Consider the following 55,569-nt stretch of genomic DNA (forward strand, 5'->3'; position numbering starts at 1 on the left):
TTATGGGTTCGTCAGCATCATACCTTCGCCGTTACAGCATCGGTGGGTGTAAATTGCAGCCTACTTGACTTAGGACCACACTTCCGACGGTCGGTGGGTCCGGTATGTTGGTAAAGAGCTACCAGGGGCAGATCTATTAGGACAGATGGATGACTGGAGCTTACAGAAGCAGAACTTAGGCCATCTCCCCTCCCTAGACAAGATACCAGTGGGCACCTGCGTCACTAGGTAATTGCCAGCAGCCACTGTGCAAGGTTTGTGTTGGGAGGAGGGGTCCGCTTTTCTCTCTTTGTCTCTGGTTGCGGCTGTATTTCCTCTACACCCAAATGGCTGCATGACTCTATCCAGGTCTCCCCGTGGGTGTCAGGGACCCAGGTGCTCCGGCCATCCTCTGTTGCTTTGCCAGGTGCATTAGCAGGGAGCTGGATTGGAAGTGCAGCAGAGGGGACTCGAACCCGGGGCTCACACGGTGTGCTGGTGTGCTCGCGTTGCAGGTGGTGGCTAAACCCGCTGTGTCACAATGCGGGCCCTAACGGCTATGTGTCTTACAGGCTTCCCTCCAAGCCAGGGTCTCTGAGGTGTGTTGACCACTGCCCCTTTCGCATCACGGTGCAGCACATGCATACCTTGAGAACGCAGATGAAGCAAACGCCTAACAAAATACTCACTCTTACTACAGATGATATACATTACCATTTTATTTATTTTTTACATGAATGTTGTTAGAGAGCCATTAATGACTTCACAACACACAGATAACCTCACAAACTAGCATTTCAAAAACCCTTCCCCAGACCAGGGCTGAGCAGTCTTACTGTAAAGAGCCTGTGGTGGGGCTTTCAGGCCTTGCAGTCCACTGGATTTCCTGTTGCAAGTGCAAAGCTCAAATCCTGCCGCGTGTTTCTCAAAACGGCCACAGACGAAATGCAAAGAAACACTTGTGGCTCTGTTTCAACACAAAATTATAGACATTGCAATTTGAATGTCATGCAATCTTCCCATTATGAAATTCTTCTTTTTGACTTCTTAGCTCGAAAGACGTACAAAAAATGGATAGTGGCATGGAGATTAAAAAATTTTTTTCTAAATTTACTTGAAATGCAGGAAGAGAGAAAGACAGAGATTTTCTGTGTACTGGTTCACTCCCCAAATGCTCACAGCAGCCAGGACTGGGCCAGGCTGGAGTCTGGAGCCAGGAAATCGATCTAGGGGTCTGGTCCCCCAACCTGCCCCGGGTCGTATAGGAGGCAGGGCCCCAAGTGCTTGAGCCTTCACTGCTGCCCCACCCAGGGTTCTCATTAGCAGGCAGCTGGAAGTGGAAGTGGAGCTGGGTCTGGAACCCGGGTACCGTGGCGTGGGATGTGAGTGTGCCCCGAGCCCCTGGTTCCGGGCCCCACCAAAGACTTCCAGCTTTCTGGAGCCAGGGATCATTCCTTGTCTTTCTTCCCCACTGCATCTCTAAGCCTGTGTGTGTTCAGTCACTTACTGTAGTTGGCAAGTGAATTAATTATTGAAGAGAAAAATTTGGGGGCTGGCGCTGTGGCATAGTGGGTAGAGCCACTGCCTGCAGTGCCGGCATCCCACATGGGTGCCAGTTGGAAACCTGGCTGCTCCACTTCTGATCCAGCTCTCTACTATGACCTGGAAAAGCAGTAGAAGATGGCCCAAGTCCTTGGGCCCCTGCAGCTGCGTGGGAAGACCCAGAGGAAGCTCCTGGCACCTGGCTTCAGATCGGCGCAGCCAAATGGAGAATGAATCATGGATGGAAGACTCTCTCACTCTCTCTCTCTCTCTCTGCCTCTGTGTAACTCTGTCTTTCAAAAAAATTAAAAAAGAGATAAAAATTTGTACATTAAATATTGTTATTACAAAAGACCTGCCTGTTCATGAAAGAAAAATGAACAGCGCAGCCAAACAAAAGGAATAAGCAAATCCTTGGTAATTCTACCAGTCAGAAATAACAAATTCTTCCATCCTCTTATGCAATAGATGGCAAGCACTTGGGGAAAGGTCATTTTCTGGCCAAGGGAGTGGTGAAAAGTTCTATTTCCCCTCAATCCACCAGAGACCCTTTAAGACGGCGGCGGGGGTGGGGTGTGAAGCCGGGAGGAAAGACGGGGAGGACTGCGGAAGTCATTTCACGGGCAGTTGACCCGTTCCTACCTCAACAGGCCAAGCTGGACCCCAAGGGACCGGGGCAGTGCCTGTTCTTGCTGGCTGTGCAGTTGAAAGGGCTGCGATGTGACACAGCCCCTGGGGGTCCTGGAGGCTGTAGGGGTCAGTGGGGGGACCGGGCGTCTGGCTTCATCTGGGTGTCTGAGGAGGCCAGTGCTGAGCCGGATTCGCTGAGCAGGAAAGTGGGAAGTTCCCCAGTGAGTGAGCCGGCATCTGGCTGGGGGGGGGGGGGGGGGCGGGGAGGGCGGGGGCAGGGAGGCAGGAAGTGTAGTGAGATCAGCCCGCCAGTGTTAGCAAGCACCTCATCAAGACAGCACTGCCATCTGGATCTCCAACTACTCATTTCTGGGAACCAAAGGAAGAAATGAACACATTTTTAAAAATGTCCTGAGGAAGTCAGCAGCCAGCCCCACAATGCCCAGTGTCCCACAGGACAACTGCTTGTTTCTCATGGAGTCACTGGCAAGAAAATAAAGAGGAAGCAAAGGGGAGGGAGATCGGCCATGGGAGAAAAGGAACTCGAGAGACACAGCCAAACGCACGTGTGGACCTTATTTATTTCTTGATTGGAACAAGCCAACTGTGGAGGGCAGCTTTGAAGTAGCAAGAGAGCTGAATGTGAACTGAGCAAGCAAGATACAAGGTGTTAATGTCATTGGGCACAATAACGGCATTTTATTCTTTAAAAAAAATTTTTTTTTGACAGGCAGAGTGGACAGTGTGAGAGAGAGACAGAAAGAAAGGTCTTCCTTCCCTTGGTTCATCCCCCAAAGGCCATTGCGGCTGGCGCTGCAGCCAGTGCAGCGCGCTGATCCGAAGAGACAGGAGCCAGGTACTTATCCTGGTCTCCCATGCGGGTGCAGGGCCCAAGCACTTGGGCCATCCTCCACTGCACTCCCTGGCCACATCAGAGAGCTGGACTGGAAGAAGAGCAACTGGGAAAGAATCCGGCACCCCGACCAGGACTAGAACCTGGTGTGCTGGCACCGCAAGGTGGAGGATTAGCCTATTGAGCTGCGGCGCCGGCCTTTTAAAAATTTTTTAAAACATTCATACCTCTTTTTCTTTCTTTTTTTTTTTTTAAGATTTTTATTTATTTATTTATTTATTTGACAGGTAGAATTACAGTGAGAGAGAGAGACAGAGAAAGGTCTTCTGTTGGTTCACTCCCCAAATGGCTACAATGGCTGGAGCTGTGCCAATCCGAAGCCAGGAGCCAGGTGCCTCCTCCTGGTCTCCCATGTGGGTACAGGGGCCCAAGCACCTGGGCCATCCTCCACTGCCTTCCCGGGCCACAGCAGAGAGCTGGACTGGAAGAGGAGCAACCGGGACTAGAACCAGTTCCCATATGGGATGCCGGTGCTGCAGGCGGAGGATTAATCTAGTGTGTTACTGCGCCGGCCCCCAATAACGGCTTATTTATTTATTTATTTATTTATACAGGCAGAGTGGACAGTGAGAGAGACAGAGAGAAAGGTCTTCCTTTTGCCGTTGGTTCACCCTCCAATGGCCGCCACGGCCAGCGTGCTGTGGCCGGCGTACCGCGCTGATCCGATGGCAGGAGCCAGGTGCTTCTCCTGGTCTCCCATGGGGTGCAGGGCCCAAGCACCTGGGCCATCCTCCACTGCACTCCCAGGCCACAGCAGAGAGCTGGCCTGGAAGAGGGGCAACCGGGACAGAATCCGGCGCCCCGACCGGGACTAGAACCCGGTGTGCCGGCGCCACAAGGTGGAGGATTAGCCTAGTGAGCCGCGGCGCCAGCAATAATGGCATTTTTAAAAACCCCTTGCTAGTTACAGATGCATATAAGTGAGATGACTGACATCTGGGGAGTGCTTTAAAATATTCTGGGAAAATGCTGGAGGGAATAATAAAATAGGCAAAATGTTGATAGTTCTTGAAGCTTGGTGGTGGGTATATAGAGATTTATTATGCTAAGTTTCTGGGCTTTGTGTATACGTGGATTTAAAAATATTTATAATAAAAGATAACGAGAAAGAGAGAGGTACCTTATAAGCCTGCCAAGGAGTCTGAATTTGCCTTTGAAAAATATCTATTTATGGGGCTGGCGCTGTAGCACAGCAGGTTAAAGCCCTGGCCTGAAGCGCCAGCATCCCATATGGGTGCCAGTTCTAGTCCTGGCTGCTCCTCTTCCAATCCAGCTCTCTGCTATGGCCTGGGAAAGCTGTAGAAGTCCTTGGGCCCCCGCACCTGCATGGGAGACCCAGAAGAAGCTCCTGGCTCCTGGCTTCGTATCAGCGCAGCTCCAGCTGTTGCAGCCATTTGGGGAGTGAACCAGCAGATGGAAGACCTCTCTGTCTCTACCCCTCTCTGTAACTCTTTTTTTCAAATAAATAAAAATATATATATATATATATATATATTTGAAAGGCAGACTTACAGAGAGAGGCGAGAGGAAGAGAGAATCTTCCAACCACTGATTCACTCCTCGAGGACTTGAGCCAACTTATGCTACTTTCCCAGGTGCGCTAGCAGGGAGCTGGATCAGAAGTGGACCAGCTGGGTTTCAAACCAGTGCCCATATGGGATGCCAACACTGAAAGCAGAGACTTAACTTCTACACCACAACACACGCCCTTGAAATTGATTTTTAACTTTTTATTTTGATACGATTTTTTTTTAATTTGAGAGGAAGAGTGAGAGAGGGAGAAAAAGAATGCACTCTCAAAATGCCTGAAACAGCTGTGATGGTTCCAGGAGCCAGGGACTCCGTCCAGGCTCCCACATGGGTGGCAGGAACCCAAGTACTTGAGCCATCTCTGCTGCCTCCAGAGTCTGCATTAGCAGGAAGCTGGAGTCTGGAGCTGGAACCAGGAATTGATGTGGGCATCTTATCCACTGGGCTAAACATCCACTCCTAATAATTATAAATAATAAATAAATAATAATAAATTTAAATTTATAGATGAGTTGCAAAGATGGCAGAGTGTGCCCATATACGATTCACCACCTGCCTCTAATGTTACACCTTATAAAAGGGTACTAAGGGTACTTCAAAAAGTTTGTGGAAAATGGCATTAAAATACAAAAATGAAAAACAGAAACTTTATTTCTGCTGGTTCACTCTCCAGTTAGCAGCAATGGTCGGAACTGCGATCTGAAGCCAGGAGCTTCTTCCGGGTCTCCCATGCGGTGCAAGGGCCCAAGGACTTGGGCCATCTTCTACAGCTTTCCCAGGCCATAGCAGGGAGCTGGATCAGAAGAGGAGCAGCCGGGACTGGAACTGGTGTCCATATGGGATGCAGGCACTGCAGGTGGTGGCTTAACTCACTATGCCACAGCACCAGCCACCGCCCCCCCCCCCCATGATGTTTTAAGATTAGGAAAACAAAAAGAAGTCAGAAGGAGCAAATTAGGACTGTAAGGGGGCTGCCCAATGATTTCTCACCAAAACACTTGTAAAGGGGGCCGACATTGTGGCACAGTGAGTTAAGCCATCACCTGCAATGCTGGCATCCCATATGAGCCAGCCATTTGGGGAGTGAAGCAGTGGATAGACGATCTCTCTCTCTCCCTCTAACTCTGTCTTTCAAATAGATAAATAAATCTTTTAAAAATTTGCATAATTTCCCTTATTTGATGAGAAGAATGAGCAAGAGCATTATCATAGTGGAGAAAGACGTCTTGGGGAAGCTTTCCCGAGGCCTTTTTCTGCTATGTTTTGGCTTTTCCTAAAAACTCTCTGAACACGTGAGTGTTATTGTTCTTTGGCCCTCCAGAAAGTCAGCAAGCAAAATGTCTTGAGCATCCCCCAAAAACACTGTTCTCATGACCTTTGCTCTTACTGGTCTGCTTTTGCTTTGACTACACCAGGTCTGCCTCTTGGTAGCCATCACTTTTGTTGTGCTTTTTCTTCGGGATAATAGTGGTAAAGCTATGTTTCATTTCCTGTTACCATTCTTCAAAAAATTTATGCTTCAGGATGTTGATCCCACAAGTTAAAGCTTCCCACTGAAAGCTCTTTTCTTGTCTGCAGCTGACTTGGGTGCCACAATTTTGGCACCCATGGAGTTTGTTTATTATTTTTCAAATCTTTTTTTTTTTTTTGCTTAACTTTAATTTTTCAGAGTTGTGCTAGCTGAACCCGTGGAGATGTTTATGGTGTTGTTTTTTTAAAGATTTATTATTGTTTATCTGAAAGACAGAGTTACAGAGAGGCAGAAGTAGAGCAAGAGAGAGGTTTTTCATCTGCTGGTTCACTCCCCAAATGGCTGCAATGGCTGGAGCTGCACCAATCTGAAGCCAGGAGCCAGGAGCTTCTTCTGAGTCTCCCACTTGGGTGCAAGGGCCCAAGGGGTTGGGCCATCTTCTATGCTTTCCCAAGCCAGAGCAGAGAGCTGGATTGGAAGTGAAGCATCTGGGACTCAAACCAATGCCCATATGGGATGCCGGCACTGAAGGTGGCAGCTTTACCCACTATGCCACAGCACCTGCCCCTGGTGTTATTGTTCATGTTGTTAATCACTGATCCTCTTCAAACAGGATGTGGATAAGATCCTTTTTTCTTTGCAATGGTCGGCTGCTGTAAGCTTCATCTTCAGCATCATTTTTTCCCTTCTCAAAATGAACTGTGCATTTGTAAACTGCTGATTTCCGTGGGGCATCATCCCCATAAAGTTTTTTTTTTTTTTTTTGACAGGCAGAGTGGACAGTGAGAGAGAGAGACAGAGAGAAAGGTCTTCCTTTGCCATTGGTTCACCCTCCAATGGCCGCCGCGGCCGGCGCACCGCGCTGATCCGATGGCAGGAGCCAGGTGCTTCTCCTGGTCTCCCATGGGGTGCAGGGCCCAAGGACTTGGGCCATCCTCCACTGCACTCCCTGGCCACAGCAGAGGGCTGGCCTGGAAGAGGGGCAACCAGGACAGAATCCGGCGCCCCGACCGGGACTAGAACCCGGTGTGCCGGTGCCGCAAGGCGGAGGATTAGCCTAGTGAGCTGCGGCGCCGGCCCCCCATAAAGTTTTCATAAAGCATCAATGACTTCACCATTCTGCCATTCGATCTGATGCTTGTTCTTGCTTCAGTGCTGGGACAGGGGCTGATTCCGGACTGATGTCCTATCTTTCAAACTAGATCTAGTTCAGACACATTATAACAAGTTGCCATGCGTTCATTTTGGAACAAAACGTTTTTGAAATTCATACATAGTTTTTCATAATATACATTCTATGAGAGGGCTTCAAAAAGTTCATGGAGAAGGGAATGAAGATATAGTGCAAGTTTTCTTTGAAAAGGGCAGAGTTGCATTGTACAATTGCTTCTTATAATCAGATGGCAGTGGGATATATATAGTCTCCACACGTCTTTTTTTTTTGTAAATTAAAAAAATGTTTTTCAGAAAGCATGATTAGGGTAATTCACTAATGGTGGCATCAAGCTTTTTCTTCTTAGCTTCAGAAAAATCACCCACCTTTTGATCTTTTTAAGAAACCTAGAAGGTTGGGGCCAGCGTTGTGGCATGGTGAGTGAGGTCTCTGCCTGTGATGCCAGCATCCCATATGGGTGCTGGTTCATGTCCCGGATGCTCTACTTTTTTTTTTTTTAATTATTTATTTGAAAGAGTTCAGAGAGGCAGAGGGAGAGAGAGCGAGAGAGAGAGGTCTTCCATCCACCGGTACACTCCCTCAAATGGCCTCAACAGCTGGAGCAGTGCTGATTTAAAGCCAGGAGCCAGGAGCTTCTTCCAGGTCTTCCACGCCAGTGCAGGGGCTCAAGGACTCGGGCCATCTTCTACTGCTTTCCTAGACATAGCAGAGAGCTGGATTGGAAGTGGAGCAGCTGGGACTTGAATTGGTTCCTATATGGGATGCTGGCACTGCACACAGTAGCTTTACCCTCTATGCCACAGTGCCGGCCCCATGGCTACTCCATTTCTAATCCACCTCCCTGCTAATGGCTTGGGAAAAGCAGCTGAAGATGGCTCAAATGCTTGGTTCCCTGCTACCCACGTGGGAGATCTGACCTGAGGGGAAGCTCCTAGCTCCTGGCTTTGGCTTGGCTCAGCCCTGGCCCTTGTGGCCAGCTGGGGGAGTGAACCAATGGATGGACAATCTCTTTTTGTCTCTCTCCCTTTCTCCCTGCAATTCATTCAAAGTAGATAAACACGCCTTTAAAAAATAAGTAATTGTGATTATATGAAATATAGTGACTGCGAGGAAGGTATCTAAACTGACTAGTTAGATTTGGCTTAAGTCCCTAATTACACAGAGCAAGTTTGTAGAAGGCAGGAGCTAGCGGGAAGACTTCTAACAAGAAGCAGAGAGGGGAGATGGGGGAATGAATGGGACCAGCTGCAGGTTGGCCTCTGGCCAGGTGCTAAGAGCTGGTTGGAGGCACAGTGGTTGCTCTCATGTTTGCAGTCTGAGTCCAATCCACTGAATACGTTGAGCAGGGCGGGCCAGGTGACACAGCAGCTGGAACTGGCTACCCCAGGGCCAGTTTCTGGACTTCTCAGATAGTGTTATTTATCTATTGAATTGCAAAGACACTCTAACTAGTCACAAGCTCAGAAACTAACCTTTGTTCATCAGAATGTGAAAAGGAGAAAGGAGATGGATTTATTACGATTACAGTATCTCCTTGGTCCCTTCCGATAGGGCACAGTGTCATGGTCTTGTCTTCCACAACTCTGGTGCTCGCGGAGAATCGTGTCAGGTGTTTTGTGGACTGTTCTGCAGGTGTGTCTGATGTTTTGTCAGATCAGCCCGAGGGGGACAGAAACCACTGAGGTGACCACACCGAGCAGGGCAGCATGCGATGTCCGATGTCGGGGAGACCTCTTCCTTGCTACCAAACTGGGTCCCTCTGCTAAGGTGGTGTCTGTCTGCGTTCTCTGCTGTTTTTCCCTTTCTATACCTGGTGATTCTGAAGTGGCTAAGGCCGGCTCACTCTTTAGGAGGGGAAGAAGGCTGGCTTCCAATGCAATGTGAAAGGAATGTGTTCTGGCTGCCGTGGGGGATGGGATGTGGGGAGTCCGCGGTGGAACTCGGCATAAGCTGCCAGAATGGAGTGATTTGAGAATAACTCCGGCTGGATACAGCAGAGGAGAGGCTGGAGGTGTGTGGTGGGGCCTCTAAGCGAGTCCAAACCAAGGGGGCTGGGCGCCCCCAGTGGGGAGGGGCTACACTGCTGCTCCTGCCAGCGAGTAGGTGCCACCTTCTGCTTCTCCATCTTTCCTTAGAGTGGGGAGCTGGATGATGATGTACCGAGTTAGATGGAGAGGGGTTCGGGGTTACCAAGGTGGTTTGAATCCCTGAGCTGCAGAAGGGACGTGGTGGGAGAGAGAGACAGAGGCTGGGGGAAGGAAACCAACCCTGAAGCTTTCCCTCCCTTGCTGGTTGAAAGGTCCTGGGGTCAGTGCTGTGGCTTAGCGGGTAAAGCCTCCACCTGCGGTGCCGCCATCCCATATGCGCGCCGGTTCAAGGCCTGGCTGCTCTACTTCCAATCCAGCTCTCTGCTGTGGCCTGGGATAGCAGTAGAAGATCGCCCAAGTCCTTGGGCCCCTGCATCCACATGGGAGAACTGAAAGAAGCTCCTGGCTCCTGGCTTCGGATGGGCGCAGCTCCGGCCGTTGCGGCTGTCTAGGGAATGAACCAGTGGATGGAAGCCCTCTCTCTCTGCCTCTCCTTCTCTCTGTGTGTAACTGTGACTTTCAAGTAAAAAATAAATCTTTAAAAAAAGAAAAGAAAGCTCCAACTGTGGGCGTGGAACAACGAGGTCCATGACTCAGGTTTCAAACAAGTCATTTTATTTACCTGTCTGTGTTCCACCAGTCAGCCCTCCCCCGGGCCCTGCGCGCTGTTGGGGGCGTGTTAGGGGCGGGGACGGGCGGCTCCCCCGTCGGCACTCATCTCCGCCGGCGGACCCCGCGCCCAGGTTTCTTTTCTCCCCGGCGTCTGCGGGCAGGGACGGGAGGAGCGGCGGGGGTCGGGGCCGGGGGCGCGGGGCCCGGCGCCGGGCGGGCCGCACCCGCAGGTGGAGGCTTATACACCAGGTGGAAGATGAAGGCGTTGCAGTACCTGCAGCGGCGCGTGGGCGTGGTCAGGGCGGGGCTGCGTTTCCGGGGCGGGACTAGAAGAGGGCCCGGCCAACGAGAGGGCAGCGGGGGCCCGGGGGCGGGGAGAAGGGCGGGGCCAGGAGCTGGGGTGGATTTTGTAGGCTGGGTCTAATGAGGGGCGTCGAGTAGGGAGGCCAGGAAGGCAGGTGGCAGAGCCGAGGACAAGAGGACTTCAGGATGCGGGCGGAGGGACAGCAAAAGAAATTAGGGGTCAGGAAGTAAATGAGGGTCGCGGGCCCTTACCAGGGCATGCAGTTGTCGGCGGCTCGCAGGCGAAAGGGGGAGCGGAAGGGGTTGGGCCGTGCGGCGCTGGTGCCCCCTCCGGTGGCCACCGCCATAGTCTGGTCGTCCATCACGCAGCCATACTCGCTGCTCTCGGTGAAGAAGGCCGGCACTCGGAGCGACTGGGCGGGGATGGGCCCTCAGAGACTCCGGCACAAGTTCCTCCCCGCCGCGACCCCCGACCCCCACCCTCTACCCTCCGTGGACGGGTTGGAAAGGAGAGGCCAGGGGCAGCCTGGGGCGGGGGAGAGTCAAAGGCGGGCAGAGGCCCCACGTCTGAGGAGCAGTTGGTGGGGGCAGATGAGACTGAGAAGAGCAGTAGGGCGGGGCAAGCCCCCTTCTGCCTCCGTTCCCCACCTGTAACCGGGGCAGGGAGCTCAGCCAAGTGTCCTTGAGACCGAAGCCGGAGTTAAATCCTGCGAGACACAGAGCAAGGGGACGCTGGCTCCCTTGGCCTGCCTCTCGCCCACTGTCCCCACACCCGTGCTGCTGAGCCCTGGGGCTCTTACCGATAACCAGGTCGGGCTTGGGTCCCTGGAGCAGGTGGTAGGGCCTGGCGCATACCTTGATCTGAAGATCCCTGCGGCCCCCTTTCTCCTTAGTCCCAGAGCCGAGCCTTGCTGATGCCCCAGCACCGGGACGGACCGACAGCTCGGGGCCATCCTGAGGGACCGGGCGTGGGGTAGGGAAGCCGCTGCAAGTCAGGGCACTGGAGGACGCACAGGGTCGAGCCAGAGGAGGGCAGGGAGGGGCAGGCTCCCCTCAGAGGGCCCACGGCAGGGGTCAGGGCTGAGGAGCAGACCCCTCCTCAGTCCTCACCCTCTGCAGGGTGAAGTGCTGCTGGTCACTCTCGGGGGGCAGGCCGTCACCCACAAACTGCAGCTCCAGGGCCACATGGGGGAGCAGAACCAGCAGCTCCTGAAAGACAGAGAAAGGCCACATCTGGGTCCAACCCTGTGTCTGTCCTCCGCCCCCTAAAGCCCAGCCTTCGGGCCTGGAGAGATTTACCCAGAACACCATGACGAGGTCAAACTCCTTCCCGGCCTCCACCACGTGGATCTTCAGTGACTGTTTGTTCTGGATGTTGAGCTCAGGGACTGTGTGAGAAGCCAGCTCTGTAAGGTGTGGTCTCTCTCGCTGGCCCCTCTTGCCCCTGCACCCCTGGCTCCCTCCCTGCTCCTCCTTACAGGACTGGGGCACCAGGTGGGTGATGACATAGTATACAGTCAGCGGATAGGTGAGGAGCACGGCCATGGGGGAGTCGAGGCTGAGGCCCCGCCATGTGTAGTAATCCTGCCACGAGCCTGGGGAGAGGGGGTTACTGGGCACCTGGCCAAGGCCTGGCCCCCAACACCTCCAGGCGAACAGCCCTGCTGTTCTCAGCCACTCAGGCTTCTGGCCTCCCCATCCCTGGCCCCCTCAGGGCCCTTCCAGCTCACCAAAGAGGCTCCTGGGTGGGTCTGGGGGCACAGGAGGCATCAGGGCAGGCCCATCCCCCTGGAGGAGCTGGTAGGGGTCTCCTGAGAGGGTGAAAGGAAGAAGAGGCATCTGGGGCCAGAGAGAGACCCCCACCTGACCCATTGCCCCGCTTCTCCCCTCAAGAGCAGTGTTCTCCAAGATGGGGTGGAGCTGCACCAGGGGCCGGGGCTCCTGATCTGGAGGGAGGAGCCCTCTCAGGGTGGGGAGAGTGACCTGAAGTGACCCCGCCCTGTGCACAGGTTATCTGGAACCCACTCCTTCCCCCCAGGCAGAGGAGCCCCCTACGCACCACTGAGCAGAAGGCTGTGGGATGGTACACTGCCCCGGGGCTGCCTGGGGGTGCCGGGGCCTGGGAGCAGCATGCTGATCTGGGTCCAGTAGCCACGGGTGAGGCCTCGCGAGGCCAGGAAGGCCTCTTTGTTAAAGGTCTCACTGGTCACCTCTGGAGGAGGAGAGGGGAGAGGTTGAGGGCCTGGGGCCTCTCTCCCCAGGGTCTCAGCCTGGTTCTGGCCAGGGAAGAAACCAGTGTTTCTTGAGTGTCTGTAGCATAGGCTCTGGGCCCCCAGCATCCCATAGCAATCGCTGGATCTTTACCATTGCTCCTATCCCCTCTTACAGGTGCGCAAGCTGAGCCTTTAAGTGCCAGTTGGTGGTGGCACTGGGCAGCAGGCAGGCGTCTGAGTATCTGTTCTCTCAAACTCTTGGGGACCCAGAGCCTTCAGAGACCCCAGCCCCAGCCCAGGGATGTAGCCCCCAGCCCCAGATAACCCACCCAAGCCTTATGCCTGTGCCAGACTCCAGCTCCAGGCATTTTCCCCTCAACTCCAGGACTTTCCTTCTGGTCACCTCAACCCCAGTCCCAAAGACTCCACCCACTCGGCCCTCCCTTACGGCACCTGCAGTGTAGGTAAAGGGCAGTGTCGCCAGTTCCCCTGCCCGCTCCATGAAAGCCGCAAGCCTTGGGCACCAGAACCGGTGGCTCACATCATCCGGACATCGACGCCAGTCAGCCCGCAGACAGGCCTCTCCACAGTACAGGACGGCACTGCACTGGGGGCTGGGGACACGGAAGGAGGTGGGCCCCTCCTGTTAACATCCGCAGGTCCTGTCTGCTGTCCGTCTGCCCATACATCATTTAGCTTATTCGTCTTATACCCATGAACTGCCCGGAACAGCTGGGTGGTGTTTTTTTGTTTTTGCTTCCTGGATCCCCCATTGTCCTGGCCTGTTTTCTCTCTATTGGGATCTTCCTCTGATCCTGTCTATGTGGGCTGCTCACCAGGGGGTCAGCTTCACTTCAAAGCTGTGCCTGTGACAAACATGGCAGGTCCGAGCCCGAAGGGAGGCAAAGGTGAAACCGGGTCGGGGACCCCACGTCCTCATTGGGGTCTTGGCTAACTTCACCCCCAGCCTTGGAACCAGGCTCTCCAGCTCTCTGAATGGGAGTGAAGAGGGCATCAGTCTGGGGACGGTAGGGGGGCACTGGACTGTAGTCCAGGTCCCTGGCCTCCCCACCCTCAGATACCAGGTTTCTGTACCGATGCAGCTGGGCGTCTCCCACAGTAAGCTGTCGGGGTTTGCGGGGATCCCCAGAGCCCATGGGGCAGGCCATGCTGTGGCAAAGGAGAGCATAGGCCCGAGGAGCCAGGTTCTCAGTCCCTGAGCCCCGGCCTGCACTCCCTTGGGCGCCGTCCATCAGTAGATCAATGCCCAGAATGGTGCCATGCTCGTCAGTCACCAGTAAGAGGCAAGACAGGTGCAGGGGGGCGGCGTCTAGGGAGACAGGAAGAATTTGGATGAGGGATGGAGATGGACAAGGTCAGGGGTACCGAATGCAAATGCCTCCTGGGGCTAGGCAAGCAACCTCAGTGCACAAAAGTGGAGACAGCGTGCCCCCTGCAAGGGGCCAGCTGCTGCACTGTGCGGGCCTCTGCTGCCTTGCAGTGATGCGGGCAGGGGTGCTGTCAGAACTTTAGATTGTTCTGAAGGAAGCGTATATCCAGGCTTCTGGATCGTTTTCCCCTTGAAAGGGGAAGGTTGACTCAAGTTAGTAATCACATCACCCTGTGTGCCAATTGAAACAGCTTTTCCGGCCAGATTGGCCGCCAGTCTGCACCCCTTAGCTGGGTGCTGGCTTCAGAAGGGGAGTCCTGCTGGGCAGCACTGGGTTCTCACCGCTCCTGCGTCCCTTCCTCTTCTCGCGTCCAGCCGTGTCCTCCACCCTGTCCTCTCGGCAGCTGTCCTCGCCACCTCCTACCTCCTTCTTGGTCTCCTCTGGCTCCCCTGCAGGGTTTGCTTCCTGGGGGGACGCCCTGCTGGTAGGGGCTGGCTCCCTGCCCTCCTCTGCCCCCACCTTCTCTGCACCCGCCCGCTTCTCCTGTCCACTCTCTTCGTCCTCCTCATCCTCTTCCCCCTCCTCTAGGCTGACGAAGCTGACATAGGGGCTGAGGTCTCGCAGGTGGAGGGGGGGCTCGTCTCCCAGGAGTCGGGCAGCCTCCAGGCCTGGACCCGGGCCCGGCTCTGCCCCCTGCCCCAGGCTGATGCCCACACTACTGTTGGGCAAGACATGCAGCACCCAAAGGGCAGAGTCCTGGGGCAGCCTTCGGATCTGGGCCTCCAGCTGTCGCCAGCGGCCCTCGAGGCTGGCCCCCACAGCCCCACGCTCTGCCACAAACTTGCGGAACCAGCCGAAGAGGAGGGCGGTGAAATCCAGGAACTCATCCCGGTATCCAGACACAAACTCCATGTTGGCAGGAGCACGGGGGCTTGAGTGGGTCTAGCAGAGGAAGGGACCAGTGAATGATGGGTGCGATTGGGGCTGGGTCACAAAATGGGGTGGGGTCCTTTGTGGGGGCCCCTATAGATGAGTGCTGGGAGCTGAGCACCAGGTTCTCAGAGCTGAGGATGTAGTTCAGGGATGAGAATGGAAGGCCAGACTTGGGCATGGACGATTAGGGTTGAAGAGGAGGAGTCAGGGAGAGGCAGAAACTTTGGGCTCCAAACTCAAACCCCTGAGAAGCGGGGTTTGAACTGAGGGTAGAGAGAAGGGAAGAGGGCAGACCCTGCGGGGACTGGTATGAGAAGTGGCTAATTTTGGATTCATATGTCACAGGGAAGAGGGAAGCCGGGCTGGGGCATCCCCTGGGCTTGGCCATGAGCCCCAGCAGACCTAGCCCCTCCCGGCCGCTCCACTCCTCCGGTACCTGCAGCCGCCACCACTTTCGAAGGTAAATACCTCGGGGGAAGGGGGGAGGGTCGTGACGTCATGGCTGCCCGAGCCGCCGCGCGCTCCTCGGGTGCTAGCCGGCAGACGCCCAGGCCGGGCGAGGACGCAGCCCTGTTCGTTCCATGGACCACCTCAGCACGGCGGTGCGCGGGCTCCCGCCGAGTGCGCAGCCCGGCTGAGACGCGACAGCGTCGGGGAGGCGGAGGGAGGCTCCCATGGGTCACTCATTTCCAAGGTCCACGGTCTCGCCACGGCCCGCCTTCTACCACCTCCTGAGCTTTCTTTCGGTTTCTCCCAACATTCCTGTTCCCTTCCCCGAAGGAAGCTCTGGCCCGGGGGTGCGGGGGCGTGGAGACTCTGCCTCCCGGGGAATTCTCCCGGGCGGACGCCGCAGCGGCCCCTCTGGACCGGGTGCAGAGTCCGTGTGGGAGTGCGTGGGTGCTGGGCTCCGGGACCCGCGCCCTCCGCCGCCTCCGGCTCGGAGATAGCGGACGGGCACGGGGAGGAAGCGAAAGTCGCAGAGAAGCCAGCGGACGCCACAGTCCGGAGCGGACAGGGCAGTCTCACGCGGCGCCTCGAGATGTCCAGGCGTCAGGTACGCCTGCTGCTGCTGCTGGCAGCGCTTGCCCTCTCGGGTGAGTCGGGACGGGGCTGGGGGGGCCAGGTAAGGCGGCGGGGAGCAGATGCTGGGTCCGCGGAGTTACCTGGGCAGTCCCCAGGGCAGCCGAGTTTGCGGACGGAGCTGGGGGACTCTCGGGTCCCGCTGCGATTATGGGACGTTCTGAGGGTGCGACGTGTGGGTTGGGTCTGGGTGTCGGGCACCGGAGGTCAGTGCTTGGAGAGGAACAGCAAGGGGGGACAGCCTTGGCCTGGGAAGTTGTCCTGACCGCCTCTGTCCCGCTCAGTCAGTGCCAACGAGGGCAGCGTCACAGGGAGCTGTCACTGCGACCAAAGAATTTCTTCCAGCTCCCCGCCGAATCCAAAGTTAATGGAACACTTCCGAAAACATCTCAGGGCCTACCACCGCTGTACAGCCTACATCAGGTACCCGGCCCGTCCCCACCCCAGGCTCGGGGAGGGCAGTGCAGGTGCGGCCAGGTGCGGCCAGGTGCGGCCCCGGCCGGCCGTCGGTGGTCGGCCTGAACGCGTCAGGCGGCCCCACAGCCCCCGCCCCGGGTTCGTTCGCGGCGGCTCTCTCCACTTCAGTCCCACCTGCCCGGGGACTTCCCGGGCGGCCTGCCTCGGCAGGAGCGAGCTTTCCTCGCGTGACCTCAGCCCTCTGGAATGAGGAAAGTGCTGCGGGAGGCACTGAGCGTCCCGGCTGAGCGCACCGACTTCTCCCTCCAGGTTCCGGCTGCACTCGCGGAGCGTGTGCGGAGGCAACCACGACCCGTGGGTGCACGAACTGCTGAGATGCTTCGACCGCGGAGGTGAGCACTTGCCCGGTCCTGCCCCGGGCGTCCCCGGCCCGGCTCGGCGGCCCCACCCCACCGTTCTCCTTGCTTCTGCCCTCCTGTCCTCCTGTCCTCTGGGGCATCACACGAACCTTGGGACGCTGGCCAGAGCACTCCACCAAACATCACTCACCACCACCTTCGGGCTTTTGCCAACTCATGACACCTCGGGGGCTATTAATGTTTTTAAAAATCAAAGCACTACTTTTGTTTTCCAATATTTTATTATTGGAAATTAATTTATATTCAAAATATAAAAGATCCATAAAAAAGATGGTTATAGAAAAGTTGAAAGAACTATGCAGTGAACATCCATATACTCATCAATTAGATTTTACAGCATGACTTATACTGCGCATATTTCCATAATAAATCAAATATATATGTTTACAATGTTGATTTTAAAGCATTTTACTGTTTTTTGCTTTTTTTTTTTTTAAAGAAAGACTGATTTATTTATTTGAGAGGCAGAGTTACAGACAGATAGAAAGGTCTTCCACCCGCTGGTTCACTCCCCAAATGGCCACAATGGCCAGGGCTGGGCCAGACCAAAGCCAGGAGCCAGAAGCTTCTTCTGAGTCTCCCACATGGGGGCAGGGGCCCAAGCACTTGGGCCATCTTCCACTGCTTTCCCAGGCCAAAGCAGAGAGCTGGATCAGAAGAGGAGCAGCCGGGACTTGAACTAGCACTCATGTGGGATGCTGGCTCTGCAGGCAGAGACTTAACCCACTATGCCACAGTGCTGGCCCTGTATTTGCTTCATTTCACATCCACCTATACATCATCCATACACCTTATTTTTAATTTTTACATTTTATTTTATTTATATGAAAATGGTAGAGAGAGAAAGAATGGGGGACAGATCTCCCATTTGCTGGCTTATTCCCCAAATGCCCACAACAGCCAGGGCTGGGTCTGGCTGAAGCCAGGAGCCAGGAATTCAACCCAGGTCTCCAAATACTTGATTCATCAGTACGCTGTGTCCCAGGGTGCACACTGGCAGGAAGCCAGAATCGGAAGCAGAGTCTGGACTCCAGCCCAGGCGCTTCAATACAGAAAGCAGGTGCCCCACGTGTCAGCCTCCCTGCTCCACCACTCATCTCCACCTATTTTTGGTGCGTTACAGAGTAAGTTGCAGGCATAATTGTATTTCATCCCAAAACATGTCAGCATGTGTATTATTAAATAGAGTTCAATATTTTATTACTCCTTTTTCTAAAAAAAAAAAAAAAAGATTTATTCTTTATTTGAAAGGCAGAGTTAGAGAAAGGGAGAAACAGAGATTCTGCTGTCTCAGTCCCCAAATGGCTGCAAGGAGCCTGGAACTCCAGGCTAGTCTCCCATGTGGGTAGCAGGGGCCCAAGCACTCAGGGCATCTACTGCTGCTTTCCCAGGCACACTAGCAGGAAGTTGGATTGGAAGCAGAACAGCTAGGGCTTGAACCAGCACTTCGATATGGGATGCTGGGGTCACAAGTGGCAGCTTCACCTGCTGTGTCACAACACCAGCCCCAATACACAACTATTGATATAGAAAATGTTCTTCCATACCCTCCCTAAAGTTGTCTTGTGTAGCATTAATGATACCCATATTGGCCTTCTACATAGACCTATAGGACTACATAGACCTATGAACCATCCTAACCTCCCAGCTCAATGAAATGAGTCCCAGAGAGTTAGAGCCCAGGTCCTGATCACACAGCTACTCTGTAGCAGAGCCAGGGTTTCAAGCCAAGTCTACTGGCTACAGAGTCCCAGCGGCTACATCCTGTGGTTTGCTCCCTCCTTGTCGCCAGCCTTCCCCTCTGCTACTGCCTCCCTCTCCTGGTCTTCAGCCGGCCCCTTGCTGTGCTCTGGGACTCACTCCCCTTCCCTCTGCTGGGGTTTGGGACATGAAACCCCAAAAGCGGGGCACCTTGGCAACTGGGGGATGCACAGAAGGAAGGTCACGCTAACCTGGCAGCCGGTGGTAAAGGAATTCTCTCACCTGCCTCACCTGAAAGCAGGTCATAAATCCTGTCGCAGAGAGGTTGTGCCCTGTACTTGAGGTCAAGAATGTGGGCGGACAGGCCTCGCTGGGTGCCCCCTCCCCTCAGCTTAGATGATCTATTTGTCCAATCTCCACCAGACTGAAATATAAAAATATTTCCCCGAGTCTCCTTTCTGAAGGCTCTTGGGTTATAGAATCTCTGGCTAAATGCACTCACTGTGCTTCTGTCTCGTTAATCTGGTTTTCTGGAATGGGGTGTCTGCCATGACCCTTGGGATGGGTGAGGACAAGACCGTACTTTCCCTCTCCCACTCTCTGTTTCTCCACCTCTCCCCTCTCCAGAATGTGGACACGCTCACTGGAAGAGTCTGGCCCACCGGAAGCCTCTACCTTCCCGCAGCACTCAGATTCCCAAGTATACAGAGGAGGCATCCGCACACCTGCCCTCCACTGCCCAGACCCACCTGCCACCCACCCTGCCACCCGGAGCGCACGCCAACAAAACCACCACTGCCCCTCTGAGCCAGAGTCTGGAGGTTGGGCCTGAGGCTGGGCAGAACCAGAAGCAGCTAGAAGAAATTGTAGGACCTGCAGCCGGGAGGTCAGCCATGGTGCCGGTGCTGACCCTTCTGGCCATCACCTTCCTCCTCACTGGAGCCCTCATGTATGTGCTGTGCAAGCGGAGAAGGGGGCGCTCCCCAAAGTACTCTTCAGGTAAACCGGACTTCTGAACCCTCCCCCTAGGGGACGATGAGACGCTGCTTGACAGGGACCCAGCCCCCAGCGGCTCTTGGGTGGTAGCAAAAGTGAGCCACTCAGGTGGAGGGAGCAAAGCCACCCATGGGCTCCAGACCCTATTGCCTTCATACCCCACCCTGCATTATTTTCCAGGTTCCCAAGGCCCATGCCCCGTTCCTTGAATTCCCCTCCCTGCTGCCCCCTACCCCCCACCCCCAGCCCTAGCCCCCCCTTAAAGGGCCTGGTCCCTGGGGGTCGTGGCCTTCTGCCCACATGCTCCATCATGTACATGCAGGCAGTTGGTCACCCACCTCTGCGGGTTTATTTTCTCTGAATAAATTCGGTCTGGCTGTGAATTCGTGCACTGTCTCCTCTCTATTCTGTGACTCTTTTCCTAACATTTTGGTGCCCCGTGTGAGGAGGCACCAATCTGCACCTCCTTTCCTAACACCACCTCCCCCAAACCCTCATTCAAGAGGTCATCTTACAATATCTTTACCCTTTCCAGATTTGCAGCTTTATCATACACGTGTGGCACAATAATCCAGCGTCTGAGCAGAGAGGAGGGGAGAGATTTGCTTTTGTAAGGACTGCACAAAGAGGCCCAGTGCTGCGGCAGTGAGTGACGAAGCCCTGTGACGAGACTGCTACGTAAGTGCTGATTTGAGTTTTGGTTCCTCTACTTCCAACCCAGCTTCCCTGCTAACGGCTTATGAAAGGCAGAAGACAGCCCGAGTGATTGGACACCTGCCAGCCTGTAAAATCAGAATCAAAATGGACTGGGTGTGGCTAAATTGCAGACCTCTGTTTCTGTACATATTAGCTTTGCTCGCCAAAGGCTAAGGGGGTATCTTGTGAAACTATGTGGGCCCAAATTCCCAGGAACTAGGTTGACCGAAATGTGTCCTTCCCTGTTACCTTACAACTGTATCTTGGATCTGTTGAAGTAATACCTTGACAGTAGGGACTCCACTTTGGAGAACCTGAGACTCCATTCTGGGAAGGTGCCCCCCCCCCCCCCCCCGTGAGACTCTGGTCTGAAACTATGATCTAAAACAGTTGAACAATACCGGTCCACTACATCACACTTGGCAGAGCATAGAAACCCCCTAACATGATCGCTCAAGCTTGGAAGTGGATAGGCTGCACCTGGGTTAATGATAAAAATGTAACTTGTCTATGTCCTACATGATTAAAACCAATGGATTAATGTCAAGATTATAATTGGAATTGTTAAGATTGTAACTGGTATTGTCAAGATTATAATTGATACTAGTTTCACATGGGTTTTAGGTCAGCTTGACCCCAGTATCCATGTATTCCCCTCCCGATTTTGCAGCTTTTGCCTTTATAAACCCTGTTGCTTTGGGCTTCAGGGTCGAGAATTCTTTAGGGCATGAGCCCACTCTCCACCACCGGCAATAAAGGACCATCGAATCTTACCAATGTGTGGTGCTCCCCTGTTTACTCTCGCTCAGGTACAACACTGTTATTGGGTTTGTGGTTGTTAACTGTTATCTTACAGCCATATTCTGGTTTTCCTTTTTATTGTTCACTGCATACCAGGGATCTGATTCGAAATTGTGGGCCCTAGTGGACAGAATACTATAAAAAGCTGTGTAAGCCGCTGCTGGGGGCCACACTGTGGTAAGGAGTATTGGTCCTGATTGGTGGCCAGTCCCGATCGGTTACCTTAGCTCTCATTTGCTTCTCATTTTCAATAAAATTCATGTGTGACTGTCACTGGTTTTTGTAATACTCTATTTTACCTGATGAGTGTATGCGTCAGCCATGTGGGAGACCTGAAAGAAGCCCTTGGCTTTGGCGTGGGGCCCAGTGCTGGCTGTTGGCGGCCACCTGGGAAATGAACCAGCAGATGGAAGATCTGTCTCTCCTATTCTCATAAAGATTAAAAAAAAAAAAAAATTAAACAGCCACTGCCTTCTTAGACCCTCTTTTTTAAAAACAACTATACGATCAATTCTGTCTTTACTCTGGGTAATGACAGCTTACACAGATTTTATGTTTTTTAGCCACTAAAATTATTTTTGCAGCTGTTCACTCTTTCTGCAGATACTGGCTTCAGGCTCCTGTCCCCCTCCCATGATTCCGGCTTCAGCTCCTCTTACCGAAAGTTCCCGCCGGTCAAAAGCCGCTCTTCCTGGTACATCAGCTGCTCTTTCCCAACCTCAGCCCCGTGCTGTCTCTCCCCACTATCCGGAGAGGAGGCCTGGACTTTCCCACCCTCCCTCTCCTGCGGCTGCTGCTTTCACTTCCCCAGTCCCTAGCATCCTCAGCTAGATCTCAGGGAGAGTCTGCTCTCTGTAAGAAGTCTTATTGCTTTTATTGTCCAAACCCTTAGTTCTTGTTTTGCCTCTGGGTCAGGCCTGCAGGAGGAAGTGGGCAGGGCGTCCAAGTCCCCATCTCCCACCAGAGCCTGTCGGTACTCGTGTGGAGTGCAGCGCAGGAGCCAGGCCACACAGCCGTGGGTGGGCGTGGGTTTTAGCTGTCCTGGTGATCTGTGGCCAGCAGAGCAGGGGGGTGCCAGTGCTGCACCCCATCCCTCAGGTCTCTCGGTCCCGGCCCGAGGTGCAGGTGCCGCTGTGCCTCCAAGCTCAATGCAGCTCCTCGGCCTAGTTCTCCAGCATCTGCTCGCAGGTTCGGGCCACGTCACTGAGCTTGAGGCGTGCATAGTCTACCCGCTTCAGAGCCATCTGACAGTCCTTCCTGGACGAGTAGCTGGAGCCCTCGTGGGGCTGTCCTGTGGCCACCTGCGGGGCAGTTACACATCAGTGGGGCACTGCCTCTGACCCATCGCCCCTCTAGGCAGCAGATCCCTGAACTTCTGTTCACCTGATCCGTTCAACGGAAGCGACAACAAGCACTTCTCTAAAATTCATGAAGGATCAGGTAGGATAACGCAAGGCATCTAGCACACCTTAAAAATCCGTGAACGCCGTCAGCCGCTGTTAGCGACTGCACGGTCTCTCAATCTGTCCCTTTTCTTGGGGTGCAAGCACCTGGAACCTCTTGCCCCAAGGACAGGGTCCGGAGGCTTCAGCGCGGCCTGTACGACCTCTCCCAGGCTGTCATCGCCCCAGTGGCTCTCCGGCCTCCACCCTGCGAGGTCGGCCGCGCTGCCGTTCATTCCTTCATCCCCCGCCCCACACCCACCTGGGTGAGGTAGCGGATCTGAGCCGACAGCTCCGCCTCCACGTGCTGCACCGAGGCGGTGAAGGCTGCCGCCTGCCGGTCGAGGAGCCGCTCGTTGGTTTTCTCTTTGGACAGCTCCAGGATCACTGTTCCTGCAGGGGTGGGGCCTGTCAGGGACGCCAGGAGAACCCCGCCCCGGCCCGCCCCTGGGCCACGCCCCCCCGGGAACCCCCGCCCGCCGCCGCCGCCGCCGCGCAGGCGCACAGCGTCCCTCCCGCGCCGCGCGCCGGCGCTTCGGTCAGTGTGTCAGCGTGCCGCTCAGGCTCGGCTCCGGCTCGCTCCCCAACCTGCGTTCTGAAGGATGGCACCAATTTCCCTTTCGATGTCTTCCAGGGCGCGCAGTCGCTCGTTCGCCAGGCTATAGGTAGCCATCGTCCCTCTGGGAAGCCCCTACGGATTTTTTTTCCTTAAGCGAAGCGAAACGCAACGCTTCAGCCCGGAAGTGACTGACGGCGTGCACCTGCGCAGAGAGTGCTCTCTAGTGGACACTACAATTCCCAGGATGCTCAGCGCCGCCTGGTCCGTCCCTGTGCAGTCGCTGAACTACAACTCCCAGGTATCCTGCGCCTCCGCCACGGGACCACCTGTGGTAAGAGGCGGTGTGGATTATTCCTCAGGCTGAAGACTTTCAGACCTCGCCACCTGCTTGACACTGGTCCATATTTAATTCATTCTGCAAGAACTTGTGAGGGTGTTTAGGGTGCTAGGTGGTGGTGGGGGAGTCCTGGGGTATTCCTCCCGGCTGTATAGCCATGCGCCCTTTGCCCATGCTGCCCGGGGAAAGCTTGACCGTGGTGTCTCCTCAGTGTACCCACCTGACCTGAATACAGGCTGCTGACACACTCCGGGATGCCGACTCCTCCCTGTCTTTCCCCCTTTCCCTTCTTGGTTAGCCACCTCGCGTGGGCCCGGGGATAGGGCGATGGTTGAGATAGCCGCTCACGTGGTCGCGGGGTGGGTGCACGGTTAGAGGTACGGCCGGTGTGCACCGCACGGGGCACGGACTCGGGGTTCTTGGAGAAAGGGCTGCTGAACGGAGCAGCCGACTGCAGGGTGATGAGAGGGTGGATGCAAAGCGGGAGGCATGCAGATGAATGGAGATAAGTTAAGCTTGACAGTTCTAGCATTTAACTTTGTCCTTCACTAAATCCTGATAAAATAACAATAGGGTGTCTGTTTTTAAGACAGTTTCTTTTCTTTTTTTAAAGAATTATTTTATTTATTTGAAAGAGTTATAGAGAGAGGTAGAGCCAGAGAGAGAGAGAGAGATCTTCTGTTCTGCTGGTTGACTCCCCAGATGACCGCAATGGCCAGAGCCAGAGCTGTGCTGATCCAAAGCCAGGAGCCAGGAGCTTCTTCCGGGTCTCCCACGCAGGTGCAGGGGCCCAAGGACTTAGGCCATCTTCTACTGCTTTCCCAGGCCATAGCAGAGAGCTGGATCGGAAGAGGAGCAGCTGGGACTAGAATCAGCGCCCATATGGGATGCCAGTGCTGCAGGCTGGGGCTTTAACCTCCTGCACCACAGTACCAGTCCCACAATAGGGTTTCTTTTTATTTATTTTCATTTTATTTGAAAGAGAATTTCCATCCATTGCTTCACTCCCCCAAATGCCCACAACAGTTAGGGCTGGGCCGGGATGAAGTCAGGAGCCTGGCACTCAATCTGAGTCTCTCATGTCAGTGGCAGGGACCCATATATTGGATGCATCATCGATTGCATTAGCAGGAAGCTGGAACTGGATGCAGAGCCAGAATTTGAGCCCAGGCAATCCCCTGTGGGATGCAGGCATCCTAAGTGTTTGTCTTAACTGCTGCACTAAATATCCACCCCATGGTATTTTAAAAAGAGGTCCAAGTGGGGCCGTGTTGTGGTACAGCGGGTGATGCTGCTGCCTCCAACACCGGCATCCCGTATGAGCACCAGTTCCAGTCCCGGCTGCTCCACTTCCTATCCAGCTCCCTGCTAACCACCTGGGAGAGCAGTAGAAGATGGCCCCAGTACTTGGGCCCCTGCACCCACATGGGAGACCCGGATGAAGCTCCTGCCTTCAGCCTGACCCTCCCATCCATTGTGGCCATTTGGGTAGTGAACCAGTGGATAGAATATCTCTTTTCCTATTTCTCTGTAACTGCCTTTCAAATAAATAAAAATGAGATATCTCTCTCTCTCTCTCTTTTTTTTTTTTTTTCCTAAAGAGAGTCAAAGGGAGAAGAGTTAATAGGTAAAGTTTAGGTAGAAGCTGGAAAACGGGCCAGCTGGTCAGTGATTTAGCAGTGAAGTGCTAGCTAAGCCAGCCTCGGAGAAAGTGTAGAAGCAAGCCAATTTCCCCTAGAATTACAGCATCACGGACAGCTGGGGAGAAAATGGCTGTAAAATTAGGAAGATGATTTAAGGCAGCTGGACTGCCAGCGCTCCCTGATGCATCTGCTCTCTCCTAGCGCTGTGGATGCCGGACAGTCCTCTGTTGAAGATGGAAACAGGGTTGTAGCTTGGAGGACACCTGGGCGAAGTTGAGGGCAAGCATTTCTGTAAGGACCGCAGAGGTTAAGTGGAAGTGCATCTACTGAGTGGTAGTTTATAGAACTCTGTCAGCCACTGGATGTCTCTTCTGTGGAGAATTTGAAAAGTCAAAGACCAAAGGATATTAACACCAGGGGCTCTCCAAGAAAGCAGTTAATCGGTCAGATCGCCTCAAAGTGAAACTCACATTTGGTAAGTCCCCACTGTGTGCATGGAACTTCTTAGCGCTTCACTCTTACATATGAACAGTTACCAAAGAATTTCTAGGTATTTGAAGAAACTTTCTATATTAGTCAGCTTTTTGTTGCTTTAACTAAAACATGTGAGAGAAGGCTCTTAGGAATAGGAAGATTTCTGTGGCTCACACGTGGGGAGGTTCACAGTCCAAGACTGGGTGGCTGCATTGGTCCGTGTCTGCTGAGGATGATGGATGGCAGGATGTGTGCCGAGGGAGGGTCACGTGGCAAACCAGGAAGCAGAGAGGGACGGGAAGCTTGCCTGTCTTCACCCTCCCTTCGTGGTATCCTTGTAAAGCCACCAGGATTTAGCTCTGGGGCTCTACGCCCACAACTAATGTGATCTCCTAACTCACCAAGGCCCCTCTCTCAAATACCATAATTGGGTTAAGTTCTCCACAGTCCATTAACATGAGACTCTGGGGTTCAAGCTCTTGACACAAGGGGACACTTCAGGGGACACCCAAACTATTATACAGACCATAACACTTTCTAACCTGAAATACAGAGACCAAAATAAAAGGGAAAAAACACCATTTGAAGCTCTTAGATAAGAGTTATTATAAAAAAAGAGTTGAAGCCAGGGCCTGGGTTGTGGCACAGCAGGTTAAGCTGCCGCCTGCAACGCCAACATCCCATATAAGTACTAGTTCCAGTACTGGCTGTTCCATTTCCAATCCAGCTTCTTGCTAATGAGCCTGGGAAAGCACTGGAAGATGGCCCAAATGTCTTGGCCCCTGCCACCCACATGGGAGACCTGGATGGAATTCTAGGCTCCTGATTTCAGCCTGGCCAAGCCCCAGCCATTGCAGCCATTTGGATAGTGAACCGGCAAATGGAAGATACTCTTTCTCCCTCTCTCCCTCTCCCCCCACCCCCATCTGCCTCTTACTCTTTCTTAGTAACTCTGCCTTTCAAATAAGGAAATAAAATTTTTTTTCTTTAACTGTTTTTAAAATTATTTTTTAAGGAATACAAATTTCTCAAGCACAACTTTAGGAATGTAGTTATTCTTCCCACCATATCCGCCCTCACTCACACTCCCACCCCTCCTCCTCCTCCCTCTCCCCTTCCCAGTCCCACTCTTCATTAAGATTCATTTTCCTTTTTTTTTTTTCCTTAAAGACTTATTTTTATTTACTTGAAAGAGTTACAGAGAGAGGTAGAGAGAGAAAGAGAGAGAGGTCTTCCATCCTCTGGTTCACTCCCCAATTGGCTGCAGCGGCCAGAACTGAGCCTTATCCGAAGTAAGGAGCCAGGAGCTTCTTCCAGGTCCCCCACGCGGGTGCAAGGACCCAAGGACTTGGGCCATCCTCTACTGCTTTCCCAGGCCATAGCAGAGAGCTGGATCGGAAGTGGAGCAGCCAAGACTTGAACTGGCACCCATATGGGATGCTGGCACTTCAGGCTGGGACTTTAACCTGCTGTGCCACTGTGCCACCCCCAAGATTCACTTTCAATTAATTTTGTACACAGCAAATCAACTCTGTACTAAGTAAAGATATCAACAGACACACACACATGCACCCCCCCCCCAAAAAAAAAAACTGTTTGAGACTAGTTTTACAGTTAACTTTCATAATACAACTCATTGAGGACAGAAGTCCTGCATGGAGAGTAAGTGCACAGTGACTCCTGTTGTTAATTGAACAATTAACACTCTTATGTATGATGTCAGTGATTACCTGAGGCTCTTGACATGAGCTGCAAGGCTATGGAAATCTTTTGAATCCATAAACTCCATCAGTATTTAGACAAGGCCATAAGCAAAGTGGAAGTTCTCTCCTCCCTTTAGAGAAAAGTACACCCTTCTTTGATGGCCACTTCTGTCTGCTGGGATCTCACAGAGATCCTTTGTATAGAACATTTTTTTCCACAGTGTCTTGCCTCCCAATCCTGAAATGCTCTCACGGGCTTTTCAGTCAGACCAGGAAGCCTTAAGGGCTGATTCTGAGGTCAAAGTGCTGCTTAAAGCAATTGTCATTCTATGAGTCTGCTGTGTGGATTACTTCCCATGTTGGAACATTCTCTTTTTAAATAAAATTTTTTGTTTTTGTTTTTGTTTTTTGACAGGCAGAGTGGACAGAGAGAGAGACAGAGAGAAAGGTCTTCCTTTTCCGTTGGTTCACCCTCCAATGGCCTGTGTGGCCTGTGCGCTGCGGCCAGTGCACCATGCTGATCCGAAGCCAGGAGCCAGGTGCTTCTCCTGGTCTCCCATGCAGGTGCAGGGCCCAAGCACTTGGGCCATCCTCCACTGCACTCCCGGGCCACAGCAGAGAGCTGGACTGGAAGAAGAGCAACCGGGCAGAATCCAGCGCCCCAACTGGGACTAGAACCCGGTGTGCCGGCGCCGCAGGTGGAGGATTAGCCTAGTGAGCCACGGCACCGGCCTTTAAATAATTTTTAAAGGTTGAAAAGAAAGCACACTTGAAAAATCAATCTTGAGAGAAGGAATGAAAAATCTATCCACAAGAGTTTGGAAGAGGGGCTGGTGTTGTGGTATAGTGGGTAAAGATGCTGCCTGCGGTGCTGGCATCCCGTATGGGTGCTGATTTGAATCCCTGCTGCTCCACTTTTGATCCAGCTCTCTGCTGTGGCCTGGGAAAGCAGTGGAAGATGGACCAAGTCCTTGGGCCCCTGCACCCATGTGAGAGATGTAGATGAAGCTCCTGGCTCCTGGCTTTGGCCTGGCCCAGGCCTTTCCATTGTGGCATCTGAGGAGTAAACCAGCAGATAGGAGATCTCTGTCTCTCTAACACTGACTTCCAAATAAATAAGCAAATCTTAAACACCCTCCCTACCAAAAAAAAAAAAAAAAAAAAAAAAAAAAACACTTTGGAAGAGGAATTGTGGAACTGTGGAACTCTTCTAGCAAGTAAAGCAAAAGAAAATGAATGGCATATAGGAAAGAAAAGAAAATCAGAACCAGTCCTAGTCCAGGAGGCTTAATTCTAAGGGAGATCACAGAGAAAATTAAGGTGAAGAAAGGCTTTGTGCTGCAGGTAGCATTATGCAGTGGGTTAAGCTGCCACCTGACACCAGCATCGCATATAATTGAGTTTTGGCTACTCTGCTTCCAGTCCAGCTCCCTGCTAATGTGTCTGGGAAAGTAGCGAAAGGTGGTGCAATTTGTGGGCCCCTCCTACCCACGTGGGACCTGGTGGAGTTCCAGGCTCCTCACTTTGGCCTGGCCCAGCCCCAGCTGTTGTGGCCATTTGGGGACTGATGGAAGGTCTTTTTGCTTTTCTCTCTCTCTCTCTCTCTCAAGATTTACTTACTTATTTGAAAGGCAGTTACAGAGAAGCAGAGAGAGAAGTATTCTATCTGCTGGTTTACTCTCCATATGGCCGCAATGGCCAGAGCTAGGCTGATCCGGAGCCAGGAGCTTCCTCTGGGTCTCCCACGTCAGTGCAGGGGCCCAAGGACTTGGGCCATCTTCCACTGCTTTCCCAGGCCACAGCAGAGAGCTGGATTGGAAGTGGAACAGCTGGGACTGGAACTGGTGTCCACATGGGATGCTAGCACTGCAGGCGGCGGCTTTACCCGCTACGCCACAACACAGGCCTCATCTCTTTGGATCTTCCTCTCTTTCTGTGATTCTGCCTTCCGAATAAATAAATAAATCTTTATAAAAGTGAGGTGATTTGTGTTTCTAGATATAAAAAGCCTATCAAATGCCCTATGTAATGGAAGAAGATAAGACACACACACACACAAACACACACAAATGACTTAGAAAGCTCTCACAAAGACTTCCAGAGAAAATGACCACTTACTATGGATCAGCCATCAGAATGGGGTAGGCCTCTTAATAACGCTCCATTTGGGAGACAGTGTAGTGATGTCTGTACATTTGGGGGAAAGTATTTTCCAATCTAGAATTCGGTACTCCAGCTTTTGTTAGGATGAAAGCTAAAAACCAGTGACTCAAAATAGAGCTTCAAGTTATTGGAAATGCAGAATCTCAGTTCTCACCTTGGATACACTGAATCCGTATTTGTATTTTATGATCTCCAAGTGGTTTGTGTGCACAGTGAAATCTGAGGAGCACTGCTGTAGGGTATTGTTGTTTGCATTGTCTGAGCTGGATTGCTCCCATCCCTGGGCTGCTCCTGGCAGGAAGAAGGGAAGAGAACATGTGGAGGAGGCGGACCTGTCTCACAAGTCCAGCTAGGTAGTGGCCATGTCATTTATACTCAATTCCATTGAAGAAAACTTGGTCGTATGGTCTCATCTAACCCTAGGGTTCTGGGAAAGGTGGTCCTCTTCCAGGAGACCAACTATTTTCTGTCTCTGCCATGGCAGAGAAGATTTTAGGGGCTGTCAGAGGCTCACAAAGCCAGACCCTCATCGATGAAGGTAGGAGAAAGACATCTCGATACCTTTAAGATTTTAAGTTTTTTTCTCCTCGGGGCTGACATTGTGGTGCAGGTGATTAAACTGCTGCTTGGGACACTGGCATCCCTTGTTGGAGCACTGGTTCGAGTCCCAGCTGCTCCACTTCCCAACCAGCTTACTGCTAATGTGTCTGGGAAAGCAGTGAATGATGGCTCAAGTACTTAAGCCCCTGCCACCCATGTGTAAGACCTAGAGTTCTTGGCTTCTACCTGGCCCAGCCCTGGCTGTTGTGGCCATTTGGGGAGAGAACATGTAGTTGGAAGGTCAATATAATATCTGTTTCTTCTTGTCTCTCCCTCCCTATTGCTCTGCCTTTCAAATAATTAATCTTTAGGAAAACTCAAATTTTTTTTTCTCCTCTGTGCACCCATTCTTGGCAAGTTATTCAAGTTAGGCTATAAGATAAGGGATCCAGGAACTAAGGCCATCTACTCATGAGAGAGGTGGATGGACACCCCAGGGTTATGACCGAAGGGAATCAGGCCAGTAGGCACAAGAGTATTGTGTTCAGAGGGATCCTGCAGAGATTTGCCCACCCACAGAGGTGAAGGAGATGAGTATATGTTTTGTTTTGAATGCATTGAGAGGATATGGTGACCTTTGGATGGTATAGGGCTGAAGTAGTGATAAATTCAGAGAATAAAAAAATTTTTAAGGGACTGGCACTGTGATGTAGTGGGTAAGCTGCCGCCTGCAGTGCTGGCATCACATACGGGTACTGATTCAAGTCCTGGCTGCTCCACTTCTGATCCAGCTCTCTGCTATGGCCTGGGAAAGCAGTAGAAGATGGCCCAAGTCCTTGCTCCCCTGCACCCGTGTGGTAATAGCTCCGGCTATTACCGCCATCTGGGGAGTGAACCAGCAGATGGAAGACCTTTCTCTCTCTCTCTAACTCTGCCTTTCAAATAAATAAATAAATCTTTAAAAAAAATTTTTAAATGGTAGTTATTAATGGAAAACAAAGTTGTGCAAGAAGAGACACATGATTCAGCTCAAAATAATTAAATAGTGACTATTACTCTAATCCCAAATGATATCATTCTCTTGGGAGTATGGTGTGGAGAAGAGGGGAAAGTGTTCCATGTTGGGGCAGGGGCAAAAGAGAGCTGAATCTTCACTTATGTGATAGGAAGCCGGTGGATGATTCTTAAAATCAAGAAGTAGCAAAATAAGCATCTGAGGTACCCGTGTGAGGCACAGCAGTGTGGACGCTATGTGGGATGCCTGCATCCCATAGTGGCATGCCTAGGTTCGAGTCCCAGCTCTACTGCTTTTTGTTTTTTATAAGATTTATTTTATTTATCTGAAAGAGAGACAGATCTTCCATCCACTGGTTCACTCCCCAAACGGCCATGGCAAAGCCAGGCTGAAGCCAGGAGCCAGAAGTTTCTTCTGGGTCTCCCATGTGAGTGCAGGGGCCCAAGGACTTGGGCTATTGTCCACTGCTTTCCCAGCTACATTAGAAGGGTGCTGGATCAGAAGTAGAGCAGCGGGACTCGAACCGGTGCCCAGATGGGATGGCAGTGCTGCAGGCAGCAGCTTAACCTGCTACACCACAGCACTGCCCCCCACCCCCAGCTCCATTTCTAATCCAGCTTCCTGCTGATGTGCACCCTGGGAGGCAGCAGGTGATGGCTCAAGTACTTGGGTCCCTGCCACCATTGTGGGAGACCTGGATTGACTTTTGGGCTCCTGGCTTTGTCCTGGCCTAGCCCTGGCTATTGCAGGCATTTGGGTATTGAACCAGTAGATAGAAGATCTCTCTATGTTTCTCTGCCTTTCAAATAAATAAAAATAAACACAATATTTTTTAAAAGGGAGATAAAAGTAGTTGCCTCTGAGGAGAAATAAATCAGAAGAGGAAGGGTCCACTTTTTGTTCTGACAGCTCTTACAGTATTGTCTCATTAAACTCTGTTCATGTCCAACTTTGAAAGTAAAAAGTAAATAAGAAATGAAAAGTGAGAGAGTAGAGATATACAGGAGGCCTTCCAGGGGCTGGTGCTGTGGTGTAGTGGGGTAAAGCCACTGCCTGCATTGCTGGCATCCCATATGGGCGCTGGTTTGAGTCCTGGCTGCTCCACTTCTGATCCAGCTCTCAGCTATGGCCTGGGAAAGTAGAGGATGGCCCAAGTGTTTGGGTTCCTGCACCTATATGGGAGACCCAGGGGAAGCTCTTGGCTTTGGATTGGCCCAGCTTTGGCTGTTGTGGCCATTTGGGGAGTGAACCAGTGGATGGAAGACCTCCCTCTCTCCTTCCCTCCTCCCTGTCTCTCTGCCTCTGCTTCTCTGTAACTCTGTCTTTCAAATAAATAAATCAATGTTTTTTTTTTTTTTTTTTTAAAGAGGTCTTCCAAATTCACGGAAAATGTGTATCCTGAAGAAACTGGATTTCAAAATTCTTTGCCATCAAAATAAGCTTATGTTTTCATTCAATTTTTCCACCTTTTTTATTTCTTTCTTTTTTTTTTTTTTTGACAGGCAGAGTGGACAGTGAGAGAGAGAGACAGAGAGAAAGGTCTTCCTTTGCCGTTGGTTCACCCTCCAATGGCCGCCGCGGCCAGCGCGCTGCGACCGGCGCACCGCGCTGATCCAATGGCAGGAGCCAGGAGCCAGGTGCTTTTCCTGGTTTCCCATGGGGTGCAGGGCCCAAGCACCTGGGCCATCCTCCACTGCACTCCCTGGCCACAGCAGAGGGCTGGCCTGGAAGAGGGGCAACCGGGACAGAATCCGGCGCCCCGACCGGGACTAGAACCCAGTGTGCCGGTGCCGCAAGGCGGAGGATTAGCCTAGTGAGCCGCGGCGCCGGCCTCATTTTTAAAATTTATTTATTTTTTTTTAATTTTTCATTCATTCAAGGCCAGGAGGCAGAAGCTTCTTCCAGGTCTCCCACACAGGAACAGGGGCCCAAGCACTTGGGCTATCCTCCACTGCTTTCACAGGCTATAGCAGAGAGATGGATCAGAAGTGGAGCAGCCGAGTCTCAAACCGGCGCCCACATGGGACGCTGGTGCTGCAGGCAGCGGCTCTAACCACTATGCCACAGCACCAGCCCCTTTTTTATTTCTTTATTTGAGAGGCAGAGCTCCATCTGCTGGTTCATTCCCCCAAATACTTTCAAAGCCCAGGGAGCCAGGAACTCAATCCTGGTTTCCCACATGTGTGACAAGGAACCCGACTCCTTGAGCCATCACCAGCTGCCTACCAGGGTGCACATTAGCAGGAAGCTGAAATTAGGATCAAGTCTGGGACTCAAGCCCAGACACTCATATAGGATGTGGATGTCCCAAGCCGGGTCTTAGCTGCTGTGCCAAAGCCCAACCCCCTTCACCAACTTTTTGAAGTTCCTTTGTACTTCATTCTGCAAGGCCTAAGAGCGTCCTTTGGTTTCCTCCCTCGTCTCTCCCTTCCCCCTCCCTTCCATGGAGGGAGCCATGTGTGGTTTATTTCCCGTGGCGGTAGAGCCGGGAGAGAGGTTGAAGAGAGGGAGGTGGTTTGATCAATCCAGGTCTCAGAGGAGGCGGGAGGGGAGAGGTCTGAACACAGGCAGGGGGATTCACTGTGCGGGAGAAGGCATGGCAATCTTGATTGTGCAGGAGAGCTGGTGTCGACGCCAGTGTTGATCAGTAGAAGGTGGGAGACTGAACTCACTCTGTATTGCCTAATCTTTGTGAAAAACAGCAGACGTCCCTGTGAGAATAAGGAAGGGAGAAAACTAGTGAGGGTGGGAGCCAGAGAGAGTTGTGACCAGAGGGAGGTGGACAGGTGATCAGGTGTGGAGGGCCCAGGTGACGGTGGAGACCACAAATTCTTAAGCAGCCACAAATCCGTGTTTACTGCCTGTTACCGTGTTGGCACCTGGGATGTGTTGGGGGATTATTTGTTGGATGAACGCATGAGGGCTGTTTTGATTTCTCTCTATAGTGTGCGTGTGTTTCCCACCCCTACCCCGTTGGTGTGGAGAAAGTGGGGGGTATTTGGACAGATCCAAGGGTACGGTTTGAGAGGGGACATGGGAAATTCATGGGAAAATGAAATTAAAGATGAGTTTAGGCCGGCACTGCAGCTCACTAAGCTAATCCTCTGCCTTGCCGCGCCGGCACACCGGGTTCTAGTCCCAGTCGGGGCGCCGGATTCTGTTCCAGTTGCCCCTCTTCCAGGCCAGCTCTCTGCTGTGGCCAGGGAGTGCAGTGGAGGATGGCCCAAGTGCTTGGGCCCTGCACCCCATGGGAGACCAGGAGAAGCACCTGGCTCCTGCCATCGGATCAGCGCGGTGCACCAGCCGCAGCGGCCATTGGAGGGTGAACCAACGGCAAAGGAAGACCTTTCTCTCTGTCTCTCTCTCTCACTGTCCACTCTGCCTGTCAAAAAAAAAAAAAAAAAAAAAAAGAAAAGAAAAGAAAAGATGAGTTTATTTTGGTGGAAAAACAAGTAAAATCCATGCGTAGGCTCTTCATAATACCCATTTCCTGTGAATTTTTTTTAAAAATTCAATGTATTTATTTGGGGGAGAGAGAATACTCCTACCCAGTGGTTCACTGCCCAAATGAACTGGAGTCAGGAGTGGAGCAAGGTACTGAGTTCAGGCACTGCAGCGTGGGACATGGGTATCTGAACCACTAGGCCACATACCTGCCCCGTTCACGAACCTTTTTTTTTTTTTTTTTTTTTTTTTTTTGACAGGCAGAGTGGACAGTGAGAGAGACAGACAGAGAGAAAGAGAAAGGTCTTCCTTTTGCCGTTGGTTCACCCTCCAATGGCCGCCGCGGCTGGTGCGCTGCGGCCAGCACACCACGCTGATCCGAAGGCAGGAGCCAGGTGCTTCTCCTGGTCTCCCATGGGGTGCAGGGCCCAAGCACTTGGGCCATTCTCCACTGCACTCCCTGGCCACAGCAGAGAGCTGGCCTGGAAGAGGGGCAACTGGGACAGAATCCGGCGCCCCGACCGGGACTAGAACCCTGTGTGCCGGCGCCGCAAAGTGGAGGATTAGCCTAGTGAGCCACAGCGCTGGCCATGAACCTTTTGAAGACGCTTATGTTAGGCAGGGAGGACGAGTTGAGTTGTGCTCATGACAAAGAGGTTGATGTGACGATCTTGACCTATAGGCTGGGAAGAAAAGGAAGTGTGAAATTGTAAGAAAATAGAAGGGCCTAGAGCTTTGTGACAACAAAACAAACCAAGGAGCCATTAAGGAAAGATCACATTAAATTAAAAAAAAGTGAGGCATCTTTAAAGATAAGAAAGGAAGAAAATGTTTTCGAACTAGGTAAAGGTAATGCTTTTACACATATAGGGAATGTGCTAAGCATCATTGAGTTATATATTTTAAAACGAGAAACTAGATCCAAATTCAAATGGTAGGGGCCAGTGTTGTGGTACAGCAGATTAAGCACCATTTGTGACCCCAGCATCCCATGTTGCAGGAGTTTCTTCTGGGTCTCCCATGTGAGAGACATTGCTGGCACCCCATATGGGTGCTGGTTTGAGTCCTGGCTGCTGCACTTCTGATCCAGCTCTCAGCTATGGCCTGGGAAAGTAGAGGATGGTCCAAAGTAGAGGAGTCCTTACTGCTCTGCTTCTGGTCCACCTTCCTGTTAACACACCTGGGAAAGCAGCAGCAGATGGCCCAAGTACTTGGGCCTCTGTCACCCATGTGGGAGACCTAGATGGAGTTCTGGCTTCTGGTTTCAGCTTGGACTAGCCCTAGCTAATGCAGCCATTTGGGGATTAAACTAGTGAATGGACTATATCTCTCTCTCTTTCTCTGTATCACTCAGACTTTCAAATAAGTGAATCTTAAGAGACATAAAAAACTGGGTATGAAAAAAGGGCTGATTTCTTTAGTATATAAAGTGCTCTCAAGGGGCTGGTATAGTGGCAGGCCAAGCCACCTCCTGCAATGCTGGCATCCTACATGGGTGCCAGTTTGAGTCCTAGCTGCTCCACTTCCTGTCCAACCCCCTGCTAATGCACCTGGGAAAGCAGCAGAAGATAGGCCATGTGCCTGGGCCCTACACCCACATGGGAGACCTAGATGAAGCTCTTGGCTTTGGCCTGGCCCAGCCCTGGCCTCCGTGGCCATTTGGAGACTGAACCACCACATGGAAGATCTCTCTCTCTCTCCCTCTCTCCCTCTCTCCCTCTCTCCCTCTCTCCCTCTCTCCCTTTCTCCCTTCCTCCCTTTCTCTCTTTCTCTCTTTCTCTCCCTCTCTCTGTAACTCTTTCAAATAAATAAATCTTTTTATTAGAGTACACTAAGGAAAAGGAACACCATTCAATAAATTGGGTTCATCCTCACTTACAGAACAAAAGATGCTATTTAAAAGTAGGATAAGGGGCTGGTGCTATGGCATAGTGGGTAAAGCTGCCACCTGCAGTGCTGGCATCCCATATGGGCGCCAGTTCAAGTCCTAGCTGCTCCACTTCTGATCCAGCTCTCTGCTATATCCTGGGAAAGCAGTGAAAGATGGCCCAAATCTTTGGGCCCCTGCACCCACATGGGAGACCTGGAAGAAGCTCCTGGCTCCTGGGTTCAGATTGGCCCAGCTCTGGCCATTGTGGCCATTTGGGGAGTGAACCAGCAGATGGAAGACCTCTCTCTCTTCCTCTGTCTCTCTGCAACTCTGCCTTTCAAATAAATTAATAAATCTTTAAAAAAATAAATAAAAGTAGGATAAGACCAAAAAACACCTGCTAGATGGTAGCAGTCAAAGAGCCACTCACCCTCTTTGATCCAGCAATGCTACTTTGAAGAATTTGTCCTCCAGGTAGATGGCGTATATGTAAAAAAAAAATCCCCATATCTTCAAGGGTAATTACTGTAATACTGTTTGAATTAGCAAAAACAGGTGACATTCTATATCAGTAGGAAACTGGTAAAAAAAATAAATGAATTGGTGGTGGAAAGCTGTTCTTTAAGAAAATGTGGTGGGTCTGTATGCATTAAGGAATTATCGCTTAAATACACTAGTAGCAGGTGGGTGCTTGGTGCAGTAGTTGAGACACCTCTTCGGGTGCCTGTACTCCCTATCAGAGTGCCTGGTTTGAGTCCTGGCTCCTCTGATTCCAGTCCAACATGCTAATGCACACCCTGGGAGGCAGCAGGTGATGGCTCAAGTACTTGGTTCCTTGCCACCCACCAGGGAGACCCAAATGGAGTTCCAGGATCCTGGCTTTGATGTGGCCTAGTCCTGGCTGTGGCGGGCATTTGGGGAGTGACCAGTAGATGGAAGATCTCTCTGTATCTCTGCCTTTCAAATAAAATGAAAGTAAATGATACCTATGTATACATTTTAAAGATGTATTTACTTGATGGCCGGCGCCACGGCTCAATAGGCTAATCCTCTGCCTGCGGCGCTGGGACCCCAGGTTCTAGTCCCGGTTGGGGCACCGGATTCTGTCCCTGTTCCTCCTCTTCCGGTCCAGCTAAAAAAAAAAAAAAAAAAAAGATTTGTTTATTTGAAAGGCAGAGTTACAGAGAGGGAGAGAGAGAGAGAGAAAGTCTTCCATCTGTTGGTTTACTTCTCAAATGGCCACAGTAGCCCGGGAGCTGGGCCAGGCCAAAGCCAGGAACCAGGAACTCCGGTCAGGTCTCCCATGTGGGTGGCAGGGACCCAAGTACATGGACTATCATTTGCTGCCTCCCATTAGCAGGGAACTGGATAGGATGTGGAGCAGCTGGGACTTGAACCAGAGCTCATTTGGGTTGCTGGCATTGTTGGCAACAGCTTAACCTGCTGTGTCACAGTGCCGGTCCCAAATAAATGAGATTTTAATAAAATACTATATTAGGGGCCAGCATGGTAGCATAGCAAGTAAAGCTGCCGCTTGTGATGTTGGCATCCTAAATGGGCACTGGTTTGTGTCCCGGCTGCTCCACTTCCAATCCCACTCTCTGCTCATGGCCTGGGAAAGCAGTGGGAGATGGCCCAAGTTCTTGGGGCCCTGCCACCCACTTGGGAGTCCCGGATGAAAACGATGCTTGGATGAGTTGGCACGCAGACTAAAGGCCTGGGTAAGCTGCCCCGGTGCCTCACCAGCCTCATCTGCTATCTCTGTCCCTCCTCTTCACACATGATGGCGCTGTTGTCCAGGGTGCTCACCCCTGCAAAGTCCCCAACTCCTGCTCCTCTTTCAATTCTCCCCCTACAGGTCACGTGCTCCAGGGGCTGTTCCTCTAGTGCCGGCCTAGGCCACAGCCCACCTCTCGTGCCTTCTCAGAACTCCTGTACGTCTCCCTCGGCACACAGACGCTGTAATTCAGTCACTAGGGCATGATTTCATGCTTGTTTGGGTTCCACTGCTGTGTCCTTACACTGACTGGCAGGCACGTAGTAGGGACTCACGTGAAAGAAGGAACCTTAAGAGAAAAAGGATAGACAGGTTGGGCTACAGAAGTAAGAGATAAGTCCCTGGGGTGTGGCCGACTCCCTCCAGCTCAGCCTGGGGCTGTTGCCAAGCCTGGGGAGTCCCCAGTGAGTGTCACAGGAGCTGCTGTCCCTGGGACTTGGGCCCAGGGCAGCCTTACTCTCGGCTGCCTGAAGCCTTGGCTTCTGTACTAGAATGGAAGTCCCAGACTCCACGGCGGGGTCACGTGGCCTCTGGCTGGGTGAGACCTGCAGATGTGGTCCCAGTAAGCCCCAGGAATGGGCTGGCCCAGCGAGCAGATGGAGTGGAAGCGAACACGGTCATGCATTGTCGGCTGCCCTGCCCAGCTCTCGCAGCCCCTGGTCGGCAGGGCAGTTACTTATTATTTCCCCTGTAAAATGACTAAGTTTACTTTGTGGCTTTACCAAGCAATACACTTGCGTTTGGACGGACCAGATCGAGTCTCATTGTTTACCTTGGAACACAGGCTCAGCACAGTCATTCACTAAATACTGAGAGGCCGTGCGTCGGGTGCCCTGGGGGTGCAGGAAGCGCCCAGATGAGCATGCCAGACGCGCTTTATCCAAGGCAGAAACACACACATGTACACTTGTGCCTATTAAAAGGTTTATTTGCTTCTTTATGCTCAAGAAACAAAGCGACAGCCTCGCCAGCCCCTGCCCCCACCCCAGGGTCTTGTTTTGGAGGCACGGGAGGCAGAGTGACGGGAGGGGAGGGGCGTGTTGGTGTGAGGCCGAGTGCGGGAGTTCTTTCTCCCCCTTCCCCTCCTATCACTTCTCTGTTCAGTGCCCTCCCTCTGAAAGATGTAGGGATGAACTCAGCCTGCTACCCGTGGAGGGCTGGGGAAGCAGAGCTGTGAAAAATTAATGCCCACTTTGAACAGGAGATGGGTCCAGTGCGTATCTTGGGTGGGGGGATAGGGAGAGGGGGTTGGGGATGGTTGAGGAATGCTGGATGGAGGGGAAGGGAAGAGAGGCCGGGCCACCCTGCCCCCGCGACAGTGGGGGTCTTGGTCCAGCCCTTCTTCCTAGCAGAACTGGTCATCGTAGTCATCATCCTTCATCCCTTTCAGCCGAAGCCTGGCAAAGTCCTCAAACACGATGTCGTCATCAGTGGCATAGCTTGGCGGGAGAGAGGGGGACACGGAGTGAGGCCACGACACTGCCCTCAGCACAGGGCAGTTTTAGAACAGGCATGGGACCCATGGGACCAGCGGGGTTCGCAGGAAGGGACAAGGAGGGCAGTGAGAGGCAGCCGCACAAGGCTCAGTCATCTTAGCATGATGCTTCAGACTCCCTCCCGCCAAAACATGAAAAAAACTTGAACCAGAGCTCATCTGGGTTGCTGGCATTGTTGTCAACAGCTTAACCTGCTGTGTCACAGTGCCGGTCCCAAATAAATGAGATTTTAATAAAATACTATATTAGGGGCCAGCATGGTAGCATAGCAAGTAAAGCTGCCGCTTGTGATGTTGGCATCCTAAATGGGCACTGGTTTGTGTCCCGGCTGCTCCACTTCCAATCCCACTCTCTGCAGTGGGAGATGGCCATCCTAGGTTAGCTGTCTAGAGGGGGTCAGTGTGAAAGGGGGTGGGGATGAGTTTCTTACTTGGTATCAAATTCGATGAGGTTGGTATCCACAGGGACATCTGTTTCGGGAACCACTGAGGCAAGGGGGAGACGGGGAGGTGAGTGGGTGCTGGCAGGACCCATTTTCCCCACTGGCCCTCCTTCTGGAGGCTTGGGGTACATGGTGTGCTCACCTGACTGGGGTCTGGGCAGGGTGATGTGGTCGGGGGGCTTGGGGTGCATCAGGACAAAAGGCAGCTCCACAGAGACATCCCTGCCAGGGGGTGGGGGGGACCATGACAGTGAAAACGATGACAGCGATGCCGATGCCACAGAGCCACAGCACGCCGTCCCTGCCCCTCCCAGGGCTCCCCCGCCACTCACCCGCCTCGAGACACCACCAGCTTCACCTTGACCCTGTAGGACACCAGGATCCCCAGCACCTCCTTGTTGGCACCCTCCTTCACACTGCAATTGGGGACCCGAGACTTGGGTCACGGCCCGTTGCCCCATCTCCTGGCCCCACCTTAGGATGCCTCCAGGATCTGGGCAGGACTACAAACTCGCAACATCCACAGGCCAGACCACACCCAGCATCCACCTGCGCGAGCCCTCCTGTGGCTTGCTCTCTCTGTCAGAGACAGAGTCCGTCGGACCTAACAGCCCGGCACAGTCTCGCTCTCCATCAGCCCCTCCTCCTCCTCCTCTCCTTGCAGCTCCTTCGAACCCTGCTGGCCCGCCAGCTTGCTGTGTGTGCAAAGGCGCCAGTGGGGCTGAGCTCCAGCCCGTGGTGATGCTGGGGACTCCAGGCTGCCCCCGCCCAGTGGTGCCAGGGTGCCTCGCAGTGGCTGATACACCTGCCCAGTTCTGCTTCCAAGTCTGGGCCTGCACTTTTCCTCCCCTGCTGCCTCTGGTCTTTATTCAAAAGTTACCTGTTAGGAGGCCTTCCTAGCCCAAATGATCACACCCTGCCCCTCCACGCTTTCTATCTCCCTCTGCCTGGCTGTTCATGCTTGTCAGGAAGCCTCCGCCTAGAACAGCAGAGACCCGGCTGGTCACCGTCCTGGCCTGCAGGGGGCGCCCCTCCCGCGTCCTGCACTCACATGGTGCTGGAGGCCAGGTTGGTGTCCTCATGCTTGAGCTTCCCGTCCAGGGCGAGGCCACGTTTCTCCCGGTTGTCACTAAGCAGCGGGGTGATGGTGTACACCTTACAGAACGTGGAACTGGGAGACACCTGGTCGCTGTGAGCGGGGTGAGGGCCAGAGAGGAGACTCTTGGAGGGCCAGGCTGGGGCAAAGCGCTGCCTCCTAGCCCCAGGCAGCATCTCCCGGTCACTTCCCTTTGGGCACAGGTCACAGGGGAGGAGGTCTGGGCTCCACCTGCTCATGGGCAGGAAGAGCGTGGAGCCAGCTGGCTGCGGAGGAACCCCCTTCTCGGTGGAGACAGTTCAGGAGGGACTGCACCCCCCCACACACCTGACACTCGCCCAGGCCTCGCCTTCTCCCCCTGACACTAGGACCCGGGGCTGTTCTCATACTCACTCCTGCTCGAGCTGGGCCACGGGACACTTGTACTGGGCAGTGCTGAAGAGGCAGATGTCGGCGTACTGTCTCACTGTGGGACGGGCGAGGTCAGGCAGTGCCACAGCCCCGGGCCCCGCCCCTACTGCTGCCACGCCTCCCAGGCCAGTCTGGGGCAGCATGGACTCTGTGCACCCCAGTGGGTCTCTCAGGCTGGGAGATGGCCTGGGCCGAAACTGCAGCAGCAGCCACGGAGTCAGTGACACGCGCCTCCCCCAAGAGCCCCTGGCAGCCCCCACCTCCTACCAGAGACTTTGATCTTCTTGACGGTCTTGGTGGAGTTGTTGGTGACATGGACATTGACATTGAGGGGCTCCCCGTGGTAGTACAGCTTTGGAAGGGAGAGTGCCCTGTGAGCCCCGCCTGGGCCTTCACTGCCCCGTTCTCAGCGTGCTCCCAACAGAGGCACACTGCTGTCCTCCCCCAAAGCCAAGCCCACAGAGCTTCTCCCCCCACCACTGCGGCCGCTTCTGAAAGCACCTCTACACCTGTGGCTGGCTCCCCCCTCCCGCCAGGGTCTGGCCTGCTCTGTGGCACCTGCGCCGCCCCCTCGCACCCCACCTCCTTGTCCAGGGAAGCCTCAAGGTGCAGGGACCGGTCAGACATGAGGAAGTGGCGTGTGGTTTCAGCCGAGGGCTGGGGGCCGGGCTTCTCTGGGGCAAACTGCACTTTGCGGATTACCAGTCGCACAGAGTTCCTGGGGGGCGGGGAGGAGCAAGTCCTCAGATCCCTGAAGTCTGCACCCACCCCCTAGAGGGGCTGGGGCAGGGGGGGCTGCAGGGAGCAGCGAGGGAGTGGTTCAGCCATGGAGGAGGCTGCTTCCCTCACCTTTTGTGGCTTTTCTCTTCTAGAGATTTGGCACAGAAGGCTCGAATCTCGAAGTCTACCCCGCAGGCCTGGGGGGTGGGCAGAAAAGGCAGCCTCTTACACAAGGCCCCCGCCCCCCCCACTTCTCTCCCTGTCCCCCCTCTTGGGCTGGGGTGCTCCTGCCCCTCGTGGTCCGAGGAGCACACAGGGTCTCCCTGCTGTGCCTCCCCCGGCACCTGGCAGAGGCTTGGTCATGGCAGTGCACGGGCAGGTCAAGAGAGCAGGGGGCAGTGACCCCACGGTGTCCCCATTCCCACAGGGGACAGTTCCCTAGCAAGCCACTCCTGTACCTTCCCCGTGTCCTCTGGTCCCGGCTGCAGCGTGACGGAGCAGGGCAGGTTCTGGGGTATCTGCAGCAGGGGAAAAGGGGAGGCTTCAGCCCCCCTAGAAAAGACCCCAAACCTTCCTCCCAATCTCAACATCAAAGGCTGGAGGAAGGGAAGGGCCCCAGAGAGGAGGCCAGGTGCAGGGCTTCCTGGATACGGGATGACTGACGGAGGTGGACCTGTCCGTGACAGGCACCTCCCTGCCCCTGCCCCTGCCCCACCTGCACACACTTCCCAGGTCCCTTGCCCTGCAGAGGGGGTGGGGCATCCTCACTGTGAAAAAAAAGGGGTGGGCATGCTGGCCCAGCTTCCTCAGCAGCCGCTCCTGCAGGCGGGTGGGGGGCCGGGGCGGGCTGGGCGTTGGCGGGAAGGCCTGGTAGGTGGCGATGAACAGGTCTTTGCGGAAGGACAGGCCTAGCACATCCAGGTCTTCGCGGCCATAGCGGAAGGCGCAGGTGAGGGTCACAAACACTGCAAGGGAGGGTGGGGGGTGCGGTGAGGAGCACCCCGTCCCAGGAGACTGGCCCGGAGCCCGCTCCCAGCTTCCGCCTCAGCCCTCCATCTCTCTGGGGTACCCTCCGATGCCAGCCCATGCCACGTGGGCCAGTACCTTTGCGGTCCTTCAAGTAGTCAGGGTCCACGAGCACCACGCCATCTGGGGAGGGACACAGGGATCACTGTCTGACTCACTCTCGGGGAGCGAGCAGCCCCTTCCTCGCTGGGGACACTTACCGACGGGGTCCACTTTGTCCAGGTGGTCGACAAAGTCCCGCTTGCCCAAGTACACGGTGAGCTGAGGATGTCAAGGGGTCACAGGGAAGAGTGGAGAGCATGGTGACAGGGCGTCCACCCCTCCCCCAACCCCGGGGCGCCTGCCCCGGGCTCTCCAGCCTGGGCTTTCTCTAGTTTTCCTCCCAGCGCTGTTGAAGGGTGAGGGCGCTGGGGGTTCCCTGCTGCCCAACCAACTTTTGGGCTATTTTGCTGCTCCCTAACCTCTCATCACACCTGTCTACCAGCCAGGTGTGTGTGTAGGTGTGTGTGTGCGCGCGCCTCCGCAGGGAGGACCAGCTGGTTAGATTTCAGCTGCCAGCCTCCAGGGTGCCCCAAGGAGCTCTGGGATAAACAGACCATCGCCTGGGGGTGGGGTAGCTGTTAACTTTTCCCAGCCCCAGGCCCTCTGGGTTGGCTCCTGGGACAGCTACAGGTACAGGGCTGGCTTCTGGGCTCCTCCCCTTTGGCCTTGCTTAGGGACCCAGGCTTGGCCCCAGCAGCCTTGTGGCCAGGGACTCCAGGAGGGAAGGAAGTCAGCTCGGGGCTGTCACAGGAAGTGGGGAGCTAGGGCCGGGGATGGTCTAGGGGCAGACCGGGCCCAGGGAGGGTCAAAAGGTTGGATCAGCAGCGCGGGAGACTCACCTTGCAGTTGGGGCTCGACTTCTTGAAGACCCTAACAAAACAGAAAGGGAAACCCCACTGCCTCCCTCAGACTCAGCAGGGACCCCAGACCAGGACCGTCCCTGCCGAGCCCGAGAAGCAGAGCGCACCCTGGACTCGCAGGGGCTGTGCCCTGCGCTGCCCCCTCCCACTTCCTCCCTGGCAGTCTTTTATACACCCGGCAGCCCCTTGAAGCCGGTTGCTAGGGCAAACGCCCCTTCTCTTGTCCTAGGTCCACCCTCGCTAACCCCCCTCCCGCCATGGGAATGGCTTCTGGCCGCTCCAGGAACCACCCAGGCTCTTCCCCAGGGGCCTTCCCGCGGGGGGCACTGAACGGGGAGGTTGTGGTTCCCTAAGACCTCACTGTCTTTCCATCTGGTCTCCAGCTCCACGGAGAGCTCGGCCTTGGCCTTTGTCCCGCCAAACAGTTCCTACCAGAGGCACTACCCAAGGCTGACCCCGCTCCCTGAACTACCGACCGGCCCTGTCTCTGGCCTCAACAGCTTCAGGTCCTATTTGTCTTTCAAGGCAAGCAGACGCAGTCCAGGCCCCAGACCCTCCAGTCTCAGGGTTCCTGTCACATCTTGTTTATGTTTCGCTTGCGGTGTGATAGCACCCAGAGCAGTTAGCGGTGCCTCCTCTGCCTCCCTCCTCGCCCTGCGAAGCCTCAGAGGCCTCGTTCACCTCGGCACACCCGGCGCGGCAGCCACCGCACGCTGCAGAGGGTGATTGTGGCTAACGTTTTCTGCGTGACTGTGCCGTGCTTGGCACCGTTCCAAGTGCGTGATCGCAGTTAGTACTCAACAGCCCAGTGGTGGGCCCCCAAGAGCCCTATTGTACGGGTTGGGGAAACTGAGGCAGGGAGCGGTCAACTACTTCGTCTAAGGTCACAGAGTAAAACAGAAGTCCGACACAAACTGAGGCAGGCTGGCTGTGGGTCTCAGCTCCCAACAGCTACACGGTTACACTGTCTATCTCTGTAGTGAGCACTGACAGTTTGTTGAGCCGAAGGGCATTTTTCTTCCCAGCTGCTGAAACTATCTAAGCCTCATCAGACTCTGGAAGGGGAGGGACGTGTCTGGCGACCCCTGCTCTGGCCACGTGTGGGCCTGTCCTTGGAAGCACCATCTAACTCCTTCTAGTCCATTCTGCTCGGCAGTGCCCGCTGGAAAGGGTCCCAGAGAGGAGAAACTGAAGGGCTGCCGCCTGGCCCTTCCCTCCTTCCCCTCCAGCACCCCGGTGTCTGCTCCAGGAACTCCACTTGCCCCTTCTCCCCAGTGCAAGCTGTCCAAAGGTCATATGGCAAAGGGCTTAGCAGCCCCTGAAGTTCCCCAGTCACTAAGCTGTCAATGAGGGGGCAGCCAGCATGAGCACCCTACCTTCTGCCCATCCTGGGTTGGGAGGGGGGGCTGACTGCTCTGGCATCATCCAGGCTCTCCCTCCCCTTTGCTTCTGGGTCCCCTCCTTGCCCCAGCGTTTCTACCCAGCAGGGGCGCTAATCAGTTGGCCAAGAGGAGTGTGGCTCTGGGGCAATTACCCTGGAGCACCTGCCCTTTGGATCCTAACCTGGCCCCCTCCTGCCAGGGCAGGGAGGAGCAGCGTGTGCGTGCTCAGGCCGCCCAGGGAGACAGTGTGGGGATGAGCAGGGAGGTGCCCGGTCAGGGTGGGGGGCAGTGAAGCAGATGCCCCTTCGCGCTTCCTGCTATTCTCTCCATTTCCTGTGGCCCAGAATTTGATGGGGGTGGAGGGAATTATGCCAAGTCAGCAGCCCTCCTTTGGCCCATCCGTCCCCCACTCCCTAAACCACATAACGGAAACTGGGGGCCTCCTCCAAGTCAGTGACTTCTCCCTTCTCTGAGGGTGCTTAGCCCCTAATCCAGGACACCCATCTTCCCTTGCTGCGCTGACCTCTCCCTGATAGTGGTCTACTCTACGCTCAGAAGCCGAAGCCTGGGTTCTCCTACTCAATGGGTGGGGTTGATGGGATCTTGTTTTGCAGTTCTAGTGACAGCTCAGGACCACTCATGAGCCCCTCCTGGTTGAGACAAACAGCCCCAACCTTTTCTTTTGCTCCTGCTCCCCTGGGGCCCCGGCATTCACTCCCTGCCCCCTTGGGGGTGTTGGGTCACAACAGGAAGTGGATTTTGGTAGAGACCAAAAAAGAGAACTCGGGGTGTCCGTGGAAGGAAGGAGCCTCAATTGCACAGAAAACATCCGGGGAGTGGATGCGTGGCTCGGGGCAGACCCTTCTCCCCCGCGCCCTGGGAAGGGACGCAGCGCCCAGCCTCGGGGAGGGTCGCCACGCACTCTGCTCCCTCAAGATGAAGCTGTTGCTCCTGGCAACCCACGGGAAGGCAGAAGTTTGGAAGCGGAGCCGCCCGGTCCTTGGGACAGGTGGGGGCAGCCCTTCTGCTGTAGGGTACTGGGCAGGTTTCCCTCGGGCTCCGCACGAGTCTAGAGGGGGAATCCCCTTCCCAGCATCCAGCCTCCTGGGACGCGACCCTTTGGGACCGGCCACCTGCTCCTGCTTCCTCCTACATCGCAGCCCGCACGCGAGAACCCCTACATCCCTGCGAGGACCCCCGAGGCCGGTTTCTGGTACCCTTCAGGCCTTGCTCTCTGCAAGGGCCCGTGCATGCGCCCCCACTCACCCCAGTACCCTCGAGGACCTAAGCGTGGGGCCCCGATGGCTGCCCCCTGGGGACCCAGGCGTCCAGCCCCCAGCTTTCCCTCCCCGGTGTCCTTGTTTGGAGACTATCTCGGCACCAGCCCCGAGCCGCAGCCACCCATATCCCGCCGCGCGGCCCCACCTCCCTTACCTGGTCCCCGGTTTCTCCCCCATGGTGCGCGCGCCCGCCGCCCGCCCGGTTCGGGGCTGGCTCGCAAGCCTTCTCGCCCGCTGCCAGGTCCTGCTCCTCCCCGCGCCACTGCGCACGCGCGTCCTCCGCTCTGTCTCCTCTTCCCCCTCCCCTGCGGGCCCCTCCTCCGGGCCTGGGGAACCGGGGCCAGATGCGTCAGCCGGATCGCGCGCGCCAGGCGCTCCCGCCCTCTCCTCACAGACTCGCGCGGTGATTGGCTCCGCCTCCACCCTCTGCGCTCCAGTCCCCAGGGGAGCCCTTCCCCCAGCGCGCGCGGTCCCTACTCCCGCTTCTCCCGCCCATCTCCCCGCCCTTCCGCAGATCCCTGCAAGCGGATTGGGCCGCTCCAACGAGGCGCCCGCCCTTCAGGAGATTGCAGCCCTCGGATTGGCTCCTGGCATCCACAACCCAGTAGGGGTCTCCTCCCCTTTGTTTGCTTTCTCAGTGGAGATGGGGGCTGCCGGGGTGGTGGGGGCGGTGGAATGAACTCAAACAGTCTGGGCTGGAGGGTGAGGGGATGCACACGTGGGTGAGCCGTTCCAGTTGCATGATGCCTGCTAGGGTGCGCGCCGCTCCTCGGCTCATCCCAGAGCTTGCGGTTTCCTTAGGCCCGCCCTCCGGCTTTGTTGCGGTGTCTCAGCTCCCCCTGGTGTCTGTCTTGGATTTGTGCAGGGTTTCTAATGTCAACGTCTCCACCCGCCGGTCCCCGCTAACATCTATCCATCCATCATCCATCCATCCATCATCCATCCGTGCCCCCACACCCCGGCCCCATTTTGTGCCAGACGCTGAGCAGAGCCCTGGAGACACGCATGAGTGATCGCGGCCCCTGGCGTTCTGGTCCAGTCGAGGAACACGTGGACAGGTGTCATGAGTCCAGGAATGCTATAATAGAGGTCTGACTCAGAAGACAGAGCAGCTCACTGCGTTCGGCAGGCTGCCCAGAGGAAGGGAAATGTGAGGACGCCAATCCCGAAGAACGGGCACACGTTGAGCAAGGGCGTTCTGAAGGGAAAGCGAGGCGAGGCGAGGCGAGGCGGGCACATCCTGTCCCGCAGGCAGAGGGGAAGACTGGGGCGGCGGGCCCGCCCCACAGGAGGACACGTGGAACCCGGGCCGGTTTTTTAAAGCCGTGGAGTGTCATGATGAGAGTTCTGTTTTTGGAGATTAATCCTGGGCATTTCAGAGGGTAGGAGATGGCTGAGAGCGGGTGGGAGAAGAGGGGCCGGACTGGAGGATCATTTCTGGGGCTGTCACATTGGACCTCAGGGAGGATGATGGATGATTGACATTTCTGGGCTTAGGACTCTAAGGGATTTTTTTTTTTTTTGACAGACAGAGTGGACAGTGAGAGAGAGAGACAGAGAGAGAGAGAAAGGTCTTCCTTTACCATTGGTTCACCCCCCAATGGCCGCTGCGGCCGGCGCACCGCGCTGATCTGAAGCCAGGAAACAGGTGCTTCTCCTGGTCTCCCATGCGGGTGCAGGGCCCAAGGACCTGGGCCATCCTCCACTGCCTTCCCAGGCCACAGCAGAGAGCTGGACTGGAAGAGGAGCAACCGAGACAGAACCGGCGCCTCAAATGGGACTAGAACCCGGTGTGCCGGCGCCTCAGGCGGAAGATTAGCCTATTGAGCCGGGGCGCTGGCCTCTAAGGGATCTTCCTTCCATCTCTTTCCCCATAGTTTCCCCCCATCGGCTCCAATCGCACTAACTTCACACCTTTTCCCTGCCACAGAAAAGAACAGGCACGAGATGGTTTCTGAGATCATCTTTGAGGTTCAAATTCAGGCTCTGCTCATCCGTTGCACGGCCGTCCCCCTCATTTCTCTCACCACCTTCTTTTTTAATTTTTTGACAGGCAGAGTGGACAGTGAGAGAGAGAGACAGAGAGAAAGATCTTCCTTTTGCCATTGATTCACCCTCCAATGGCTGCCGCGGCCGGCGCACCGCGCTGATCCGATGGCAGGAGCCAGGTACTTATCCTGGTCTCCCATGGGGTGCAGGGCCCAAGGACTTGGGCCATCCTCCACTGCACTCCTGGGGCATAGCAGAGAGCTGGCCTGGAAGAGGGGCAACCGGGACAGAATCCGGCGCCCTGACCGGGACTAGAGCCCGGTGTGCCGGCGCTGCAAGGCGGAGGATTAGCCTAGTGAGCCGCAGCGCCGTCCTCTCACCACCTTCTAAGCTTCCTGCTCGTCTTCTTCAAGCTTTAGACCTTGCATTTATTTAAGACTCGACTCATGAATTGCTTTTATCCAAATCTGACCACTGGCCAAAGCATTTTGACCAGAAGGCTCACGAGATCTGCATCCAACATGCTTGGGGACTGCAAGGCAGCAGCCTGCATGGTGTGGCACAGCAGGTTAAGCCACCACTTGGGACATCCACATCCCATATCGCAGTGACTGGGATCCAGTCTTGCCTCTGCTTCCAATCCATCTTCCTGCTAATGCAACTGAAAAGTAGCGGGTGATGGTACAAGTACTTGGGCCCCTGCCACCCATGTGGGGACCTGGGTAGAGTTTCTGGCTCCTGGCTTTGGCCTGGCCCAGCCCTAGGTTGTGGACATTTGGGACGTAAACCAGTGGATGGAAGAGCTCTCTCCCTTTGCTCTGCCTTTTGAATAAATAAGAAAATGAATGAATAAACAATAAAAAATATGTCCAGAAAGAATGAAAGAGATACATCATATCTTGGACAGAAAAAAAACTATTATTATAAAAATATTTCATTTCTCTCCATACAGTCTATACATTTTTTTAAATGATCTGGTATTGGAGCAGGCGTTTGACCCAGTAATTAAGACCCCAGTGAAGATGCCTGCATCCCATATCAAAGTACCGAGGTTTATTTATTTTTTAAGAGATTTATTTATTTATTTGAAAGTCAGAGTTTTACAGAGAGAGAAGGAGAAGCAGAAACAGAGATAGAGAGAGGTCTTCCATCCGCTGGTTCACTCCCCAATTGGCCACAATGGCCGGAGCTGCGCCGATCCAAAGCCAGGAGCCAGGAGCTTCTGCTCGGTCTCCCACGCAGGTGCAGGGGCCCAAGGACTTGGGCCATCTTCTGCTGCTTTTCCAGGCTATAGCAGAGAGCTGGATCAGTAGTGGAGCAGCCGGGACTAGAACTGGTGCCCATATGGGATGCTGGCACTGCAGGCGGCAGCTTTACCCACCACGCCACAGCACTGGCTCTGTCTATAAATTTAATACTGTATCAAAATAACAACAGGATGTTTTGGGAGAAACTTGATTGCAGCCACAATCAGAAGAATCAGCTGTCAATGATAACCACAATTTTAGGGAAAAAAAAAGTCAAACATGCATTTGTCTTACCTATTGTGTTTCAATAATAAAAACTGCTGGGGCCTGCACTGTGGCATAGTGGATGAGGCTGCCACCTGCAGTGCCAGCATTCCATATGGGTGTTGGTTCAAGTCCCAGCTGCTCCACTTCTGACCCAGCGCTCTACTATGGCCTGGAAAAGCAGTAGAAGATGGCCCAAGTGCTTGGGCCCCTGCACCCACGTCGGAGACCCAGAGGAAGCTCCTGCTTTGGATCGGCCCAGCTCTGGCTGTTGTGGCCATCTGGGGAGTGGACCAGTCGATGGGGGACCTTTCCCTCCTTCCTGCTCTGTTCCTCCATAACTCGCCTTTCAAATAAATAAATAAATATAAAACAAACGAACAAACTGCTACTGGCACAGTAATACAGGTCAAACAATGAAACAGAATAGAGTATGTAATATATTCACTAAAAAGAGTTGGGACAACTCGCTGTGCCCTGGTGGTGTTGGTGGGGATGTGACATCTCTATCTCACATTTCAAACAAATGAGTTCCAGATGGATTAAAGATCAAATACAGGCCGGCGCCGCGGCTCACTAGGCTAATCCTCCGCCTAGCGGCGCCGGCACACCGGGTTCTAGTCCCGGTTGGGGCGCCGGATTCTGTCCCGGTTGCCCCTCTTCCAGGCCAGCTCTCTGCTGTGGCCAGGGAGTGCAGTGGAGGATGGCCCAGGTGCTTGGGCCCTGCACCCCATGGGAGACCAGGAAAAGCACCTGGCTCCTGGCTCCTGCCATCGGATCAGCGCGGTGCGCCGGCCGCAGCGCGCCGACAGTGGCGGCCATTGGAGGGTGAACCAACGGCAAAGGAAGACCTTTCTCTCTGTCTCTCTCTCTCACTGTCCACTCTGCCTGTCAAACAAACAAACAAACAAACAAAAAAAAAAAAAAAAAAAAAAGATCAAATACACAGGGCCAATGCTGTGGCGTAGCTGGTAAAGCTGCTGCCTATAGTGCCGGCATCCCATATGGGCGCCGGTTCGAGTCTCAGCTGCTACTCTTCCGATCCAGCTCTCTGCTATAGCCTGGGAAAGCAGTAGAAGATGACCCAAATCTTTGGGCCCCTACACCCAAGTGGGGGGCCCAGAAGAAGCTCCTGGCTCCTGGCTTCAGATTGGCACAGCTCCAGCCATTGCAGAGAACTGGGGAGTGAACCAGTGGATAAAAGACCTCTCTCTTTCTCTCTGCCTCTCTTTCTCTCTCTATGTAACTCTGACTTTCAAGTAAATAAGTAAATATTTAAATACACATACTACAACTATGAACGTTTTAGGAGAAAATACAGAAGTCTTTAGGGGTTGGGGAAAACCTCCCAAGATATCAAACCCCAGGTCAATAAGTAATTACAGCTGACACTTTACAGGATCTTCTGTATGTTGAACATTGTCCCACGCACTTTACAAGCGTCAACTCATTTTTTAAAAGATTTATTGGGGGCCAGTACTGTGGCATAGGGGGCTAAGCCTCCACCTGCGATGCCTGCATTCTATATGGGTGCCAGTTTGTGTGCTGGCTGTTCCTCTTCCCATCCAGCTCTCTGCTATGGCCTGGGAAAGCAATGGAAGTTGGCCTTAGTGCTTGGGCCCCTGCACCTGTGTGGGAGAACTGGAAGAAGCTCCTGGCTCCCGGCTTTGGCCTGGCCCAGCCCGTGTCATTGTGGCTATCAGGGAGATGAACCAGCAGATGGAAGACTTTTATCTGTCTCTCCCTCTTCTGTAGCTCTACCTCTAAAAATAAATAAAATGTACCAAAAAAAGATTTATTTATTTGAAAGGCAGAGTGACAGAGGGAGGGAAAGAGAGAGAGAGTTCTTTCTTTTACTGGCTCACTTGCCAAATGGCTGCAATGGCTGGGGCTGTGGACCAGGCCAAAGCCAGGAGCCTGGAACTTCATGCAGGTCCTCCTATGTGGGTGGCAGGGGCCTGAGGGCTTGGGTCATCTGCTGCTGCCTCCCCAGGTGAATTAGCAGGGAGCAGGATTGGAAGCGCAGCAGCTGGGACTTGAAGATGTTCCGATATGGGATCGAACTTCACCCACTGTGCTGCAGTGCCAGCCGGACAGATCATTTACCCCTCACTAACCCCTGGGGTAAGATTCGGTACTTATCCCCATGTTACAGATGAAGAAGGGGACCCATTTAAGTAAGCGGCAGGCTCATGCAAGCAGCAAGAGGCAAAGCTGCTGTGTGAGCCCAGCAGGCCTGCTCCAGAGTCTGCGCCCTTCATCACAACGCTTTCTTCAGAAACCCTGAGATTGTTAACAATTCCAAAAAGACAAAAGGACGAGTTGGTAAAAACCTTTTGTAATGCAGTAGATAAGGATAATTCTTCATGGGGCTGGCGCTGTGGCATAGCAGGTAACACCACTGCCTGCAGTGCCGGCATCCCATATGGGTGCCAATTTGAGTCCTGGCTGCTCCACTTCTGATCCAGCTCTCTGCTATGGCCTGGGAAAGCAGTGGAAGATGGCCCAAGTCTATGGGCCCCTGCATCCACGTGGGAGACCTGGAAGAAGCTCCTGGCTCCTGGCTTTGGATCAGCACAGCTCCAGCCGTTGCAGCCAACTGGGGAGTGAACCAGCGGATGAAAGACCTCCCTCTTTCTGCCTCTCCTCTCTGTAACTTTGCCTTTCAAATAAAAAATAAATCTTAAAAAAAAAATTCCTCATAGGTACAAAGAGTTCCTAAACTTAATAAAATAAAGGCACCGGCGCCGCGGCTCACTAGGCTAATCCTCCGCCTTGCGGCGCCGGCACACCAGGTTCTAGTCCCGGTCGGGGTGCCGGATTCTGTCCCGGTTGCCCCTCTTCCAGGCCAGCTCTCTGCTGTGGCCCGGGAGTGCAGTGGATGATGGCCCAAGTGCTTGGGCCCTGCACCCCATGGGAGACCAGGATAGGTGCCTGGCTCCTGCCTTCGGATCATGGCGGTGCGCCGGCCGCAGTGCGCCAGCCGCGGCGGCCATTTGAGGGTGAACCAACGGCAAAGGAAGACCTTTCTCTCTCTCTCTCTCTCACTGTCCACTCTGCCTGTCAAAAAATAAAAAAATAAATAAATAAAGGCAAACAACCCAATAAGAAAATGGGTAGAACACATGAAAAGATAATTAAAAAGAAATATAAATATCTACTCAACATATGAGAAATTATTCCATGTCACTACTGGCTAGGGAATACAAAAGAAGAAAATCTGATTTTTCAACATTCAAATTGACAGAATTTAAAGAGATAAAGTTAGTACTGGGAAAGTATACAAAGAATGGAGCATTTTACACAGAAAATTAATAAGTAAGAGTGTAGATGGATTTCTACAGGTTCTAGAAAATAGGCGGGGTAAAGGGGCAGAGGGAGATGGCGTTGGCAGGGGAAGGGCTGAAGAAGCAGCCCACGGGATGCGGGCGTTTCGCCTCTGGTTGAGATACTGGTGTCCTTCAGCGGAGTGCCTGGGTGCAACGCCCGGCTCTCGCTCTGACTTCCAGCTCACACAGACCCTGGGAGGCAGCGGCGACTGCTCAAGTCACTGGGTTCCTGCCACCTGTGTAGGAGACCCAGGTTGAGTTCCTGGCTCCTGACTCTGGTCCTGGCCATTGTGAGCATTTGTGGAATGAACCAGTGTATGGGCTCACCCCATCGGTCTTTCTGCCTTTCAAAATAAGAGAAGAGAATAAAAAACTCTGAGGATGCCAGCATGTATCAATCACACAATGGGGAAGGAACTTTTTTTTTTTTTTAAAGGGTATTTATTTGAAAGAGCAACAGAGAGACAGAGAGAGAAAGGGAGAGAACTTCCATTTGCTAGTTCACTCCCCAAATGACCCCAACAGCCGGGTTTGCCCTAGGCAGAAGATAGCAGCCTGGTTTTCCCCATGGGTCCCTGGGGCTCAAGCTCTTGGGCCATCTCCCACTGTCTTCCCAGGCCCACGAGTAGGGAGCTGGATCGGAAGCAGAGCAGCCGGGACTCAAACCGGTGCTCCCAAGAGAGATGCTGGATACACAAGCAGCCACTTAGCCTGGTGCACCACAGTCTCAGCCCGGGACAGTTACTCTAGCAGAGTCCCCCGCCTGTGCAAAGGCCCTGCGGTCAGGATGGGCTTTGCTGGATGACAGAAAGAAGGCAGTGTGGCTCTAGGATAGAGGAAGGGAAAGGTACTGTGGTGTGCGTTGCATCGTGCAGGTTCTAGTAGGCCTACGTGGAGAGCTGGGATTTCATCCTTGCCACAATAGGAAGCTGCTGACAGGCTCTAAGTGGGGAGCCACACTATTGATCCACATCTGAAAACAGTGTGAGTTGCTGTGAGGACTAAGAAGGAGACGGAGAGCAATGCTCAGCCTTTTGTAAGGCCTGTTAAAAGATCCAGATGAGAGAGAATGGTGGCTTGGACCAGAGGAGCACTGGAGAAGAAATGCAGAAAAACGCATCCCATTGGGTTGACGTATTTTGGAGGCAGAATGCTAGGACTTGAAGGATTAGAGAGATCAAAGATGACTCTCAGATTTGACTCTGATACACCAAGAGGTCTTAGCCTGGTCACCGCAGTGTCCGAGTTAGTGTAACACTGCACCAGCCCTGTTTGTAACCAAGAGTGCAGAACTGAGGCAAACAGAGGCAGCCCAGGCACAGGGGCAGAGAATCTGAAACCTAAGTGCAGACCCCCTGGAGCCTGTAGTTCAAAGGATGTCCCAGGAGAGCTTTTCCCGCTACAGTGTCCTCACAGGGTGCCAGAGACCCACCCACAAAGACCTCAGCCCATGCCGGGGTATACAATGTCTACCAAGCCTCCCCCTACACTCTCCTACACCTGCTGTAAAAGTTCTAGCCACTGACTTTTATGTGTGTGTTTTTGTTTTCCAGGAACTGTACCTTTCCTCCATCTCTTTCCCTGGCCACAAGTAAATAAAGCTTTCCCTTGAGCAACTTTAGTGTGAAGCTGATTATTTGGCTACACTCCAAGCTAGAGCCCCCTGTGTCCACCAACATTCAACAATAACTGTTAAATCATGGGGCATCCACTTCATTCCCTCCATGCAGCTTAAAAGGCCATTATAAAAGATTTATTTATTATTTATCTGAAAGAGTTACACACAGAGAGAAGGAGAGGCAGAGAGAGAGAGAGAGAGGTCTTCCATCTGCTGGTTCACTTCCCAGTTGGCCACAACTGCTGGAGCTGTGCTGATCCGAAGCCAGGAGCCAGGAGCCAGGAGCCAGGAGCCAGGAGCCAGGAGCCAGGAGCCAGGAGCCAGGAGCCAGGAGCCAGGAGCTTCTTCCGGGTCTCCCACGCTGGTGCAGGGGCCCAAGGACTTGGGCCATCTTCCACTGCTTTCCCAGGCCATAGCAGAGAGCTGGATTGGAAGTGGAGCAGCCGGGTCTCAAACTGGCGCCCATATGGGATGCCGGTACTGCAGGCGAGGGCATTAACCCGCTTCGCCAC

At 53.8% G+C, this 55,569-nt stretch overlaps 4 protein-coding genes and 2 long non-coding RNA genes across 9 annotated transcripts; 2 read left to right on the forward strand and 4 right to left on the reverse strand.

Moving 5' to 3' along the window:
• Window positions 1-681: 681 nt before the first annotated feature.
• Window positions 682-2,356, reverse strand: LOC138846195 (uncharacterized). The gene is made up of 2 exons (XR_011383639.2): window positions 2,164-2,356; window positions 682-946 (listed from the first exon to the last, which is right to left on the reverse strand). It is a non-coding gene; the product is annotated as an uncharacterized LOC138846195 (long non-coding RNA).
• Window positions 2,357-8,081: 5,725 nt separating this feature from the next.
• ZMYND15 (zinc finger MYND-type containing 15) lies at window positions 8,082-15,151 on the reverse strand. The gene is made up of 13 exons (XM_089318284.1): window positions 14,187-15,151; window positions 13,550-13,784; window positions 13,291-13,446; window positions 12,908-13,068; window positions 12,301-12,453; window positions 11,972-12,052; window positions 11,720-11,836; window positions 11,541-11,629; window positions 11,352-11,450; window positions 11,042-11,195; window positions 10,890-10,948; window positions 10,494-10,654; window positions 8,082-10,212 (listed from the first exon to the last, which is right to left on the reverse strand). The coding sequence occupies exons 1-13, from the start codon at window positions 14,755-14,757 to the stop codon at window positions 10,041-10,043; spliced, it is 2,208 nt and encodes a 735-aa protein (XP_089174410.1). The 5' UTR covers window positions 14,758-15,151; the 3' UTR covers window positions 8,082-10,040.
• Window positions 15,152-15,775: 624 nt separating this feature from the next.
• On the forward strand, window positions 15,776-21,161 carry CXCL16 (C-X-C motif chemokine ligand 16). Its single transcript, XM_008270827.5, has 5 exons — window positions 15,776-15,872; window positions 16,143-16,281; window positions 16,585-16,667; window positions 19,023-19,394; window positions 19,927-21,161. Exons 1-5 carry the CDS (start codon window positions 15,818-15,820, stop codon window positions 19,959-19,961), a joined length of 684 nt encoding a protein of 227 aa, XP_008269049.4. The 5' UTR covers window positions 15,776-15,817; the 3' UTR covers window positions 19,962-21,161.
• A 578-nt stretch (window positions 21,162-21,739) lies between these two features.
• On the reverse strand, window positions 21,740-23,059 carry MED11 (mediator complex subunit 11). The gene is made up of 3 exons (XM_070061299.2): window positions 22,919-23,059; window positions 22,593-22,723; window positions 21,740-22,189 (listed from the first exon to the last, which is right to left on the reverse strand). The coding sequence occupies exons 1-3, from the start codon at window positions 23,001-23,003 to the stop codon at window positions 22,052-22,054; spliced, it is 354 nt and encodes a 117-aa protein (XP_069917400.1). The 5' UTR covers window positions 23,004-23,059; the 3' UTR covers window positions 21,740-22,051.
• A 26-nt stretch (window positions 23,060-23,085) lies between these two features.
• LOC138846197 (uncharacterized) lies at window positions 23,086-28,184 on the forward strand. The gene is made up of 3 exons (XR_016224257.1): window positions 23,086-23,220; window positions 25,071-25,344; window positions 27,462-28,184. It is a non-coding gene; the product is annotated as an uncharacterized LOC138846197 (long non-coding RNA).
• Window positions 28,185-38,765: 10,581 nt separating this feature from the next.
• Window positions 38,766-46,967, reverse strand: ARRB2 (arrestin beta 2). 4 transcript variants are annotated; one of them, XR_016224255.1, is made up of 15 exons: window positions 46,765-46,943; window positions 43,928-43,958; window positions 43,247-43,307; window positions 43,125-43,169; window positions 42,789-42,985; window positions 42,479-42,538; window positions 42,150-42,217; window positions 41,883-42,018; window positions 41,561-41,652; window positions 41,283-41,355; window positions 40,845-40,982; window positions 40,126-40,209; window positions 39,936-40,015; window positions 39,782-39,836; window positions 38,766-39,294 (listed from the first exon to the last, which is right to left on the reverse strand). XR_016224255.1 is itself a non-coding variant. In XM_002718823.6 (15 exons), the coding sequence occupies exons 1-15, from the start codon at window positions 46,785-46,787 to the stop codon at window positions 39,201-39,203; spliced, it is 1,230 nt and encodes a 409-aa protein (XP_002718869.1). In that variant the 5' UTR covers window positions 46,788-46,967; the 3' UTR covers window positions 38,766-39,200. The 4 variants fall into 4 exon arrangements, 2 of the variants coding, with proteins under 2 accessions (XP_002718869.1, XP_089174411.1); XM_002718823.6 differs by having other exon boundaries at window positions 41,568-41,652; window positions 46,765-46,967; XR_016224256.1 differs by lacking the exons at window positions 38,766-39,294; window positions 39,782-39,836; window positions 39,936-40,015; window positions 40,126-40,209 and adding an exon at window positions 40,239-40,772 and having other exon boundaries at window positions 46,765-46,946.
• Window positions 46,968-55,569: the final 8,602 nt, after the last annotated feature.

This window comes from Oryctolagus cuniculus, chromosome 17 (genome assembly GCF_051225735.1).
Source record: "Oryctolagus cuniculus isolate XC-2025 breed Fujian yellow rabbit chromosome 17, ASM5122573v1, whole genome shotgun sequence".
Classification (NCBI taxonomy): Eukaryota; Metazoa; Chordata; class Mammalia; order Lagomorpha; family Leporidae; genus Oryctolagus; species Oryctolagus cuniculus.

Coding starts and splice junctions, on each gene's coding strand:
- CXCL16 (XM_008270827.5), top strand. CDS start 15,818: ATGTCCAGGCGTCAGGTACGCCTGCTGCTGCTGCTGGCAGCGCTTGCC. Junction 15,873..16,142: donor GGCAGCGCTTGCCCTCTCGG/GTGAGTCGGGAC, acceptor TGTCCCGCTCAG/TCAGTGCCAACGAGGGCAGC. Junction 19,395..19,926: donor CTCCCCAAAGTACTCTTCAG/GTAAACCGGACT, acceptor TACCCTTTCCAG/ATTTGCAGCTTTATCATACA.
- ZMYND15 (XM_089318284.1), bottom strand. CDS start 14,757: ATGGAGTTTGTGTCTGGATACCGGGATGAGTTCCTGGATTTCACCGCC. Junction 11,196..11,351: donor AGCACTTCACCCTGCAGAGG/GTGAGGACTGAG, acceptor CCGGTCCCTCAG/GATGGCCCCGAGCTGTCGGT. Junction 10,949..11,041: donor CAAGCCCGACCTGGTTATCG/GTAAGAGCCCCA, acceptor TGTGTCTCGCAG/GATTTAACTCCGGCTTCGGT.
- ARRB2 (XM_002718823.6), bottom strand. CDS start 46,787: ATGGGGGAGAAACCGGGGACCAG. Junction 41,653..41,882: donor AGGCTTCCCTGGACAAGGAG/GTGGGGTGCGAG, acceptor TCCCTTCCAAAG/CTGTACTACCACGGGGAGCC. Junction 40,210..40,844: donor AACCTGGCCTCCAGCACCAT/GTGAGTGCAGGA, acceptor CCCCAATTGCAG/TGTGAAGGAGGGTGCCAACA.
- MED11 (XM_070061299.2), bottom strand. CDS start 23,003: ATGGCTACCTATAGCCTGGCGAACGAGCGACTGCGCGCCCTGGAAGAC. Junction 22,724..22,918: donor TGCCATCCTTCAGAACGCAG/GTTGGGGAGCGA, acceptor CCACCCCTGCAG/GAACAGTGATCCTGGAGCTG. Junction 22,190..22,592: donor AGATCCGCTACCTCACCCAG/GTGGGTGTGGGG, acceptor ACTGCCCCGCAG/GTGGCCACAGGACAGCCCCA.